This window comes from Pyrgilauda ruficollis, unplaced genomic scaffold (genome assembly GCF_017590135.1).
Source record: "Pyrgilauda ruficollis isolate IOZ18807 unplaced genomic scaffold, ASM1759013v1 scaffold8, whole genome shotgun sequence".
NCBI lineage: Eukaryota > Metazoa > Chordata > Aves > Passeriformes > Passeridae > Pyrgilauda > Pyrgilauda ruficollis.
In genome coordinates this window covers 5,949,453-6,006,389 of record NW_024529932.1, presented here as the reverse complement: position 1 = coordinate 6,006,389, position 56,937 = coordinate 5,949,453, and the positions used below count along the sequence as shown (strand labels likewise).

The following is a 56,937-nucleotide window of genomic DNA, read 5'->3' as shown; positions in this document are numbered from 1 at the left end:
TCCATTTCTCCTGCTTTGGTCTCGGGACATTTACTTGTATCTTCTCTGACAGATTCTGGTTATCCCCCTTGTGACCACTTAACTGCTGTTAGTTGCTTTAAAAATAAATACAGACACTAGGGGAAAGAATCTTAATAGAAGCACAATATGTTCATGTTAATATAAGTACCTATTAACTCTGGGCTTCCCAGCACAAGAGCAAACCATCTGAAAATCAGGCTATGGAGACTGGATAAATCTACACTATTCTCCCTGGTATTCCGTACGCAATTAAAACTCATTTAAAACTCAGCCTGCAATCTGAGTCTGTGATCCACAGTGTCCTGCAGCACAGAGTTGTTCAGTGCCCACAGGAACTGTAGAAGAGGAACAGAGGGACAAAGAAACCACCACTGCTTGCATAATCCTTCATAGGCAAGCCACTGTTGATTGTAAAGTACAAACAGCATGTGGAATTTGGGTATTTAAGGATGTTATGCTGGGTACAGAACCATTTCACCCCTGTGCTCCTGATGCAGAGTTAATTCCGGGTCTGTTGGTGGTAGAGCATCCCGACAGAGACGAGCAGTAATTATCCTACCCAAAAGAGGGCAGCAGTTAAACTTCTACCGCGCAGTTCACGTTGTTTTCAGAAATGGTTTTTAGCAATGACAAATGTTGTTTCAAGTAGCTCAATGACTGGGAATTGTGCCAGAGCCTGACAGTAGAAGCTGTTATTTTATTGATATTTCTCGAAAGGAAGTCAAGCCTGATTATCCATGTTGACACTCAGAAAATGCAAAGTAACATTTAAATTCATAATAAAGGGATGAGGATGCTTTCTGTAAGAGTGAGGATGTTAATAATTTAATTTAAGTCAGTCATTGAGCTGCAAAGTGAATTTCAATGTATCAGAAAAGAGCAGACAGAACCAGAGATCTGCAATCAGTTTCTTCTCTGCCCCTTGAGCTCCAGCTGCTGTTGCTGGGGTTGTCTAGTTGCTCCCTGTGCCACACCACGACTTGTCCTTACCACAAAGTGACTCCTAAGTCCACTCATCACACTGTTTTCTTCTTCTTGCCCCTTACAGCAATGCTCTGTGGTTCAAGCTTTTCCCTACTGTTATTCAGCTGCTAGAAAGAGCTTTTCTTCCAGATAAACTGCTTTTCATCTCATTAATTGGTTCTCTTTTTTTTTTTTTTCTGCTGCTGAAGCTTCCACATTCTGGCCAGGGGAGCCTCCAGAAGCTCCTTGCCATCCTTGGCCCAGAACCCTGGAGTCCCAAGGCTGGAAGGGGTCCTGCAGGTCCAGTCTCCTGTGCTGAACTCAGAGCAGGCAGCATAAGGTCACCTCAAGGTGTCTTACAGGTACCAAAACAGGAATGTGCTGGAAGCAATTTACTCTGCTTTGGCAAAACCATGTACTAAACCAGCTGATTCTTGAGCCAGCTGTTATAAAACCCTCCCAGCTATCGCCACACTGAGCAATTAGAATTTTTGCAGCTTGCCACCAGGTTTCTCACCCTGTGAAGGAGATCTTGAAGTGGGCTGAATGTAACAGAAACCAAACACAAGAGTAAAGCACTGCAGAGAGAGGCGCTGCTGTCACGGTTGCTCAGCAGGCTGCCCCCAGTTGCCTCCAACCTGCTTGAGGTTCTTCATTTTGCTGTGACTTTGAGTTATAGGCTTCAAGGTTGTGGCTGCATTAACTACCAAGGCCAAGTGCAAGGCTGCTAGGAATATGGAATTTGCTTTGGCTAGGGAACTACATAAGGCAGGGATTGGTCTTGATTACTATGTGGAATTTGAGTTCTTTGAGTCAAAGAACACCAGGAGGCCCCTCCATCAAACAGCACCAGTTTATGGGGACATGAAATATGGAGGCACCCCAGAATATTTTTTCCTGTGGGCATCACATGCCACTCTTAGCCTGGTACCTGTGAGGTACCTCATGTGCCATGGTTAGCTGTGACAGTAAAGACACAGGCTTGGCTATCACCCTGGGTGACTCCATGTCCCCAAAATGTGCCCTTCTGTAGCAACAAGATGACAAATCTCCTAGGCCATGACAATCTGCTCTGCTTTGCAACTCACTGGCCCTATGTCAGGCTGTCCCAACTAGTGGGGACAGAAAAACATCCCTAGGGGATGGGACATTAGTCCACTAGTGCCACTAGGATGGGCACAAACGCTTGGGTACCACTTGGCTTTAGGAGTGGTGACTGCTCATTGCTCTGCTTCTGCCACAGCAGGTGTAAGAATTCCTGCCTCTGCACCACACTCGCTCCTGTTTGTCTGCTGTGGCTCTTGGGTTAAAGGGCCAGAAATGCTTTCACATCAATACATCTTGTCATCTGCACTACTCTTTACCTTCCACTGGGAAAGCTGCCAAGCACATCTGGGCTATGGTTCATTTTGAAAACAGCACTAACAATGCATTCCTGCACCGCTGCAAACATGCAGACGCTTGGGACACCAGTTCCAGCCACCACTGTTCCCCTGACTTAACCACGGTAGAAAAGAATACTTCCAAATCAGCAAAGCACAGCATTGCAACATAAGGGAATACTAAGGGAAACAGTGCACAGCAGTGTCAGTGCCTCACCTACAAGCTGGGGTAAATAACCTTTACTTGTCCTGCTCTGGCACTTCACAGAGCGACGCTTCCCAGCGATCAGCTTGGCCACGGGAATGGGCTGTGTGGAGCATTCCAGCAGCTTGGCCAGCCCCAACCCAGGCTGAAGGTGCTGCTCTCTGTGCTCCTGGTCTGTCCCCAGTGTGTGACACCCTCCACCGATGGCACTTCAGGTACTGGTTCCAACCATCATGTCCTCAGAAACCTTCCTGCTGTGATTCCCATTCCTAGCCCTGGCTGGAATATGGATTAAACTTCAGAAGGGGGCAAGAAGATTGATAACATCAGAGCTACATGCAGGATGAGGCTGTCAGTTAAGTTCATTTTAATTTCGGATATTAGTTGGATTTGTTTGACCTCCTTTGTTATTTTAAGAACTAGTTTAAGTTGGCAGGTCCTGCTATGTGGGAAATTGAATGTTAAAACAATCCTTCAGGCCTAAATTGGAATGCACAGTTGGAAATTTCCAAGAAATTGTATTTCCAAAATCTGTTCTGGAAACTTCAAAATTACATAGTCACAGCAGTTCATTTTAATGTTTGCAATTCTGAATATAGTGTGTTAAATATAAAATATAAGCCCTTTGCCTTTTAACTACATTTTTTTGGTTTGATTTCTTTGGAAACAAAATATTTTTATCATGTTTTAGATATATGATTGTAAATGCACGGGTAAGTTCTCCCAAAATATTTCCATTTTGTCAAACCAATATTTTCCTATGTGAAGTATTTTCTTTGGGGAAAGAAAACCCACTATGGATTTGAATTCACGTCCTTCTGCCCAGGGATTGGGTCTCCAGCACCACAAATAGAGTTCCCTGAGGAAAACAGCCTGTCCCCAGCCAATCCCTGGGAACAGAAAGACAACTTTTTTTCTGGGAGATATTTTATTTAGATAATTATTCCAGGATTAAGCATTTTGGGGGGCAGAGCACTGACATGTGTCAGTGTTACAGTCCCTCTGCACAGCAGGGACAAGGCACACACTGGATGTGGATGATGGATACAGAAAAGGCACTATTACTCCTCTTGGTGACATGCCATGGGTGTCCCACCAGATTTGCAGCACATCATCATCATTCCTATCAGTGCTCTGCCATTTAGCTAGCACTTCTTCCTGTGAAAAGGTGCCTGATCTGTGGCAGTCACCTCATTCACCCATGGCTGTGTGGGCGCACATTTTCTGAAATGGGCTGTTTTAAGGTGAGAGTTGTGTTCTGGCTGTGCACAGCTCTGCTCAGTGGTGGGCAAAGGCGGGGGAACAGCCAGGGTGGTCCGTGCCCCAACACCTCAACAGCTGCAGAATCCTTCATGCAGCCCTTTAGCCATAACTCCTTTCAGGATCTTTTGGCTGGGCACTGTCTGACCATGCATTCCTGCAGCTGTGGTACAACGCTCAGTGGTGACGTGAGGTCTCTGTGCGGGGCCATGATGCCAAGAACAACCACAGAACCCCCACAGCCAGGCTCTCAAGGACTTGGGGACCAGCACATCTGGTTGGTGACAGCCATCTTCTGTTCCACTCAGCCTCAGGCCTTTGTGCTGGGGGAGGATGGAGGCTTTTCCTGGACAAAAGTCTGGCTGGCCAGTCCCAGTGTGGGCTGCAGCCCACGGTGAGTCTGAGGTTGGACTGGAGATCTCCAGAAGTCTCTACCAACTGTGGCATTTCTGTGCTTCTATTGTCTGTTCATCCCTGGTCCCAGCCAAAGCAGATCCAGTTGTAAAGCCAGCCTTGATACCTACTGCTCGTCCTGCCAGCCCCTGGTCAGCTTGGCTATCTGCAGTCTTGCTGGTTTCCACCCAAGTGAGTTCCTCCTACTAAAAAAACCCTTCCTTTTGTTGAGTTCTGTCATAACATCTGGGTAAAGCACACTTTACACAGATGCTTTTGAAGCTGAATTTTGACTTTTCTTACCTGTTAGATTTCATGCCTAGAAAACCAAACCAAAAAACCTCTTACCCATCCTTCAATGTTGAGGCAAACCCAAACTTATAAACAGCTGGAGAACATACCTGGGAAGTATTGGATAACTGAGCCTTTCATAAGAATGTGCCAATGCACACTTTTGTCCTTGTGTAAGGGTTTCAGTAGCACAGTTAGACACATAAAAGGTAAATGTGTGTTCCCCCCTTTCCTTTTTACTGGCTGTACTATTGAGCATGATGAGGTCTCTTTTTAGTGAAATTAACTGCTTTGAAATTGGCATCAGACCAGGAAAAGCCACAGGCAGTTGCTGAGCTGAGCTTACTGCTGCTGTTGAGGCCAAGAATGACCAATGCTATGGAAAGCAGCTGTCAAGAAGACACAGTAACTCATCAGAGCATGAGGCCACCACAAGAGGCTGAGGAGAGGCTGCCCTCAGGAGCGGTGATTTAATTTTCAGACTTTGCATTACTAAAGATGTATTGCATTACTTCAGTGGGTTAACTTTGCCGTGTTACTGAGTTACCTGCAGATCATTCTCCTTTCTAGTTCAGTTTCCCCTCTGGCCACAGAAAGCCATCAGAGCTCCCTTTGGAAAGGAGCAGAATTGTGCAGCCAACTGTTGTCCTGAAAAAAGAAAGGAAAAAACCTCACCTATAGCTGCCCAACAGCATAAAAGCAGGAGAAAAAAAAAAGCACTGTAACTTATGACAAGCATATTTATGGGACAGTTGATGTGGCCTTCACAGGAACAGCCAGGAGTTTAGGGAAAAGCTTTCCATCTGTGGCTACACTTTGCGGCACGTGGTGAGCTCCTTTGCGGCACTTGGCTGGGCTCACCTCGGGGTTAGCTGTCGCTGCGCTTTGCTCTGAAGCAGCCCAGGGAAAGGGGCAGTGTGGAAGTGGGGCAGCAATGCAGCCTCCCTTGCCTGCACAGCAGCACCCAAAGCTGCAGGCCTGGCTCGCTGTGAGGACACGTGCAGACTCCCGCCTGTCCAGCAGGACTCCCTGGGAAGGCTGCTGTGTGCTCCCAACAAGGGCGAGACCAACAGGAGGTATCAAGAGTGTTCTCCCCAACACGTGCACCTGCACGGGGTAACCACTGCAGGCTGCAGCAGGGCTGGACCATCTTTAAAGTCTTTTTCCTGGCTGCCACTCATGGCCTGAGAGGATCAGCTATCTCCCTCGGCCCATGTGTACCTCTTGCACATTCAGTTTCCCCATTTCTTACAACAGCTAAGTACCTTGGGCTTTCTTGGGTCGTGGGGATGAGATGGGGCGTGCCTTTATCTTTTGAGCCTCACTGAAGTTTGAGAAACACTTAAGATCACTCAAGGTCTGCTTCACGAAGCCCCATTTTCTTCAGACATTTAAAAAATAATAGACACTGTCACAGGTATTTTTCAACTCACAGCATTGAAGTAAAGGCACTTTGGAAACCACGAGAGCTGCAAGTCAGCGCATCCATCAGTCCGTTCAAATTTCTGCTGTCCGTGTCACCAGGCTCCAGTTTCTTTTGCAAGGCCTGGAGCTACTGTTGGATTTGCAGAAGGTGACCCCAGCTTTATGGATCAGATCCTCAGTTTGTTTGGCTAAGATGGAACCCAGGACTCCGTTCTTACAAAAAGCTGCCCACTGTTCATTCACTGCTCAGAACAGAAACACGAAGTAGGCACAGTTTCCATGTTCTTAGCTGAAGCAGATTTCTCTGCTAGGAAAAACATTTTTACACTTTTTTTGGGTGTGTGTGTGTGTGTGTGTGTTTTAATGGTTGCTATTTCTACATTATCTATTCTTAAGATTATTTCCTGTAGGAAAGATTTATTATTTTTAATTCCAATAGTAAATTTAGTAACATTTGCCATTTTCTGCCAATGTTTCTGCATTTTGGGATAGTACCAAATTATATGTTCTAAATTCCTCTTCTCGTTGCAGTTTCTCTAGGAAAGCTTTTAAGGCAGTTATTTCATACCTCAAAAATTACAGGGAAAAGAATTTTCTTGTGCTCGTGAGACCAATTTTCCATCCAGTTCCAGGCTATCGCCTGCTTCCTGCATAGCCTCATTCTTCCATTTCCATTTAAAAGTCAAATGCTTCTCTCCCTCATTTAGCTTTCATGTTGCTCAAGATAGGCACCTGGTTTTAACTTTCACTGCCAGTTCTTTTCCATCCAAGTAGGAATAATTTGCTTCTCAAGAACTGCTGCTGCTGCTTAGCAAATCTGGCCCTGCTGAAGAGTACCGGTATGAAAGGTTTGTAGAGGCTCCTTTCTGTTCCTGGCAGCCCTGCTATACAAAGTTTTCTGGTTTTTTATGAAGTTGTCTGGGTTGGGTTTTTTTTTGTTTGCTTTGTTTTGTTTTTGAGGAAGGGGTATTTAAATACTAACCCTGAATTTTTATAACCTCTGAAAAGAAGATCCTTGATTTTGCAGGAAGTTCAGCAGGAACAAGAATTAGAGCCAGCCTCAGGATGTGGCACAAGGTTTACCTGTCCAAATTTTATAAAATTTACTCCCAAGTTTCTGTTTACCTCTACAATGTCTGCAAAGGATGAGAGGCTTCTACAGACAGTGCCTGATAAACTTGAAAGATTGGTTTTTCAAATTAGTTCTTTAGGTGAAAGGAGAGTTGGCTTCTGTTCCCTGCAGCACAGATTGTAAATCAGTAATGGTGGAAGCACCTGTTTCCTTCTGGGCTGGTTTCTCTTGTTTTGCTTAGTTGCAGAGATTCTGTATGTGCAGGTGAATTATTTACATTCTAGAAATGAATCAGAGGCAACAGCCAGAGGGGGCCAGCCAGAGTTGTGGCTGCCCTGGCAGCACCACACTGCACAGGAAGTGACCGTGTTCAGTTTTATCTATTCCATTCCATATCTATTCCATCCACTGACCTGCTCACTCCAAACCAAGTTTTACCTGGAATCCTGCTCCTTATTCTTAAGGGCCGTGATGATAGAAGGAATAGTCTGAAGGTGCCCCGAGATTCCACATCAAATGCTGCAGGAGAGATGAGATTTGGATCTTATGTTTGTGGCTCAACCCCATCAATAACATTACAAAAAGAAACCCACTAAAACTTCTGCCTTAAAGGAGGATTGAATAACACGTTACACATTGTAGATTTTGATTCAGATTTTTAATAAATTCTGCCAGTAGAAGCTTTCAAAGGCAATGATATATCAATAAATAACAGTTAAATTGAGTTCCTGAGAAAGAACCTACCACATGAAAGAATGTCAGATAGATGTAAATAACAAAAAAATGGCATTACTATATAAAAAAGCAGTAATACTGAATCTTACATGAACTGTCACAACACAAGCACTGCATACCTCAGAACATTCCTTTCATACAAATGTAAACAAATACACAATCATTTTTGTTTAGTTTAGGCTGATGAATTCATATGTTGTTGCTTAGATATCTAAACAATGGATAGGATAGGATATGCTAAAACATTAAGGAATAATATGTGGAATAATATACGGAAAAAATAATGAAGCTCCAGATTTAAAAATAAAATAAAGCAAAAACACATTAAAGGAGTGTTTTCATCAAATGTTATTAGGTCAATCACTTTAAATAGGACTGTTACACTAATCTGAATTATGGATTTTTGTGTGTGTTTACTTATTTAGTTATATATAATATATATGCAAATATGTATGGCTTAATTATCTTTAGTATTCTGATATCATCTTGAATAATTCTCACTTATACATACAAGAAAAATGCATATTTTAACATAGTTAAAAACTGATATTTCAAAGTATGCCTATAATTTGAGAGAAATGAAGGCCTATTGTGCTCCATCACAGCAACATTTTAACCTCTAGACAACGGGACAGAATGACCTACCAAAAATGCCAACATTTCCCAATGTCAGTGCCTAAAACACTAGGATCCTAAATGGATATACATGTGGTGTCTGATGTCTGGAAAGCCACATACCTCCAGGTTCCATAGGTGTCCGTGGAGCTGCAGGCACCCAGCCTCAGCCTCGCTGCACCCGGGGCCTTGGCGCATTACGGGAGCCCCGTGCTGGGAGACGCTTCGGTCTGGATGCTGTGCTGCCTCTGCCAGCTGGAGCCATGGCCTCTGTGCTGTTCTCTGCCCGAGCCACGGCCTCTGTGCTGTTCTCTGGAGCCATGGCCTCTGTGCTGTTCTCTGCCCGAGCCACGGCCTCTGTGCTGTTCTCTGCCTGAGCCACGGCCTCTGTGCTGCTCCCTGCCCGAGCCACGGCCTCTGTGCTGCTCTCTGCCTGAGCCATGGCCTGTGTGCTGCTCTCTGCCCGAGCCATGGCCTGTGTGCTGTTCTCTGCCCAAGCCACAGCCTCTGTGCTGTTCTCTGCCCGAGCCATGGCCTCTGTGCTGTTCTCTGCCTGAGCCACGGCCTCTGTGCTGTTCTCTGCCTGAGCCACGGCCTCTGTGCTGCTCTTTGCCTGAGTCACGGCCTCTGTGCTGTTCTCTGCCCGAGCCATGGCCTCTGTGCTGTTCTCTGCCCAAGCCACGGCCTGTGTGCTGTTCTTTGCCTGAGCCAGCTCCATCCAGGCTCTCCCCACAAATCTGCTCCGTTGTAATGTTCTGGCTGCTGATCCTCATTGGGAAATGTGTATGCCCGTGACATGTGCTTGCTAAAACCATCTATTACATCAGACCACAACATCACTACTCAGGTATAACCTTTGCAATCTGTTTTACAAAATTAATATTGGATACAATCATAAGAGGAAACCATCCACACAATACATTATCAACACACGGTTTAAAACGGTCTAATTTTAGACCCTTAGAAAAATGAATCCACAGGACCTGCCTGTGAATGGCAAGAAAAGGCCATTTCAAATAGAAAACCACTGCTCATGCAACATTCTTCACACGCTAGACAATGAAATCACACCCAAGTTGCCACTTGCTCACACTTTCTATTACACTCCAATAAGCAGAAGGAAATAAAGCAGCTTTAAGGTTATGTCACGATTTTGAAATGTGGAAAATACATATAATAAACAAAAATCACGGTGTGAATACAATGGCATCAGTAAAATTAGAAAATTAGAGAGCAGTTTTCTTTTTTTCATTTTTCTGCTTCTTTTTTTTCTTTCTTACATTATTGCACAGAGACCTTTCATCACATGTTCTTCAGCTTTATGCATCTTCCTAAATGTGAAGTAAGTGCTATGGATAAAATAAAAATGTAGAAAAGAAGAACAGCAGCATGATTTGTCAAAGTTAATCCCTATAATTTAGTAGGAAAAAAACCCTGCTATAAACAAAATATAAGTGCTCTTTATTTATTTAAAAAACAACGCTGACAGTTGCAGAAGTCTGTAAGTGTTAATCTGAGTAAGGGGGATGCTGACCTCAAATAAAAATAGGCCAGAAATAACAGACTGCTGGCCTTGCAGATTTTGATGAAGACCAGGATTTCAAGTGTAATTATCAACAAAGTTATTTACAGTAGAACTGACCTGAACTTTCAAGAGTGCCATCTTTAGGACCTGGCCCTGCAAGCTTCTTTTACTCCCCAGGATGTCTCCAGCCTCAGCTGAAGGTACACAAGTGCTGCAGGATCAGTTCCTAAAGGATCAGTTAAAGGCCCTACAGGATTTGAGATTAGTCTTATCTGAAGTACTCTATACAATAATTTACACATATACAGGTTGACAAGCTCCAGTCTGATCTACCACACCTTTGTCTTCTACATCAGACTTCTCAGACTGGCAAACTTCCATTCCAGAAGGTTTGGGATACCTGAACGGATATCCATTGTCATCAAAGAATCTTCGGAAAGTAAACTCATAAAAAGCATGTTCTGTGTGTTTGCTGTTGGAAGAGGCTAGTGGATCCCAGGTCCTGGTACTGTCACCACTAGCATCACTCCAAGGACTTTCTTCTTCAACTGGATCAAAATTTGAAGTGTCCATTGGATGGCTGATCTTTGGAACATAGGGAGCTGGCTGCCTACGGATATCGGTAGAGAAGTCCATAGAGTGAAAGAAAGAATGGGCTTTAATATCATCTGCTCCATTTCTTCCAAGCCTGTCCTCAGCAGCACAGCAGAGCTTTGTGATCAGATCAGTTGCCTCAGGGCTCAGCTTGATCTGTGAGGGAATGTGCAGTGTGCTTTCCCAATTTATCACCTGCAGGTAACAAAGGTATTAAGGAACTTCTGATCTGGAAACAGAACTCTTCCAATGGCCAACATGAACTGTACAGGAGCACATATAACAAGTAATCTCACAGTCTTCATAGTTCACAGCTTCAAGATTTCATTTCCTGTTAGTAATTACTCTAATGAACCAAAGAAACATTGCTGGCTAGCAGACAAAAGGAACAATTCCATTTTTTAAAAAGGCAAATTCCTACCCGAATGTTCCCATAGATGGATTTGAGAACATACTCAGTTTACACAAAGGAATTATTTATCTTTGTCTCCAAAATGTAAACTAGGAAAAGTGGTCACAAGACAAATCCTTTCTAGAAAAGAACTATCACTGCTCAACTTTGACACTTATATTGTCAACCACAATTGTCACTGGCATATTAGGTACTAATAGGCACCCTAAGGAATTAAATGGATGAACTTGTGTTTGAGAAATCACAATTTTGCTGAGAAGACTCATAAAACTAATATCTATCTCTGCAGCTGGACAAGTCAGCTCTAGTTGGATATTCAATGTATTATTTTACTGGCAAAGGATGTGTGCTTGCACAGAACTATTTAAAATCAGGCTTTTTTAACCATTGCTTCTTTCTCTAGCAAAAGAAACTGGAGCAGGTCTGGGAAGGCAAGGGTTGAAATTTTGCTACCACAGACTGGAACTTTGCTTTAACTTACCTTCAGCTGGGTTTCTGTGGGTGTGGGAGCCAGGAAAGGAGGCTGTCCCACTAACATCTCAAAGAGGATGACGCCAACACTCCACCAGTCACAGAGCTGAGTGTATCCTGAAAGGCAAGTCAAAAGGTTGACCTCCACTAGCTAAGGAGAATGTGTATAGAGCTATTAGAGCTACTTGCAATTAAGTATTAAAACATACAGCACAAACTTCTGCCTTTTCTCCAACAAAAGGTTTGTGACTTCTGCTTGCTGACCCACTTCTACTGCTGTTTACTTCTAGTAAAGATCAAATCCTATTGTCCTTGAACCTTTCTGAATAAATTCTCAACAAAAGTGAGTAATGAAAGTATCATTAGAAAGAATGAAGGAGTTTTTTTTGTGCTCAGTCCCACAGCTATGCAGCACAAACTGAACCTCAAATGACAAAAATGTTTAGCAACTGATGTCCACCTTAGGTTCAGTGGAGGTGACTCCACGACTTTGAAAAGCTGCTGAAAGACACAGCCTGGCTCTACAGACAAGAAAGCTACAGATGACTCTCTGAGCAAGTTACAAGCAAAGGAATGACTTTAATCACTTAAGTTCTGTGACATGACCAATAAGGTGTATGTTTAACATCTGGAAAAAAAAAATTAAACACTGATTTCAATGGAATTTCTGTAATCAAATGATGTAGGATCCAATGTGAAATCTCTGTTAGAGAAGATCAGGCTCAGGATCTAGCCTGCAGCCAACTCTGAACACCTAATCTTCTCACTACTGTGACTGTGTCAGTTATGCATGGATATTCACCAAGTACTGCCCAAATTCCTCAAGCTAACCTTTTGAATGCAGGGTGTCCAGAGCAAATTGTGAAAACTTTCTGTTGGGTTCCACAGGTTCTGGCTGGGAATAAGGAGGACATACTTCCACAAGTTTACACCACCCATGCTGAAGTGGCCCATCTGAATCAGTGATCCAGAACTATCAGCTGGCTACTCACTGGTCTGTGTAAACTTGGTAGGGGTCAGAGTTGTATTCCATGAGTACAGATAATCTACTTTATACTTGAAAGATATCACTGTTAAAATTATCCAACACATTTATTAGCAGCCTCACTCAAAGGCCTCAGAGTGTGGACATTACATACACATAGTATGGCCACCCCCAGTGTGGTGATGCTAAACACTGGAGCATCAGGAGCTCTCCTTAATCTGAGCTACGTGTTTGTGGCCTTCAGAGTGACAATCTTCCAAAGCAGCAAGCTTATTCAAGGAAAAAAAAAATAGTGAAACAGGAGAAAAATACAGGTTTACCTACCCTTACGAAGCAGGACTTCAGGAGCAATGTAATTAGGGGTTCCAACTAACGAGTGGGCCAGACATCTCTGGTGCTGCTTCTTAGCTCTTTGCTCCAATGTCTTCAGCCTATCTCCACACCGACAGTTGGACACATCATCCCAAAGATCACTGGGCTCCATGCTGTCTTGTCTGATATGGCTCCCTTTCAAATGGGAGAGAAAGTTCACATTTGTGATCATAAAACTCGACGCACAAAGAGATGCAGAGCCATCTCCTACTCTCACTGAAGAACAGCGTTTGAACTTTAAACCCAAGGTATTTTTAAACACCCTCCCTCAATTGGTTTTTCATACAAAATGTCCAACAAAATGTCTCTGTCTCAGCACAAGGAAGTATAGTTCTATATGGGGGACACAGAACTATGGAGTATACTCAAGGTAACTACACCAATTGTTTATGACCTCTTTGCCTACAGACACTAGAACTCAACAGCACATACAGGAGGCATATGGATTACTCCAAATCTGTGATTTAATTATTTCCCTACCAAAAGAGATCCTCCAAACAAATATAAACTGAAAAATTACTGCTGCTGCAGTGGACAGCCACATTACTGACAGGGTTTTGAACAGTACTGGAAACAAAAGGACTGGAAACAAGCTAATTGAGTGAGTCAGAAAGAGACAGACACATTATATTGCCATTGACTGTCCAGTTTCCTGATCTGGTGTTTCTGCCAACAAGTAGATGATTGTTTCAAAACAAATAACACAATAGCATCCTAGAAAAAGGGTAAAAATATTACCTTTCTGATAGTATTTTGAATTGTGAGTCCACCTGAATCCAGTACACAGTCCAAAGTCAGTCAGTTTGATATGCCCATCGAGGTCTATCAGAATGTTGTCAGGCTTGATGTCTCGATGAATAAATCCCATTTTGTGCACACTCTCTATGGCCAAAGTGAGCTCTGCAATATAAAATCTAGCCAGACGCTCTGGGAAGACCTCCATCCGAATCAGCAGGCTCATCATATCCCCACCAGGGATGTAGTCCATCACAAAGTACAAATTGTCTTTATCTTGGAAGGAGTAATAGAGTTTAACCACCCACTCATTGTCTGCCTCAGCAAGTATGTCCCTCTCTGCCTTGACGTGAGCCACCTGATTGCGGTTCAGCACGTCTTTCTTTCGCAGAGTCTTCATGGCATACAGGGCATGGGTGTCCACTTTGCAGGCCAGGCATACTTCTCCAAATGCACCAATACCCAGAGTCTTGATTTTCACAAACATAGATTTGTCCATTTTGGCCCTTTTAAGTCTGTTGTAGTTGGACTCCTTCTGGTAGAGAATTTTCCTCATTTGTTCCTGTTCTGCTTCACAGAGGCCTGCCTTTACAAAGGAAAGCAAACCACAAGAGCTAGTACTGTTACATTCATAGCAAGAGAAAAATAAATGAGCATTCCCAAAACACATTTTTCAGAAAAATTAACCAAGAACCAGAAAACATTATCTGTCTGTTGAGGTATTTCTGAAAAAAGGGCAAACTCACTGTGCCCAAACTTGTTGCCTGAATTTGCAGTATCTGAATTTGCAGTATCTGAGATTGTCTCTTTTGGCTGAACAAGAAGGCATAGAGCAATATTGTCAGAGAGGGGAATACAACATAACAAACCTGACCGTGGGATTTGGTTTACCCCTTTCAAATGTGGACTTTGCCACTGCACTCCACTAAATGTCTGTGCACTTAATCCCAGCTTAATTTAAAATGAAACTTAAACCTATGTGCAGCAGTTCACTTTGTTCATGAATAGTACCCCAGGGTAAATCACATTAGCGGTTCCTACCTTGGGTGCTGTTTGTTTGGTTTTGTGTTGTAATTAAAAAGCTGGTTTTGACCTACACATTCCCAAGTGCCTTGGAACCTCCTTTAGAAATTGTGTTTCTTCCTCTGCCATAAACATCCTGCACTCTCAAGCTTTTTAGATCTCCTGAGCATCTGTTCTATAAACGTCTCTTTTTCCCATCCCAAAATATATACATAAAATCCTCAGGTCTGGTATCCCCTCAGCCACTGCAGCCAGGCCCTGATGCTATTTCCCTCCTAAATGTATTATTTTCCCTCTGCACCCAAGCTGTAGAACAGCTGCCTTGTCCATCTCCTGTCTCCAGAGAGCCTCCCAGTATCTGCAAGTAACATTTCACAGGGCTGTGGGGAGAAACCTCCTGGAAAAGAGAGAAGCAGCTGGATCCAACCAGATTTTCCCCACCTTTCAAGACAGAGCCTGCAGAGTGCCAACTCTGCCAACTTCAGTGTCTGGTCCTCTGCTGAGAGCCACTGGTGGCCTCCACCAGCAGTAACCCCTAGGCTGACCCCCAGGCTCCTCTGACAACTCACTTCCTGCAGCATGCTCTTTTCTTTCTGCACACCCCAGTTCCAAAATCTTGAATTAATTGGCATCAACTGAACTACTTTTGAGAGAAAGATCAGTGCCTGGTGAGAAGGGGCCATTGGGAGCGTGGAGGGGGCTGAAGCTCACTGATTAGCAGGCTAGAAACCCAAGCATACACCCACAGGGCTGCTGCTTAGGCTGATTTAATTTCACATCTGTAGTCTAGGTATCTAAAGATGAATGTGGGCAGCCAGACTGTGCAATAAGATCCCCACGGTATAAAAATTAAATCTGTATGAATAAAGGAAGGGGTAAGTCTACAGAAACTTGCAGAACAGGTAGGATGAAGTTTCAGACTGAAGGAAACAGCCATATCAAAACCAGGAATACTGTTTTTGAAATGAAAGATAACTAAATCAATCCATAATAGAGGAAATATTTACTTTTTTAGGGTAAAATAATGAGTGTGCTCTGTTCTTGTTAATTCTAGAATAAAGAAATGTTAAGATAGCCAAAATCTCCTGCATGTGTATTTTCAGTCAGTGATAAGGTTTCCAGGGGAAGGAGTTGTTTTTGTTTATACCTGAATTATCTCTGAATGAGGGAAAGCTGAAGAGTCGGAAGAGAAGAACTAGCACAATTAGGTCCTGTTATACCTCTCTAGAAATCACTCCCTATCTCAGTCTCAGGAAAATACTCAAGCAACACAATACAACCTGTACTTGCAATGAGGACAAGCTTTTAACTGTCAGTAAAATGCCAACGTTTCAAGAGATTTTCCAAGAATATTCTCTTAGTTCTAACCTCAGTAAACAAACTCTGAGCTTTCTGGTGCAATGTGAGCATTGAATCAATTGACTCTGGAAACTGACTGTGCTAGGGAAAATTGGGTAGTTAATTATTACCCATTATGCATTAATAACAGCTATCCTTTAATGCAAAAGTAGACTAGTCATATTCCAGTCATGCCTGGGAAGAAAAAAACCCCTCTTCCTCTTCCAGAAATAAAAATTAAAAACACAACTGCCAGCCCAACCATCAGAGCTCGGCAGCTTTGTTTTAAGCAGCACTATCAGAGAGTCAGCTTAGATTCGAGAGCTGCAGTTAGGCATGAAAGAAGTTCTGTCACCCAAAATGCATCTCCCTGAGACCTGCCCCTAGAACAACTTCTGGCAAAAAAAAAAAAATCAGTTCAAGTTGGTCCAGTATAGTTACTTGCAGGACATTACTACTTACATGTGTTCAACAGACAACTTTCAGTCAAGTATTACACAGTCATCTGAAAATATCGCACAGAGACTGCCAAACTGAACCATGGCTTTGGTGAATGGGCAGCAATTGTGGAACAGCAAGGAGGAACTAGAGCACAGAGTTTTGCAAGAGCTGCCAAAGTAATGCCAGAATTATCTCAGCCTCAAGCGTGCATTCTAAGTTCTTATCTATAATATGGGGGGTTTTGCCTCATTTTACTTTTCTGGTATGAAGAAACACCATTTCACATCCCAGGCTTTTCAAACAGCCTCCCAGACCTGCATCCACACTTTTAAGGGGATACAGTCTGATATAGGGAGGTGTCTGATACTTACTACTTCAGTGGGTTCTGCCTTTACAATTTTTTTACAAATCAAAAATAGCAATAATTAATTTGACCCTACTAGATTTTATTATAACAAAACAAGAATTACTTTTGCCATTTCTTGCTCCAACTGCAACCTCCTGTTAATTTTCTGCTGGTAGGTCTTTATGACGTTCTCTACATGTTGCTCCATGTAGAACTTGAAGGCAAAAGGTGAGTAGCTCTTTATTCGGGATTCTCGCTTTTCCTCATCTTTGCCATTTTTTCGCACAGGCACCGGAGATGTCTGAATCTGCTTTTTATCTTTGCTTGGTTTTTCAGCTTTAGTGCTCTTGCTGCTTTTATCATTTCGCTCGCTGCTCTCTTCAGCCTTGTTGCTTGTTGAACTGGGGACCACACGCAGAGTCTGCTCCACGCCCATGCACAAGCAGTTGATATCAAACTGCTCGGAGGTGCCAGGAAGTAACAAATGCTTGGGATAGGGTGGGGGTGGACACCGCAGTTCCTGGTTACCATAATCCACATCGAGCTGGTAGGCATTAGCTGCTCCAGGTGGTGGCACGTGCTGCTCCATGATCTCCAGGCCATCCACAGCCGGTGCCTGTGCAGGCAGCCACGCAGGGTGGGAAGGTCCCACTGCAGTCTGAGGCTCTGGTCTCATCACTCGCATGCTCTTCACTGGCTGCAGGATATGAGCAGATGTGACTGCCGTGATTGTGTTTGGAGACGTAATGGAAGGATCGGGTTTTCCTGGAGGAACCTGTCTCATAGACACTGTCACTTGTGGCTGTTGCTGGTGATTGTTGAAGGAGTTTGTTCTGCTTGGCACCGTGGCATCAGGTCTGAAGGATACATGTTGCCGTGGAGATGTTTCTATTCCTGGGTTTTGTACAGAATCTCTTCGTGATGGTGTTGCTGCCTGCCACTGCTGAACTTGAGGATTATTCATGTCATAGAGGTCCATGTTTAGGCTATTTCTAGATGGAGTTAATAGATTTTGTGGTGGACTGTCTGAAAAATCATTAGCAAAGGCTGGACCTCTGGATATCACATGCATTTGATGAGAAGAAGGACTTGTCTGTTTGTGATGAGAATGTGAGATATACAGGCTTGCTGGTGCCTGCTGAAATGCATGACCAGTATTGTTCTGAACAACTGCCCCTTTATTTGGGAGATTGGCATATCCCCCCTCCTGCTGCATCTTGTTTTGGAAGGATGGACTCCGCTGAACACCATATCCCATAGGTTCCCCCTGCACCATCATGTGCTGCCTGCTGTAATGTTGGCTGTTGCAGCCATGGGACGCCTGCAGCTGCAAGGCCTGACTGCTGTGATTAGCAACTGGATAATTAATCACAGAAGACTCCATATTTGCAGGGTATGCTTTCTGCTGATGGCTCGTTGGTGTGCTGTGAGTGCCTACTCCAGAGGGTCGCTGTACAGGAGCAGTCATAGCTGACGACTGAGAAGTGGAGATTAAATAGTCCATGTATGGCCTTGGAACCTCAGTAAGCATATTTGCACCTTCTGCTCCAAAGCCTGTCCCTTCATAGGCTGCATTACTGATCTGATGGTAGGACGGAAAAGATTCATTTGATCCTTCAAAGCTTGGCCTGCGGGTTACATTATTTGGCACAATACCCTTCCCTTTATAAAAAGAACACGGAAGAACGTTAGGAAACAATTCAGGTGAACCAATTACTTTATATTACTCATGCATCTATACATACACACACATGCACACTGTTCAGGGGGTATGTGTTTTAAAAACACCTTTCAAAATCTAAATTAAACACTCTGAACATTTAAAGTTATTCCTACTGATAACGAGCTACTGGCTCACAATAATGCTCATGCCAGGAATCATCAGGGAGTCCTATCAAATCATGAAACAGAAGCACAAATTCCCTAACTGTGGACTCATCAGACTACTCTACAGCCTGTTTCTTAAAGCTGGACCATTATTAGCAGTCATTGCTCTCAGACAGGAGGAAGCTACAGAGCAGAGTGTTAAGTACAACAACGGGAATAAAAAAGCTCCTGGAAGGACTTTCTATACACCTTAAAGTCAACATTGCTATAAACTACTCGGCCATCACACAGTCTATCTGCTGCACAGTGAGCCACCTGCTCACACTGGTTTTCTGTTTACATTTCTCTCTTCCATCATTCTCAAAAATCCCTCTTTCCTTCTCCTTCATTTAAACAAAGGTATCATACAGTTTGTCCTGTATTCCTTCCAATGTGTTGGACACAGAGTACCCCCTCACATTACTCATCTTCCATCTGCTGGGAAGGAAAATCTTTCAGGGTGTCAACATATTAATCTTAGCTTGAAGAATGTGCAGAGACAAGATAGCAGCATTCCTACAGTGGAAGCGTTAACGGCACTTTTCATCAGTTCTTTGATCTGAGGACAAATTGCAGGTGTATAAAGCACTGGCTCTGCTAAAAAGACAAGGGGAGACTCTGTGCTGCTGTGATGTTTTTGTTCCCTTCTGGTGCTTTAGCTCTCACAAATCACAGGACTTGGCCCATCTTTACCTAAACCATTTCCTTTTAAAATCCCGACTTCACAATAGCCATACTGAACTAACAGGCTTGAACAGTTCATTACAAGTTTTTGCAGTACAGCACGCCCCAGCTGGGCCAGATGCAGCACACCTGAGCACAGCTGCTGACTCCTCACCTTGACACACAAGCCCTGCTGCCCACAGACACACAGGGATGTGCATGGTATTAAGACAGGTTTATGCACTCTCTGCACAGTGAGGGTGCTCACCACAGTAAATGGTACCCTCATAAAGAATGCAATGTTTTGAAATGGAATCAGGTTGGACAAATAATCAGAGATCTTTAAAGTGAAATCTGTAATTGGCAGCTCTTTTTCCTGTGATAACACAAGGCCAGAATTACTGAGGCTGTTCTCACAACAACACCCCTGACAGCTCATCTGCTGGGACACAGTGAGATGCACTGATGAAGCTGTAGTAATCCTAAGCAACCTAAGAAGTGGCTACTCTGGCCTGGAAGTGGGAGGCAGCCGTAAGACCCATTTGTCATCTCTGTCAGAAGGATTCATCCTGAGCCTTGGGGGCAAGCTGACTTTGCTTTCCCTTATCACAGGCCACAAAAAAAGTAGCAGTAATAATTGTTTTCCTTTGGGACACATAATTCAGCTGTGCAAATAATCTTGATGTCAAAAGAGATATGATGTCCACCTCTTTGATTTGTACACCAGTAAGTCCGTTCTGGTCCAAAGGGGGAATATTTGGATTTGAACAACAGGTTTCTGTTTAAGAAGGCAGACTATGAATGTGTACACAGACAACTCCTTGGAAGCAGGTGAGCTGTATTGAGGTTCCAGCCCAGCTGGCCTTGCAAGGCCAGGTTTACTTCACTGTCTCCTACAAGACTGCTGTGGAACACTGCTGTCCAACACTTCTCCCCAGTGGCGACCCTACTTTGGAAACTAGCTTATTGCAAGAAAGAAGAACACAATTTAAAAAAATCATGCTCACCTGGTGAGGTTTGCTTAATTACACGTACTATCTGTTCATTTCTAGGATCCAAGTAGCTCATCTTGCTGATGTACTCCAGGGCTGCCTCGATACTTCTGCTCCCTGTCTGCTTCAGTGCTCGGACAGCCATCTCCTGTACAAAGCAAACAAGAATTGAATCACATTGTGACAAAACCCAAGCACTGGACTGCAAGCTGAAAAGCATTAAGTGTTCTTACATTAACAGGAGCATTTTAAACACCAGATCACAGCTGCCTGAAGCAAATGAACTCGTACTTTGAAAGCATTTGCATGCCTTACACAACTCAAAAATTATAAGAAGAAAATAACAAAACATACAACCTACCCAGATTCTAGTAACTAAAGATGCCTCAAAATAAAATGTGTATTTCAAGAGCCCTTAAAACAATCTTTGAATAAGGGATGGAAAAGCCAGCATAGTTTCACACTGGATCAAATGAAATGGAAATTTAGCTGTTAGTGTTTGAGAGTATGTCTCTTAGTCACACCTGAACACAGCAAAAATGTTATCCTTTCACGAATACCACAAAGAAGCTAATTAGGCAGGGGTTGATTTCTGCACACTAGAGTCCACAGGGAAGAAAAACTGCTGTTTTCAGTACAGCTGGGACATCACACACTGTTTGTTTGGAAAATGACTGGGCATACCAAACTGAAAGCTAAGCTGTCAGTCTTTTTAGCTGTATTTTATTAACAACCATGGTTAGCAATCACTGCTCTACTCTTAGAAATTTGTTTATACTTTTACTTATAGCTCAGGTATATTAAACACCTTTCAATGACTCAAGCACCACGTGATTGCAAAGCAAAATTCACAAATCCTCATGAGGCTGCATGGTCTTTTCTGAAATTATGGAGAAACTCAAATCCAGAGCTTTAATGTTGAATTTCACTCACAGAACTTCACTCATGAAAAAGTTGGATACCAGCCTCAAAAGTAGTTGCTGAGCACCTTTATATAATCACCTCCAAAAGGCAATTCATAAAAGATATAAGAGGAGATAAACCTTAGTGACACATGATTATAGAACTAACTTGAACTTAACTCACAGCTCTTAGATGGCTGAAGCTGAATGAAATGAATGCCACCACCAAGGATTTGCCTGTCAATGTCAGTATCCTATTCTCTTGCCACTTTATTACTATTTTTAGGGGAATTCTGTCACCACAACCTGCCCACTGAGCACTGAATCAGAGGGAGGTCGTGCCTCCCTGGCTTGGCTGCCCGGTTGCAGATGTGGCAGCTGGGTTGGCACTGGTGCACGGCTCTCCCACGGGTCAGTTCTGGGCACTGGCTGGCATTTGGGAACTCCAGCTGGAGCAAAGGGCAGCTTTGCTGCACTGTACACGTCAAATACCCACTAACTGTTTACTCAGCAAGGGAGGCCCATCTCAGATGACACCAATTCACACTTAGCACACAGCCACATGCTGGCACTTGGCATCTTGTTTTTCTTAACCCAGACCCCTCCTACTCCCCCTAAAATGGCAGCAGTTTCTTCATTACTCAGAGGTTCTGCTTGTGGAATAGCTATAGCAAGCTGAATATTTTTCATACAATTTATGACTCATAATTCATAGAAAGGCAATAGTTGGTTTCACATTTCCTATAGCTGAAATACTTCACTGGCAGCAACATATTACTAAGGACAATTTTAAATCAACAGAAAAAAAATTAAGTATGAAGGAAAGAATTTCCCACAATGTTTTTTTCCTCTTTCTTTTTTTCTTCATGTGGATACATTTCTAAAGTATTAGCAAATGCACATCTTAGTGTTCATCATTCTCATCATCCAGGGACTCTGGGCTTTACAGCTCTGTTCCACATGGCTGCTAACATACTCTGTCCCATTTACAGCAGCTGGATCTAGCCTTAGGTCACAAGTCTTAGTTTCCTAAGTTAAATGTTCTCTATAAGCACATTTGGGCTGGTTTGGATGTTGGGTAACAACTGTATTAATGATTAATAAAACAGCCCACATGGTCCATTTCTCCGTCTCTGATCTGTGCTGGCTGTATATAATTCAAAGGGGCTAAAATAGAAGAAATAGTATCACCAGCATATTGATATAATCTCTGAAATCATACTGTAACTTTCTCCTCTTTTGCCATTGCCTGTGTCTGAAAAGCAAGAGTAAAAACAACACTGGTCTTCCTGAAGCTGTGTGTTCTACCTTCAGCCAGTTTAGGGGGACTCATATTTAAACTTCAGTGTGAGTGATGTGAGGGAACAGGCACAATACATTCCACTGAGCACAGCTGGATAACCAAAGAGGCCAGCAAGAGCTTGGGACCAGCAGGTGTGTCCGTGGCAATCTCACCCTTGCAAGCCCCAGTGCAACAGCAGCCCTGTGCTCCAGCTCCCCACTTCTCATCTTTCACTAGGTCAGCTCCCACCCTACAAAGGGTTCCTCATTACACACCCTGTTTGCTCAGCAATTACATTACTGCTGGAAAAAAATGAAGTAAGGAAAGGTAACAAAAGGAAAAAGGTTTTCCTCAGAGGCAGATCACAGATAATCACAATTCTCCATGCAGGAGACAAATCCCTCTGGGGGCACGTGATACTCAAGGAGAGTGGAGGGCAAGAAGAAGCCCCAGCAGTGCTGCAGCTGGCATTTGTCCTCCTCTGCATCATTCTTCCCATTGCCACTGTCCATGCCCACAGCTCTCTTCTCTCTGGCAGTCGCCTGAAAAAAGCTCCATTACCTCCAGAACCTTTTCCTTAGGGACAGAAGATATGCTGATGTGTGGCTGAGGAGCACAGAGAGTGTGCTCTGCCCGAGGTGGCTGCTGGCTCCTGAGGCATGGTGGCCTTCTCCTTTCTATGTGCAACACAGGGATGAGCTCTGCCGAGCAAGGGAGCACGGCTGGCATGAGGCAGTAAAGGGCTGGCCTCCAGGAGCCTGCTGAAGGGAAAGTTGGCTCCCTGCTGGCAGCTGGGGCCTGGGCTGCATTTGCCAGGAATCAATATAAGGACTGTTTTGAAGTTGAGGAAGAAGGGCAGAAGATGGATTAAACAATTACACTTGTTCAAGAGCAGAGGCTTAAGTGAGATGGAGGGTGTTTGTGAGAAGCAGCATAATGGCTCAAAAAGGTGGGAAATCGATGCCAAAATCTTGCAAATCAACACACAGACAGTGGAAGGGCTGAGGAAATGAGGACAGACACTGGGTGAGGATAAAAGCACCCAGTTACAGTGACATGGATGGAGCAGTCTTGATTTTACACCACTCGAAGGTAAGTACACTTTAGAAAGAGAAGGGAAAAAAAGGAACCAGAAATGAGCCAGGGGAAAAAAAGCTACTTGGAACTGCAGCCAACTCCAAAACACTCAAGTAGGCACAGGATCAAATCCAGCTTCCACTGAGGTCAACAAAGATTTCCATTAACTGCAAGGTACACTGCATCAAGCCCTCTGCCTCAGATTGTTTCCTTTTCACGAGGCCAAGCGCTGTCAGCTGCAGTATGGGTTGAGAAACTTGGCTGCTGGCTGTGCTCTGCTGCCCCACAGCAGCTGCCAGGCCCACGGAGAAACACCAGCCATTGGCAGAGTGCACAGAAACCACAAGAGAACAGAGCGCTCCCAGCCCCAACGCATTCTCCGTATTCCCTTTGGAGGATTCAAACATCTCTCTGTGCAGGGCTTTTATGCACCTTTTTGCTTCCAGACATCACTATTGATGAAAAAATCAACCAGAAAAAGTAAAGGTGAAGAGCTACAGGGGGAAAAATGCACATTTACAATTAACTCTAACAAGGCTGCAATTAATTTAACAGCTGCAATACTAAAATGAGATTTCAGTGGTCAGCTATGGTTCTGGACAGATCTAGTGGAAAACCAAAGTCAGGCCATGAACCACAAAACAGATTGAGGAAACTGCAAAATCCCAAATTTGTGGACTCAAATAAAAGAACAGGAGGGTGGAGTTTCCCAGCTAATTCCTACAGTGGGCTACCTAAACCTGACTGCTGCATGATCCACATGCTCTCTGTTATTTCCCCACTCTTGCACTGGTAGATGGCAGCCTTCCAACAGATTTCCTTTTTGCTAGATGGAAGGCCACCTTTGAGCTCAGATGCTCAATAGGAGAAATCCTTGTTTGATGGTAAACAGATATTTGGATTTGTGCACATAAAGACTTCATCTCACTCTGTGCTCTGCAGGCAGTGTGAAAGGCTTTCCCCATTTTACCCTCCTGCCTGGCTGCACTCCACCAGCATTGGCAGAGGTTTGCGTTCTTGCTGTACTACAGGGTTGTCCAGCAACATTTTTCATTCAGAAAGCTCCTCGTTGCCAAGATGTATTTATCATCCAAGTGAAGATTGCACAAGAGGTTACAATAAGTAAGACTTTTTCCCAAGAACATTGTGTCTGAAGGAGACAATAGTCCTCCAAAATCTGGCAAGGGCAATTAATTGCTAACAACAACAAAAATTAATTACTTGCTTTCCATTCACCAAGAAGGATGGGTGACAGATGCAGGAAACAGATACAGGTTCCCTGCAGAAGGGAAAAAAATAAAGCTCATGCCAAAAGAGATGATCCAGCATTGATTACAAGCCTTTGTGTGATAGCCCCCCATTGTAGGATTTTTCATTCATGATTTTAAACATGCAAAACCCAAGCAGTTCAGGAAACAATGTGTACAATGTACTCTATCAGAACTGCTGCAGCCCCACAGAACAGAGAAAACTATTTTGCAATATTCTCTCTCTGTAATTATTCTCTAGTTGGACACTTCATCCAGTTTTGTACTCTACTTTTGTTTTGCCTGTTTTCAGGTTGCTAACATCAGAGGCTAAATTCTGCACATAAATTCCCATGCCTACCATAACCTTGATTAAAATATTCTAGCTACATAATTAAGATATTATCCTGAGTGTCATTAGTGCTTTTCAGTTTTAGTGCATCAGAAAAGCGGGAGGAAATTAGCAGAGGCAGAAACCTACTGTGTGCTGCAGCATCGCTTAGTCCATTCTGAAACTATGTGACCCATTCAGAAACAAATGGATATCTGCCCCATGATTAGTTAAGGTTGTTTTCTGCCCCCACTGCTCCTGTTACGAACTCCTCCAAGCTATCCTGCTTAGGCAATAATAAACCTCCCTCCCAGCCTAAATTATGCAGGGTCAGTTTACTGCCTCTGATTTTAGTTTTGATTGTCTTTCACAGCAGTTCTGCTGTTACCTACAGCAAGCCCCCTTCATCCTAAGGGATTCTCACAGTTTGGCCTCCAGGGCTGAATTTGTTTTCTTCTGTTAAACGGGAATTTCGTTCCCTTTATTGGTGTAGTAGCCCACATCTGTATCAAGAAAGATCAGACGGGCAGATGATTTTGATAAGAGGTGCACACACCATTCTTGATGATGTGCCAAGAGTGGTGGAAAAGCCATCCTTGTGGTAAAGTCACTGGGGGCTTTAACTCTGGCTTTTAGCCCTTGCTTACAGCATTTCTACCTTTTGTGCTCCTGAATTATTTTTAATTCTGCTATCACTCCAGCTCTGAAGGTCATCCATTCTTTTGGCTGGGTGCTTTAGCTCTGCTGTGCACTGACTGTGTATTCCCACCTCACATTGTCAGAGTGCTTCCTTCCTTCTTTTTTTTTCCCTCATACCAGGCTTACCAGGGGTTAAAGTATGCAGAGGAGACACACGGTAGTACATAAAACTGGGCAGACAGAAAAAGAATATAAACACATCACAAAATGTAAGATTCACTAAATTAAATCACATCAACACAGGAAAAAAATACATGACTTTAAATTAGGAATGGGGAATTGCAGGTAAGGAACAACTTTAACCAGGTGTTTTTTATACACATTTTCAAGGGATATTTGCAGAACAAAGAGAGTATGTACAAAAGACAGAGGGAGGATTTTATAAATTATACAGTGCTCTGGTAAATGCCCCATCAGAAGAAAAACAAATAAAAATAAATCTAATGTGACAGTCATTGCTATGCCACTGCTCATTCTGTTTGCCTTCCAACACTTTCAGTCTTCATTTAGCCAGTCACCTACAGAAGACTGGTATATTTACTACTCTGTTTGCACAGCACCTAGTACAATGGGGTCCTGTTATTGTTTTTATGGCAGCAGGATAACTTACTATTAAAGTAAGGTAATTAAATCCAGGCCAAAATATGCAATTTGGAGTACTAGGCAAAAAGAGGGTGGAGGCTGAAAGTGTCAATTCTACTGGGTCCCAGTATAGAAACCCTTGTATCATGACCACCACAAACCAACTCTAAAATAAATTACCCTAATCCTCAAAGCCACAGAATATGACACATTCCACAGAATCGCTACAGTTGCAAAAGACCTCCATTGAGTCCAACTTTTGACTGAACATCACCTCGTCAACTAGACCCAGCGATGGTGACTCCACCACCCCCCTGGGCAGTCCACTCCAATGCTTAATCACCTTTTCTGTGAATAAATTCTTCCTGATGTCCAACTACATACCTTCCATAGCTCTATTTGCTATTGCTATGGAAAGAATCAGACAAATTAACCAAAACTAACTAGATCATCTGGTTACTTTTTTTCACTTACAAAATCCTTCTTTTGGTGATCAAAGTGTTTCTAATATCTTTTAGGATTTAAAACAACTCCGGATGGTTAAAAATCAAACAAATGAACCAGACAAGTGATATCAATATTTGAAATCTATCACTTTAGTTTTAGTATTTTATTAGCCCTAGAGTGAATACAAAGTTCTCTCACAAGTATCACAGAAAAGACTTTTCTACTGTTTTTTCCCAGCTGCTTCTCCTCAAGTTGATGACTAATCAAAGTTATTTAAGTTCTTCCAAGACAAGAAAAAAGTGCTATATAGATTTAGTGGCAGGGTGCTTATAAAGAACAGCTACCATAACACCTTACTTGAGAGAAAAAAACCAGAGTTGAGAACAGCAACTGTAAATATGACATAATTTCTCATTAGATGTCTCAAAAGGTACCAGTTACATCAAAATACGTTTTAACACTACGCAACATATACTACCTAGCAGCATAGAAATCCTTTTATTTTTCTTTCCTGGCATTTGTCTATTCTTTTAACTAAGCCTGTATACTCCATTCCCCCACCACAGCTCATTGCAAGACACACTGTGTTTGGCCATGGGCATTTCACAGGGGACACCTCCCATTTTACACTACAGTCCTTGTGTTCCACGAGTTGTGCAAATACGGCTCTTCCCCTGAAAAGGAGAGCTATGAACTTCAGGCTGTAAGCCAATCCACGGTCCCAAAGTTAAGACATTTGGAAATAAACCAAGCACGGCTGCTCAACATATTTCCAAACAAATGCCTGTAAAATGAAGGAAGTATTTATAACACGGCATCTCCAGACAAAGAGCGCATATGCAAACACTTCAAGAAGCCCTGATGAACTATTCAAGAGATGCAATCTGCTTAAAGAGAAAACACACGTGCACTGCTATGTCCACTTTCAAATCCAATCAGAAAATTTCATCAAACAACTCCTGTTGATGTCCCAGAGGGTGTGTGTATGTACTGACACACATACAGGTATTATACAATGTGTGCACGTCTGTGTAGATTATTTCCTTTAAAATAATGTAATTTCATGTGAGTTCCCTAAAAGCAATATGTAAAAATTAAAAAGACTCTTATTTGTGTCACCAGCCAGATAAAACAAGTAACTCAATTATATTTGCATATACATTTATTGTACCATTTCTGGAAGCACATTGGGCACTCTGGAAAAGATTTGGAAAGGGGGAGGCTGAAGGAACCTGTAAGAGGTCCTGCTCCAGGCAACAAAGCTCCACTCTGCACAAAGTTCAAGTGCCATGAAAGAACAAACAGACAAGGAAGGACAGACCACAACATTAAGAATAATAATAAAGTGAGTGAAAATAACAAAGAACCACCACAAATACCACTTTTCTTCCTTTCTTTCAAGTGGTCTGGGAAGGAAAAACAGACTTGAGCTGCTCTCTTCCAGCCAGGACACAGGCATGAGAGGAAGGGGAGTAGAGCGCAGAGAGCTTTATCATACAAGCAATTTAATAGATAGACCTGAGGAACAGTGACAAATAACCTGCTCTCCCTGTCCACATCAGCCTTGGAAAAAGTAAATTTATGTCTGAAAAGCTGATGGCACAAGCCTTGTTTCCCCAGATATTTGGTGAAGGGAGTGATACTGTAAACATCCAAGATCTGTGGTGATTTGCTGCCTACCTCAAAGACTCTAATGCCCCTTTCTGAAGGCACCTGCTTGCTCCCCAGCTTTTCAAAGAACACACACTCCTAATTTAACAATCATACTTGGCCAACAGTAAGAGGCAATAGTAGTAGTTCCCTGAGTACAGAAAATTCCCTTTCTGGAAAACACACTGCTTCAGATCCCGCATCAGCAGAGAGTTGTAAGGAGTGAGCACACAGCATTCCATTTTGAACACATGTAGTACTTGAGAACTATCTATATTCCAAAGTTCACAGGGGTCAGGTTTACATTAATGATAGAATAAAGGAGGGGGGGGGGAAGTGTATTTGTACATCTGCAGTACTCGAATTATCCCCTAAATGCACAAAATCCTTTCTACTCTGATGGCACCCTGAAGCCTTCTGCACTGTACTGAGCTCTACACAGACACGAGAAGAATCCTATTTTGAAATGGATTTCTAATTTAAAACAGAGCAAACAATTGTATATACAGGCATAACTGCTCCTCATTACTCTTTAAGTATGCTCATTGGAGAGCTATTTAAACTATTTCGAGTTCAAGTCTAAGCAAATGACCCATGTCGGGTCCATCAACAGACAGAAAGTTGGACAAATCTCTCCTAACCCTTCCTTAGCACTGGAGAAGGAGCACTATTACGTGCCAATTCAGAAACCTTATAGTGAGGCAAATCACATTTGTAAGCAGCACTTACAAATGACTGCACTGGCAGGTTTACATTACAGAGCAGCATGGAGGAGCTTTGCTTATTTCATGCCTGAGTGAATGCACATGCACACATGTGCAACTGTGTACATAACTCCTTTCCAAAGATACTATTTTACTTCCCTGAAATCCTCTCACTTTAGTTACAGAAACAGCGAACTTCCCACCCTCTGGACGCAGTCTGTAGCAGTTTCAGCCTGGGCTCCAGTTGACTTCTGTCTGGCAGCCACTGTAGAGACCTGTAATCCATCACACAGTGCTTCAGCCACATGCCTTGCATTAACCAGTGTGGCTTAAGAGCTTCTGCTGATCCCACAAGGCAAGGCACAGCACTATTCATCCACACCTCTAGTATTGCAAAGGTAAGGTAACATCCTACAACAGCTTTTGAACACTGAGGAAAAGGAAATAGAGAGCAATTACTAAAAAAATTCAAGTACAAGCTCATGAGTTGTCTCAAACCAAGCACCCCTATAATCTCCTGTAATGTCCACTGAAACCCCCTTCCAGGTTTCTGTTCATGTGTGTTAGTAACGATGGGTGTGATTGCACTCATCATCCCCTTTTCATACCAAGCCCAACATTGGGCATACTCTGAGGTTTACAACTCTAACTCACAGAACAAGAGTCATCTACCTGATATTCCAAAGCAAATCCTTTCTACATGGCACAGAAGTCCCAGCCAGTGGAAAGTATTTAACCAAGCCTCTAGATTTTAATTTGCGTTACTAAAGTGTTGAATGCCACACCTCCCATCTCCCTGTTTTCTACTTTCTTTACCCAGCAGTTGAGCTGATGTAAAGAGAAGCAAACAACCATTTCAGCAGCAGCACTGAGCAGCAGAGTTTGCCAAAAGCTAACAGCAGACAATATCAGGCGTGACAGCCTTTATAGCTAGGAGGAAGGTGTGCACGGGGCAAGAATTTTCAAATTCTTGGTTCAAAAACCCCGTCACCACTTGGTTTGAAACTTTCCTCTGGATTGGCATGATTTACATCCGGGAAGCAACAATGAATCCAGACACTCAATTTAAAGACAGAATTTAGCTTGAAAAGACAAGAACAGTAACACATACAGGAAGTATTTTATTATCACTTCTTCATAAAGCACACTGAAATAATTAGCAGAGCAGGAAAGGTGCTGTGCATGTCACCAATGCAATCAGAAAGTTTTCCTACCCAAGAGAATGGGCAGACATCAGCCAGACGATTTCCTCCGCTTTTGCCCTTGTCTGACTCAGCCCAATGAAACACGCAAACTCAGCCAACAGTGCTGATATTAATACCAATGTAAGTATTAATTTGAGGCTATTAATAACACTGCAGCACCCAGCAAAGAACCTATACAAGTTCCTGGAAAAAAAAAAAACCAAAACCATAGCCAGCTGCCTTCAGGAGTTTATTGATTCCACTGAATCTCGCAAACTCTCAACACACATAGAACATAGCAAAGAGCCTTGCTCAGAAGGCATCTTCAAATTTGAGGTAGAATTGAGCCCAGCCTCGAGGGAAATGTGCAGCACACAGCAGAACAACACTGTTGTTTCCAGAACGGTGCTCCAGGACAGCTTCACTGCCAGGTGTGTCCCAGGATCCTCATGTATGAAATCCGGCCGTGAATAAGAAATAAGCCTCCTGCTCTGCACTCTGGGAGTCCAAATGAGGGTCCCTAAACTCAAGGTGCGCAATCTTAAAACATAAAAACCAAAACCCCACCTATTCCTGATGCAATGCATTTTAAATCACTAAATACATCAGAATAGCAAATTCCTGCAAAAGCAGCACCTTGCTGTGCAAAAGACAGTTGTCATTTAAGTCTACTCTTGGAACTGGGTTCTCTCATGTTCTTTCTCTCAAGTGGGATATCTTGTGGTAGTACTATTTACACTTATTAGCAACCAGGGCATATTTGCTGCAAGACCAGCAGGCCATGTATGCCCTCCTCTAGACCTTCTTTTCACATCCTGAGCTGTGAGAATGACAGCATGACCCCTTCCTTCTAGTGCATGTATGTTCCCTTTCCCTTCTCCTTTCTTTTCTCTTTTCTTTTTTTCTTCTTTTCGTCAGAGACAGCAGTTTCTTACTCTATCAGGACAAGTAAATCAAACTGGATAGACTAGCAGTTCAATGAAGGTTTCATGATGAGCTTATTCCTCTTCATTAGCAGCAAGTGATGTGTTTGCTAATTTTATTGCTCATGCATTAGCAAAAATGCATTGGGCTGGCATTACATTTACAATAATGCTATTTGTGTATCAAGGCATTTCTTTTCAGTGGCCACAGACACCAAGAAGAGGGCTTCCCATTGCTCTTCCTTCTACTAAAAAGATACATATATATTGAGTTATGTAGAAAACAGGATTTTCACAGATATTCACGGACTTTACAAATTATTTCTTAGACAAATTGGATATGAGGAACTTGTAAACAGGATATTTAGACTCGGCAAGATGAATTAGGAAGTTTGCTGTCCAGGAATAAAGCCCCAAAGCATAGAAAAGAACTGTGTCAAAGACTAGAAGAGGGTTTTTTTGTGCTGCCAGAGACAGCTGTTACCCACAAAGTTACATGGTGCTGCAAATTTGCAGTGCATTAGTACTGATTATTGCATTTCTCCATATTCAACTCTACACACTAGATTTTGCACCTACTCCTGTTAACAGTGCCTCTGTCATTTTTACTGAGCGCTACCTACTTAAGGCATTACAAATTTTCTTTTATTTCAAAAGATTTTAACATTTAAAGAGTGATATTCCTCTACCTGCTTTTTCTTGTAACATTATATGGTGTTTTTTTCAGTTTTAAACCACTGGAACTTTGAAGAGTTGTTTTAAAGCCTCCAAGGCAAGGAAAATTCAAGTGAAGACAGCAAAACTAAGCTGCCCATTCATATTCAAGGTCAAGCACTAACAATTTTTTAAACAAGGTTCCGGAGTATTCCTGATATGGCCTTTAGAAGTTTACAAGAGTTTGGCTCCCCTAATTTTTCTTTGGGGAGTACTTTAAAAGAACTTATAAAACCTCCAGGATATCTGGTTGGAATGCATTACCAGTGAACTCTTCTCTCCTTTGAGGATTTGTACCACAATGGGACCCCAACAGACATCAAGCAGTAATGCAGAGTCTAAAACAAAGAATATATCTGAGAAATACAGCTCTACTGTGAGACAAATGGAGGCTACTTTCTCTCTCAGCCTCCCAGTGCAACACAGCACATCTCATGTGACTGAAGAAACATATGGGTTTTATCTTGAGATAGGATTCCTAATATTTTTCTGTAGAGACACTTAGACACACACAGAATGCAAGTGCTGTGCAAGGCAACTTGCCGTATTTATTGTTCCGAGTAGGAAGAGCCAAAATTTTTACATAAAATACTATTTTTAAAAATTTTCTTGGCATTTTGAATTTTATGCGTTAATTGTAATGTTATCTTTCTTTTTTCCCCCAAATTCTCATTCAAAAACATAAAAAGGCATTTGTTCACCTTTCAACATTTTAAAATCAATATGTTCAATCCAGTAATACAATATACACTGCAGCACTAGGGATCTCATTAGACATTTTCCAGAAGTCTCCATGCAGCTCTTGACTTAGTTTCATTAACTCTATAAAATACATATATATAACTACAGGTCCAAAAGAACTGCTAAATAGCACTGACTGGCATTTAATGATTTTCAAGGCTACAAAAATATCTCTTTGTACTAAATGCTTCATATGACTCAAAGTGACCACATCTTTCTGCAGTTGCAAGACAAAAATCTCAAATCTACCAATGCTAGAGGCAAAAAAAGAAAAAGAAAAAAAAAAACCTCAGCCAGATAAAATATCTTAAGGTCCGGCTTTTTACATGTAAAGCAGCCGCAGCAAAAGTATTCACATTCTCAGCACATAGCTGACCAGGACAAGATTCCACAGAGAGGTAAACAATTGTCCCAAGAGAGCAGCTGCATCTTCTTCAGATTGGGAGCTACAAGGGGGGAGGGAGAAATGCCCACTGAGGTCCCCAAAGCTGATGACAAGCATGAAGAAAAGACTACTTCTGCTCGGTGATAATGCTTCACTTCTGCTCCTTTACTGTGCTCCATGAGAATAGAGAAGTGTAGAAATAAGCAAACAAACAAATAAATAAATGAAAAATAAATTGAAGCCAGTTAGCAACACATGCTTTAATTAGTGTCCTAGAGGAACACTGTAAGCAGGAATCCAAGTCCAGTTCAATACAGAACAGTAGGGGATAAACACTAGATAGTGTTGAACAGAACTGAAAGGAAGTGAAACAACTAAGTCATCCAGCTTTGCTTTTATTCTGCAATTATTTTCAAAAGTGTACATGAAAGTATAAAACTATTTCTTTCTAGGTTTTCACATTATTTCTGAAATTGTCCTTTTTTAGATTGTTTCTTTTTCCGTAACAGTATCTTTACTCAGTTCACCTCACTGTTACTTCTGATGGCTACCAGCCAAGTGGCACACTTTAATAGTCAAGACACACAGTCCTGAAGAAGCATCTTTCTCGCTCTGCTCAATTTAAATGCAAAAGCTGCGAGATGTATTTTAGGTTGTTGTAAGAAAATAAATCCTCTGGGAAGATTCTCCTCTATGCCATCCCCTTTATCAGAAACTTGTTATAAGCTATCAATGAAATCAGCATAGCAACGTAGAAAACAAACACAACACTACTTCTAGCATTCATAACTTACTATTCACATACCTGTTCCAGCTGCAAGTGTGTTGGCAGAAAACTATTTCTGTCCTGTCCCTGGCTGCCTGTCACTTCTTCCTGCTTCCCTCTTGCCTGACCACACTTGCCACCAGAGCCAGCTGGGTTAGCACAGATGGGTCATTCAGCTGTTGAAGCATTTTGCCCCAAGACAGATAGGGTTAACTCCAGCAGCAGCTCAGCTGGGGCAGTAAGACCTCACCAGAGGAGCAGGAAGATAACACAGTAGGAGTAGATGGCCCTCCCTGGAGCACAGCTGGAAGGAGGAGAGCATGTGAGTGCAAGGCTGAGCTTTCTCTCCGCATTTCCTCTGATGGTGGTTGACAGCCAAGGCAGCTGCCACCACTCTCAACTTCTCTGCTGCTTTCTACACCTTCCCCGTCGTACCCCTCAATTAGTGCTCATGTCCCTCCCATCATTCCCAAAAACTTATTTTTAACCTGAATCACTTCTCTGATCAGTCACTGCTCAGCTCCACAAACACTGTGCTGGCACAGCTTGCAAGAATGAACTGGGGAGGAACAAGAGAGAAGATGGGCGGCTCTGGCAGCAACAACAAAAGCTGCTCTCCTGGAGCTCCAGCCCAGGAGTCTCCACTACTTCCTTCACACCAGCCTACAAACTTCCCAGGTGAAAGGAATATGCTTGTGATATCTCAGACCATGAAGTTTCTCTTCTTTTTTTTTTTTTTTTCTTCTGTGCTGCATTAAGAAAGATTTTAATTGCTGTGTTTTGTATGTTGGTATCATACTAAGTTTAACAAGCTAATCCCTTCCTTTACTTGTGCAGTTATCACCTAATATTTCAAGGAAAAGCTAGGACATTTTTCAAAAATACATTTGATCATTTAAAAAGATATAGCCAAGGGGAAACAGTCTTACATGACAGGCTATAAATCAACATGTTAGACGAGTAATTTTAAACCACAGAAGAAGGAAAAAAAAAATCTCACTGTATCAAGCCAATAAAAACCCTCTAACACTCTAGAATATATTGGACCTATTCTACAACAACTATATTTCTTATGAAAATACAGTATTTTGAACTCTAGAGAAGTCTGAACCTGATTAAACTGAAAAAAAAAGGAGAGGGAGGAAAGCAGAGCAGAGGACATGATTCTACTCATCCTTCCTTCACAACTGAAGTCTGAGGAGGGAGTTTGAGAAGGTTCAAACAGATACACTCTCTTGAATAAGTCGCTTAGTGTTGACACATTTGCTTAGTAGTTCCCAGTAATGCTGGCAGGGGATCAGTATTCCTCACCTCTCTCCTTCAAGCCTTCACTCAAACTTCTAGGAAAGTCTTATTTTCCAATGGTTTTAACCTATATAATTTGATAGGAGAACTGCCAATTGTTTTTCACGCTTCATTATTCCTATTAAGTTCACTACTTGGCCCGGTATCATTTTGTTCACTGATGACACAAAGCTGGGAGGAGTGGCCAATACCCCAGAGGGCTGTGCAACCCTTTAGAAGGACTTTGACAGGTTGGAGAGATGGGCAGAGAGGAACTGTCTGGAATTCAACAAAGGCAAATGCAGAGTTCTGCACCTGGGGAGGAATAACCCCAGGCACCACCACAGGCTGGGGGTGACCTGCTGGAAAGCAGCTCTGCAGAGAAGGACCTGGGGGGTCCTGGTGAACAACAAGCTGTCCACGAGCCAGCAGTGTCCAAGATGGCCATTGGGATCCTGGAGTGCATTAGGAAGAGCAGTGCTGGCAGGTAGAGGGAGGAGATCCTGCTCCTCTACTCTGCCCTGGTGAGGAACATCTGGAATGCTGTGTCCAGGTCTGGGCTCCTCAGTACAAGAAAGACACAGAGCTCCTGGAGGGGGTCCAGCAGAGGGTTACAAAGATGATTACCGTAGTGAAGCATCTCTCCTGAGTAGAGACTGAGGGAGCTGGGCTGTTCAGCCTCGAGAAAACAGAGGGGACCTCAACAATGTACACAAATGTGTAAAGGGAGGGCGTCAAGAGGATGGATCCAGACTCTTCTCAGTGGTGCCAAGCAGTGGGACAACAGACAGAAACTGATGCACAGAAGTTCCACTTGAACATAAGGAGGAACTACTTCACTGTGCGGGTGATCGAGCACTGGAACAGATTGCCCAGAGAAGTTGTGAAGCCTCCCTGAGTAGAGACATTCAAAGACCATCTGGACACAATCCTCTGCCACGTGCTCTAGGATGGCCCTGCTTGAGCAGGGAAGATGAACCAGATGACCCACTGTGATCCCATCCAACCCGACCCATTCTGCGGTTCTGCAATTCTTATCATCATCACCATTATTATTATTATTACAGCCCATGCTCAGTTGCACAAATACTATTTAAATATACTATTTAATACTATATTTAAAGGCAGCAGTGTTTCTTCTAAGACCTTTAAGGGTGCAAAACATTAAGAAACAAAAAGAGACAAGAGATCACTTTCCTTCCTTGAGGAAACATATTCTTAGAATTGAGGTCTAGGAAAAACCACAATGAGCAACATACTTTTTGAGTATTTCAGCCGCAGAATGAAAACTGGCCCATGCTTTAATTGGGTAACAAGCACAACACTACATGGCATGGGAGGGAGGAATCATAAGGCAGAGTTTTGGAAACTAAGATTCAACAATGTGCAGTAGTGCACAGGTGAATGCCCTGATTTCTGCATGAAGTAAAAATAATTCAGTTTCTCCGCACCTGTTCGACAAAGCTGCCAAAGGTAAGGACGTATGCCTGGTTAGGCAATCAAATTTCAACTTCCTAAACTTGCCCTAAGAGAACTGGGTGGAGACAGTCCTCCTACTGATTGCTAATCTGTGAGCATGTTGCCAAGTACTGTTAAATATGTCCCTGCATCAGACCACAGTGCCGGTTCATGGGAAGATCTGTGTTTGTATTCTTCAAGCATGCCAAGCACAAAACAAAGCTAAGCCTCCATGGCAATGATCCCGTATTCTGATGATCAGGTTCACTCTACTGAGAGGTCATCTTGGAGTAGTTTCTACATTTCCAGAGAAATGGTCTTTCCACAATTCCACTTACTAGGGCTTCCAGCTGTGTGCACACTGCCTTGGACAGTGCTGTGAGATGCAGAATCACAGATGCAGTTACTCCTGAACAGCAGTGTTCAAGCAGTGCTTCCAAGGCCAACATCTGCTTCCTGTAACAGGCAGTGTAACTGTCTATTCCTCTTTTCCAAGACATCCATCAGCATTTAAAATTGTTGGCATTATGGTTAATTACTTTTAATCAAACTCTCCAGTGTCTACCATCACCTTCAGAGCCTAACCAGAGGCCAATGACAGGCAGGTTCAGAAGTATGTGCGTACATATATATACACGCATACAAAACTATGTGTGAAAACCTGAATTCAGGCATATTTTTCCACAAATGAAATGTGTAGGATTTATGTTTCACAACATGCAATAGCTGAGATTGTTGGAACTATCCAAAGTACTGCCTTGCAAAAGAAAACAGTAATACAGCTGTAGTAGTTCCATATGTAGCCCATTACTTGAGTGACTATAATGATTCTTGTATATCAATCTTAATAGTCGGTTTTCAACTTGCAGGTTTTCTCTACAAAAGTTTAGAGCCAGGAAACTAGAGCAGAAGTACCCTAAACTGTAATAATCTGACAGCCGAAATTTTAAATAGGATCTCTGTGCTAAAAGCCAAATGAGCTTTCAATGAGTATTACAATGCTCCCATCTAAGCAATCTCTTCACCAACTGACTTTGCATTCTTTCCAACCTGAAGTGTATGGACTGGACCATCCCACCAGCTGCCTACTCATTTACTCCTGCCCTGAACATTAAGCAATTTTTTCAGTACAACCTCAAGGTGTCCCCTTGTAGAAAGTTAAATAAGAAGACAGTAAGAACGACAGAGATCTCTGTGCAAACAATCAAACCAATGAACATCATTATCCTTTAATCTTTTCTGCATTGCAGCCTTCTCACATTTCTACCCTAGAAAAATCAATCCAGCTTATAATGTCTTCTGGGTAGAGACCTCATTTTTTACATTGATGTTGCACGAAACAGCTTTACTCCAATGTTAGGGTGAAATGCTGGCTTTTTATTTGGTTATCACTGCAATGCAAATGCGAAATCCAAAGCGAACAGTAAAACTCTTGTTAGCCATTTACACTGGTAATACCATCCATACCACACTGAGGTTTTACCAGTTTCTAACATGCAGGTCATAAACCAAAGATCTTGATCTGCTAGGAAAGGTTTTTCTCTTTTTTTTTTTTTTTTTTTATAATGTCATTATAAATGCTTGGAAAATTATGTGAACACTGACAACATAATTAAGAGAAGAAAGAGGGAAAATACCAGGTATGCTACAAGTTACAAGAATATCTTGGCTGGTTATTATAACTGGTTATTCAGTCGTCCATGTAATCTGAAATCCAAGTTACCAATATTAAAGAGATTTGAACATACTTCATTTAAGGCCAAAATCTGTGCCAAACCCTAAGTCTAAGTAAATGGACTTAGCATGTGTGTGTAGTGGTGAAACAGGAGGACTCTTTTATTGCTCAAAATAGGCAGCAAAACTCTGGCCCGATGAAATCACTAGGAATTTTACAGCTGATTCCAGTGAGGGCAGAAATTCAGCTCAATAATCTTCATATTCTAGCATGGTGGGGCTGGGGATACAATCCTATACATGCATGGTGGATCTGAAATCCCAAACACACTGCTCTTCTTTCACACTACTTTCACAAAACTTTCTCATCTCGCTGCATTCTGCACAGTGGTGCTCAGACAACAGACGGGTTCTGAGCAGACTGCGCAGGCAAAAAGTTCACTTTTTGTCTTCTGACCCAAGCAACCAAGGTGGACCCCCTGTTTTTGCAGGTGGGGTCTGAGGAAGGAGGACACTGTTACTCAGTAGCTGATGAAATTAAAAGGCCTTCCCATCCCCCTGCAGCACTTCCTGCAATGCTCCATACACTACAAGTCATGTAACACTACAAGCTGGATCACAGCTCAGTGCATTCCACTGCACTTTGTCACGCTTCCCTGACCGATACTATGCCAAAAATTACTAGCTTTAACAGTTCTCTGGTGAATAAAAGAGCTTTTGCAACTCTGAAACAGAGCTGAGTTTTTAATTCATGTTAAATCTGCTTTTCTGTTCTGAAGGAACATTTTTAACGCTGCCTGTAATTCCCCTTCTGTGCTCTTTTTACTTCTGTAGTGACTTTTGTGAAGCTAAAGGAAAAATTCAAGCTGACTAATTTTAAAAACCTTAAAGAGATCTCTAAAATACACCTGAAGGAAGTAAAAATATGACCTAGCAAAATACAAAGATGAAAAAGATCCACATCACATTCCTATAAATCTAGAAATAGATGGCAGTAAGATTCACAAGAAGGCTACCATAGACAACAAAATCCAAAGTACAGCTGCCAGCTGAGCACAATCTTGGAACAATACAAGACTGCTCCTGCAAACGCCTTCTACTCAGGTACTCTTGCAGTATAGAACGATGCCCTTAAGATACTTTCCTTTGTAATCTTTCACGCAAAACTCATGCCTACAATTACCAAAAGAACCTGATTATGAGAAAACCGTAAAACAAACACAAGCACTTAACAGAGTAAAATGCTCATTATGGCAATGCTTGACTCCTCTCCAGAATACCAGCATGATGCATGTGCACCCAAAAAAGGGATCCTGCCTCCCTCCAAGCCAGTTAGCTTTGCTCAGCAGATCAAGAACTGTTGCCGGCTCCAGCCCATTTTTGGAACAGCGGGTTTCACTATCCAGCCCCATCTCCAGGCTGACCTGGAAACATGCCTGCCCTGATTTCTCCTTGCATATGGAAATAATAAAGCTATTTTTACATGAAAAGCAAATCCTTTATTTTCTCAAAAACAAGAACAACCATTGCAACAAGCACAGAAGCCAGGCGTTTCAAATAGAGGAGGGTGTTACCTGAATATACAAAAAGGAATTAAACTTTGTGAACAGAGCATGTGGGCAGAATGAGGGGTTAAGCATGACTTTAGACAGCAAGCAAATAAAAAACTGAAAAGAAGGTGGGAGGGAGGAATGCAAGGTAACCTGGAGCTCTTAAATTCAGTAAACTGAGAAGGTGGGGAAAACACCTCTGCAGTGACCCAGCTCGAGCTAAGAGCAGGCACACACTGGGGGAACTCTGTTGGGAACCCCACACTGCTCTCCCTGATGTGCAGGGAGCAGCTCAGGCTCAGGCTGCTGCTTCTTCCACACTGCAGAGTGGAAGACATGGGCTTTCCCACCTGAGCATGATCTCAAGCCAGATACATCAGTTAAAACAACCAGTTGACTATTAATGGTTGAGCTCAGCAGTACCACCTTTGAGACCCAACTGCCCTTCCCCCTCAAGTAAATGTCAAATATCATCCTCTCTGCTCACACACCCAAATCCAGCTTTTTAGCAGGAGCTTCATCCTTGTTATGCTTCCCACTGGCCATCATCATTGTCAAATATCACTCTCCTGTCAGAGTTTAAACCTCAACAGCAATACTTCCTCTATCCATTAGCTGCCATGATCTGTGAGTCAAAAAGAAAAAGTAAAAAAAAAAAAAAAAAAAAAAGAGCCTCTTCTCAGACTGGGAAACCACAAAACTACTATGTGAATGTGGCAAAACAAACTAGTTCTCTGTTTAGTGGTAGGAGTTTGCCCAAATTCATGGGCTCAACAGTTTGTGTACAAGGAGGGCTCCACTAATTTGACTCAGGGCTTTGTCTGAAGCTAGACAATGGTCTTGCTTCTCTAAGTTAACGGGAGAGAGGAAGAGAAGGAAGTTATATGCATGGCAGAAACTAAGATAACTGGCCTGCCCCAGCTACATGTAGATGCTGTGCTGATGCTACAGCTGTTGCTGTTTGGCCTGTGTAGGGCAGGGTGAAGCCTGAGTTCAAACTCCACTACACAGCTTGGGAGCACAAACCCTCCTGCTCAAAGCAAGAAAATCGTTCTTTGAAAAAAAACAAAAAATCCTGCTAAGCATGTAGCACTGCTACTTACTCAAAATAGTGCTCCTGGAGGTGCTGAACACAGAGCAGAACACTCTGACCTTCACGGAATCTGGAAAAAGGCAGCTCTGCCTCCAAAGCAGAGCTGTGTCCCAGACTCTCCCTCCTGAGCAGTGGAGTTCCAGGCTCAGGGGGCAACAGATTCTCGCTGGCAGCGAATCTGAGCACCCATTTCTGCCTGAGTGAGGAGCAGGGCCTGCAACAGCAAGTTCTCAACCTCCACTCAAGTTTCTAACACTTACAAATCACAGAGAAGTTCCTGAAAAAATCTGTTGCAAATGATTTTACAGTATTACAAAGTAATAGTGAAAAAATACTTTTTCTTGTTACTTTCATGTGGTTAAGAGCCCTGAAGGTTCATTTCTCAGCAAAGAGAGAGATGAGGGGCGGGGAGAGGCACACCAATGCAAATGAAAATTCTTGTGGTTTGCTTTCAAATTTGCTGGCACTTCTCAGAGAGGTCCTCTTGTAGTATGGGCAGCCGGCTCGCCACATGCCCTGGCTGACACTGAGGACTTTTGCCCACTTGTAGATTCCTAGGCTCTAGGTCTTCAATTTGCACTGCTGAACAATGCACCAGTAGCTTCTCTCCTCTATTTGCACAACCGCAACACCACACAGGTGTTGTTTCACAGGTTTGTCATAAAACACCTTCCAGAAAGCACTCAATGGGCATAGTGCTTGCATTAAAGAACATAATAAAAAGATTTGCTAAACAGGAGGGGTGGCCAACATGCAAGAAATGATCACAGGAAGGAGAAGGAAGTGAGTTTCCAGCATAGCAACTGCTGAAGCATCTGGAAGAAAACGAAAAATTCCACCCTGCCCCAGCACACAGCCAGCAGGTTGCTACCATGTCTGGGCAGCACAGATCACATGGGCAGTCAAGGGATCATCTAAAATACAGAGATCATCTGAAATAGAATCAAACTGTGCTGGACAACCAGATAAAACAGGCTCCACCAAAGTGTAATGCATATAGTTTGGAGCACTCATTTGGAGCCAGGACAAAACCAGCCCAATATGGTGTGAATTTATCTCGATTCAAAGATCTCTGTCTTTTGCCCCAGACTTTTTATGTTTTTAATTGGTACAACCAGATTTATTTTTTTTTGTAAACGAGGATGCCCCACAAAAATTAGTATTTCAAAGGTTCCAGTTACGTTGATTGAATTACATTTTATGCATCTTTATCAGGATGACATCTGGCAGGATGGTGGAATGAACACAGCAACTGTGGCAGTGCTGGAAGAAAAGCATGAATGGGACAGGTGGCTGGTTTAAGCACAGTCTATGAAGCCCTGACACTGAATGGAGGAAAAGATGCAGAAATGAAAACACACAGGGTATGCTGGCAAAGTCACATTACAGTTGCATCTATAATTCTTTAACATGTCACACCAAATTTTTTTTAAATGAAAGGCTGAAGTCTATAAAAGAGTTATTCCTTAGTAGTTTGCAATTATAAAAAAAAAAAATCAATTCATTTAGGGTATTCAGAGGCACATAGAGAAAGGCCTGTAGGAGGTGTTAAATATTAGCCATTCAAACCAATGGAGCAGAAAAAGGAATGCAATAGGACAACAGGGAAAGAAAGGAAGGTATAGACTACAAGAGGCTGGAAGATAAGAACTGATACAGTGGGAGAACAAAACAAAACAAACAGGGAGGGAATGAAGCTGCAGATCAGCAACAGTGATCTCTGAGTTTCAGCTGACATTTTCTTTTGTTTTGAAATAACCCCCATCCAACAGATTCAAATGGTGGATAAAACCCAAACGTAGCCATATAAAGACTTTTACAGGAGTAATTTTACACAGCTAGTTCTCCTTCTAAAGTCAGTCTCTTTAAAGGACAGAAACTTAACCATATTATCACCCAGCAGCAGCAGCCTTCTTTCTAGCTTTTTATGCATGTGATGTGCAAGACCCTGCATCTTTACATGCTTTGGATTGAATGAGTAATTTACAAATCTTGTATTAAAGTAATGAAGGAGATAGAAAAGGAGGATAATTAAGGGTATAGAAAATAGTTGCAAAATGCTTGGTCATTCAAGCAGTATACATTTAAATCCCACCATGTTCCCAATTCCCATTGTGTTTGTATTTCTCTAAGTGCATAAGTGACTGTGTGTGCCACAGTAAGTTTCACACATGCACACATACACTGATAGCAATTAAAGACAAAGCAGTGGCACAGGACAGTTATTTCCACAGACTGTCCTTGCCATGGCCATTACCTGATTCACAAAGTTACAGGTACACAGCGTTCTTTGATTTCAGCCTTCTGAAAATTAACTGACCTAGAAACAATTTTTTTAAAGTATTTTCATATCCTCTCTCATTCTTTTCATCCTTCACCTCCCTAAGGAAATATTTTTAATTACTTGGATTCACTCAAAATGAAGAGCACAATTTTCTCATCAGGAAAAATCCATCTCTTACACTGCAGGGAAGCAGAACATAGCCTCAAACATTAGACTATTGTTTCCTTAGACTGAAAAAGAAATCCTCAATGCAGTACCAAATCCTGTGGATTAAGTTCTTCACCAACAGCTGGCACCGTGCAGACACTGCAGTCATCCCAATACATATATGCACACATGCATTGCTTGGGTGAAACCAAATTTCTGTGTGTCCATTTATAACCCAGAAGCTTCTTGTGAACTGCCAGTGACTGCCCTGATGGCAGGACAAGTCCATTAGGAACAAACAAGTTTTGCTGTGCTGCAGCCACAGCTTGGAAACCCCATCAAGATCAGAGCTGACAGATCCACCTCAACAGAAGCTGCTCAGTAACATAAAGTCAAAAATACTTCTATCAGCAACAGTATTTTGGGTGACATGCAGCAGATGTGTAGAGCAGGCAGAGAGCAAGAGTTTGACTCGCTGACTTTCATCAGGCTTTCATTAGAGCATCTTCTGGAGATGGGAAACTGGGATCCCTCTCATGCCTGGACAATATGAGACTGCTACTGCTAGGATGAGACCACAAACCACAATGCCACAGCAACTTCAGCCTCTAATTTGGTAATCAGAAGCATTGTTAAATTTATTTTTTTTTCCCAAAAACCCAGGGAATTATAAAAACTTAGAAATAAGGGCCAGTATTTCCCATTCTAAGCCTCAGCTCAAAGCAACATAAAAATGCGAGATCTGATCTACACTCACAATTAGGTTATGAACATAAGCAGAAGAAATGAAAGAAGTTAGATGTATTTCACATGCTATACACATAGCCTACGTAAGTTTAAAGCCCAAGTTAACACAAACATTTGTAGCTTTAAGCAAACAATGATCATATGCCTGTACCTGCTTGATTTTACTAGTGCAAATTGCATTTGTTCCAGCAGTACTTGTTTGTGGAACATCTACTCTATAGCTAGAGTAGCTAGAGCCACAGGCAGCTTGTAATCCACTCAGAATTCTTTCCGAGGTCAAAGAAAGGAAAACCTGGGTCTAACCAGCTGTTTCTTAAGAGTGATTCAAGGGAATTAAGGGACGTATCCATGAGAAAAACAGCAGCTGGCACCACCAAGTAAAAAGATTTGAAGGGCTCTTTCACATCTCTCCTCACCTACTTCAGACAGCACTGCATACAAGCATTTGCAAGTCAGAGACAGGTAGCACCCAAGAAGCAAAGAGTGCAAGTACTGGAGCCTGATTTATGGAAGATTAGGGGGACACATGGACAACACACACGGCACATGGACATTCTATAAGAGTTGACACCATAAGCAGCTGTCAAGCAGAATTTGAATGCTGGGCCCATGGGAGAACCAACAAGCTGTGGTCTGCTTGAGATGGGGCTACGGCAAGAAAAAACTGAGGAAAAACAAAAGTAATTGTATGTTATTTTATGTATATTTGCCCATGCTATAGGAAAAAGAAAATCAATTTAAAAAAAAAAAAGACTCCACAGAAGTATGGCACACACCTGCGTATCACATGAGTAGCAATGAATTTTTATTTTCATTGTACTGATATTCAATTAGCAGTTTTAACATAAGCTTTTAATTAGTTTAGTAGCTACTAAAAAACATTCCTAGGTTGAATTGAGTTCTAAATGCACACCTTGACCTACCCCTAAAGACAGTAGCATGCGAAAGTCTTGTATGAAGTCCTTCCGCTGAAATCTCTATAAGTTTAAAAGTGCCATTCAATTTCTTTAAAAAAGAAAAGAACCCCCACAGACAAGCAAAAAACACCCCACATCCCCCTTCCCATGCAGAGATGCTATTTTTCAGTCTCTGTATAAAATATAAAATCACATTGGTTCCTTTCAGATACTAAAAAGCTGAAAGAACAGCAGAGATTTAGGCTGAGAACAACATAAAAAATGCAAAAGGAACTGTTACACCCTACTACTATTGTGATATCAGCTTCCTGTTAGAATAATAATGGCAATCTTCACTTTTGGTCACAAGGGCTTTTTATTCAGAGACTGAAGTAAATGCTTAGGCAGATTTTTTTAGTGACTGTGAAGAAGTCATTTCCTTTCTCGCTAAAAAAAAAATCCATAGCTCAAAATTCTACTGGCAATTAAATTTTAATAAATACAATTTAAGTATCCAGTGCAAGTTAATCCTGTACCCTGTTAGAGCAAGATACCATTTCATATTTTTATATTAATTCCCAAGCTTCTAGAATGTTTATTGGATATGCGGAATAGGAAAGTTTAAGATGACTCAAGATTCACACTCATCTACAGTTGAAGTCTAGCATCTGATTCCTGTCCTGTCATTTCAAACACAATCCTACTATCAAGATGTAATTTATTCTGTAGTTTGATAAAGAAGAAAAAAAGACTAACAAGAATTAAGGGCAGAGTCTAATATCCTTCAGTGCAATATTACTGTCCAGCTGCCAAATCTTGTCATGCAAAGGAGAACACACGATCATTTACAACTTTTAATAAATATTTCCATCACCACAAAAACTCATGGGAAAATACTTTTCTTCCTCCTGCAGGACAAGCATATCCCAAGCCATGCTCACACAGAACAATACCTAGAGCACCTTCTCAAATACATTGTGGGAGTTGTGTCATGACACAGAGAATCTAAGTACACTCACTAAGCCCGTATCATCAAGAAGTGACAGAAACATAGGAAGACTGGAGACAAGAGAAAGGGCTTAGAAGAGAAAGGTGTCAGAAGCTATCAGCTGAAGAGCAATCTCCACCTCTTGCTTTCAGCCCCTGGAAAGCTATGACTCACTTTTTTCTGAAGAACTGAAATGACTTAAGTTGCTAACCTCAGGCATATTAGTGGGGAAACACATTCCGTTACATGCTTTGATGGAAGAACACTGCATTATACTGGAAATCTCTCAGAAAGACTGAAACCAAAAAGGGAGGTTAGAAAGAAAAAAGTGTAGGAAAAGGTTATGAAACAAGCCCTCAATACACCTAGTAAAGAGAAGGCAGAGTGAACAACGTACCTGATGGATGCAAATGGAACACCCAAGAGACTGCTGGCCTGAATTATCAGATCTATTTCAGTTGCTAAAATAAAACCTTTCTCCTGCATTCAGCAGTGAGTGCCCTCATTTGAACATCCCTTTTTTCCACCCTGTAACCCAAAATACTTCTACAAGCAGCACAGCTTGTAATGACCTGCACCACATTAGCTCAGCTGGTGAGAGCATACTGCTACCAACACCAAAGGCACAGGTTAGATCCCTGTACAGGCTATTCACTTAAGGGCTGGACTTGATGATCCTTGTGGATTCCTTCCAATTCAAAATATTCTGTGATCCTCACCTTTAAAGCATGTCCCACAGAATAACCCAGGCAATCTTATAACAGCTCATTCTTCAGTCATTTTTCATTAACCAAACAATCTGGACTGAAAACATCCAGAAGATGACTAAGATGTTCATCCTCGAGGTTTTGGTAAATAGTAGGGCAGGAAAAACTCCTAACACAGGTAAAGTTTACTCAAGCAAACACAAATTTTGTTACAGGACAGGCCAATGTTATGAAATTAGTTCTCTCATTTGCTCTTACAGTTTTTGCTGTCCTTCACCTTGAAGGCAAGCTGTCACATTAGACTTAACAAATACATCACAACAAATACATCACAACAGATATTTTACTACAGCAAAGCTTCAGCAAGTCTGTTATCAAAACAAAACTCTGCACTGTATCTGCTTCCTGTCACTACTCCAACATTATGGTGAAAAGTCCCACTGCTCAGAAAAACACTGCTTGATGGCACATGGATCATAGGTGGACAAGCATGACCTGTACAGAACAGGAAGAACAGAATACTAGTTCTACATGCTAAATGCCAAAAAATGACTTTTTGCAGAAGCTCTCTTTGGCAGAACAGAATTTCCCTCACTTAAAGAACTGCAAATATTTGTTCAAATTGAGAGAAATACTTTATTCTCCATTCTCAAAACCTGAAATCAATCAGCATTCCCAAACCAGGGTAGAATCTTTGCCAAACAGGTTCAATAAAAAGAAGACAAGCCATGATGAAGAGATTGAAAGAATCCTGGAATGCAATGAGGAATTTAAGGGAAAAAAAAGCAACCAAAACCCCCACCCCACTTCTACAAACTGAATCTTGTTAATTCAGCATAACATTGGTGACAAGGTAGTCAATTTTATATTCTTACACACATTATTACACCATTCCTCAGACACCATTCCATTCCATTCCATTGAAAGACACTGCAATTAGTAACCAATGGACAGATCTTCCCCTTCAAAATATCCTGACATTGGCATGGGAGGTACATGTTTTACTCCAGATATTTATAAAAGCCTCTGGAGAAAATTAAGCATAAGAACTTCCCCACTTCACATATTCATAGTTGTACAGCAGATAGCATGTTACTGGCAGTATGTAGCCTGTAAAAAATCCTAATACATGATTTTTTTCTTAAAAATAGCTGTCCAAACAAACTACGTCTAGAAATCTTCACCCAGAAAAGGCACCCTTTGCTCAAAGGAAAGTTTTGCTTGAGGGAAAGAAAAAAAACCCACAAAAGTGACAAGTGTGTAACATTCCACAGTTCATCTAGAACTGCTGCAGCCCACTCTAAATTACAATGTCAGTGGCTGTTTATGCTCTAAGGAAGTACAGTAAGTACAGTACAGCCCATTCAGGTTGTTGGAATGCCACTGATCATACACTCAATTGCATCTATTCATTAGAAACATTCAGTCCACAACAGCAGCTGCTTTTACCACCACACCCCAAACACCACCCAGTTGCCCCAGGTGATTCCAGTGGTTTACCAGCCCACAGGACAGATGCCCCACACTCTTGTCCCCCTACAGTGACTGCAAGTTACACTTCCAAGCCCAAGGACTTTTATTTACTAAAGAATGGCATATTAGGTGTGCTTTTGGCTTCAAGCTTTTACAAAGAAAAAGGTCTGATTTTTTGCAGTCATGCTCTGTGAGTTTCAAAACTATTTAGGCTGCACTAATTATTTTTGATTGAAACTCGCTAAATAATTACTGTTGAAAAGATGACTTAAGCAAACAACAGACAAGTTGCTCCATTCGTTTCAGAAAAACAATGACTAATTATGTGTGTTATTTTGTGTTATGGTTTTTATCTCTTAAAAACAAGAAAATATGTAATCATGGTTTCTTTCAGGCAAACAGTGAAGTCCCCATTAAGTTTAGGGGATCAGATTTCACTATAAAATCAAAAACTCCACAATGGCTTAAAAATAAATCTTTCTGGAAGAAAACAGGTCATTTAAAAGAATACTGGCAACTTCCTAACTAATTAAAAAAAATAAAAAAGTCTGTTTTCCTGTGTAACACCTATGATGACTGTAACTGAAAGACATGAGAATTCGATATTTGCTTCATGAATTACACTGCATTTCATATACTTGTTAAGTCGACCTATTGGTTTATAATGAACCTCCTGGCTGTGTGGGAATTTATAGAGCAAGAGTAAAGTAATAAAATGTTATGTTTCCTTTTTATTTAATAAAAGCATTTTCAATTTCATCTTAAAACTTAAGAGTCACTTTAGACAGAACAGGGAGCTACAAACCCCAATAAGCAACATCTCTTGTAGGATTGTCATATGGTTGTTGTTAAAATCTATCCATGCTACAGATATGTGCAGCCAGTAAGAGTATTAAATAGAAGTATCCTTTTTCCAGCCTCTAAAATTCTTTTCCTTTTCAATTGTCACTATTTCCCTTCATCCTTCCAAAAGCCCTTATTGTGGCTTAATAAACAGACTGAAGAAGAATCCTGATCCTTGCATGGCGTCCATCACAACATTTCCCACAAGGTTAGTGTTACTTTTCTGTGCTCCATCCAGGACACCAAAAAGCCTCAGTCCAAACCCAGCTGGAAAATGGACTTCCAATAAGATCAAACCGAGTGTTATAGCCCTCTACTTCTTCACAGCTTCCTAGAATGTTCATGAATAGAGCTTCTTATGACAAACTGCCAGACACTTCAGGATGCTTGCAGCACCTGAACAGCTGATTTGTGCACTATGAAGCAGGATCAGGAGGGGTAAGATTTTGTATTCTGCAGGCTTGCTCTAGTGGAAGGCTCAAGTAGAACATTAGCTGTTCATGGACTGAAATACTTTACCTCAAAACAGCTTCTCATGGCTTTTGAAAGGGGAAGGTTGGGTGTGGGCTTCAATGCCCATTTACCAACCTCACACAAGCATTGGGTTCAGAGGTAAATAAAAACATCCCCAAAGAAACTGAAGCTACCTTCACTTCTCTGTTAAATCAGAGATCTGTTGCTGCCCACAGGACTACAGAAGATGTCCATGTAGTAGGCATTCAAAGGCTTTGATTCACAAGCAGGGACAGGGCAGCTTGGGATCACTGATTTAAAACACATCATGATATGAAACAGTTCAGCATCTGATTTGAAACAGCTCAGGCACCAGGGGGAAAAGAAGACTCCAGAGGCAGTAATCAGGTCTGTTAGCCTATGCCATCTCCAAGGTCAGATACCATTCACATCATCTCAAGAAGCTCCACTCATTCACAATCCCTCAGGACAGTGAATCTTCATGTGGTCTGGACTCACCCTGGGAAGCTCAGGACTTTTATTCACAGGATTCCAGTCTTGAAACCTCTATTTGGACTCCAGTCAAATGTGACTCTGGTGAAGCTTAGACCTGAGTGCCAAACACACCTAAAGAATAGGCCCAATAATGCCATTGCCAGGCAACAAGTCACAGCTACGGAGAAACAACAAATGGGAGGATGGAAGGAGCATGGTCAATGAGGAGTGGCCAAAAAAAGCTCAACCAAAAATGTGAGCAAAATTTAAGGAGCAAAAATCTCCACATCAGAGTCAGAACTGGGTTCAATGCTCTAGAAGCAGCAATATCACTGTATGAACACTGAAGTCAAAATAGCAGAATATATTAAAAAAATTAAACATATACTTCATCACACTGCTTTGAATACCAAGACATTTTCACAGGTGTTCAGGTATTTCTGTTTTACACATTGGCTTAACTTTACTGTGCTGTGCACAAAGTACTTTCCAAGATTTCAGTCCAACAAGCCAAGTTCTATGTGTGAATGATTTGTCCCTGTAACCTACCAAATGTGCATTTCCAGCTGTGCTCATTTAACCTTGGCTCATATGCACAAGGAATGTTCCCATCCTAAACAGCTAGGGAAATTTAGAGGCTAGAGTTCTAAAAAACACTGTTTTCATGGCCTACTAAAGATGAGAGAAAATCCTTAGTTCCTCCAGTTAAATAATTCAGTACAGCATCTTGGTTCACTGGACTAGGAAGTGTTTAGTTGTTCTGCAGCACTTCTTATTAGATATGCAATCTACTCTAGCTCTGATTATCTTGTGTAGCATAAACTCTTTGGCATAGAAACAGCACTAATTAATATTGATATAGCTCCAGGGAAATGCATACTGTTATACTGTTTGTAATACTGCTTGATGTTAGTTTTGTTATACAGGATCAGAATATCATTTAGGACAGTAAAAAGACTTACATTCTGCCATGAGTGAATGAGGGCTAAGTTTTGAAATGAAGGAGATGCCACTAAAAGCACTTTGGTTTTAAATCTCTTCAATTTGTATCAAGAACTATAAATGGAAATGTTTCAGCTTGTCAACAACTGCTATTCAATCACACAGGAAAAAAGTGTTCCTACACCATTTAGAATCTGAACCCAAACCAGCATTTTTTCTCTAAAAAGCAAAATTTTGAAGTACTTCTGGACAGAGGTGAAAGTTGACACCAACACTGGAAGCACAAGCAAGATGAATGCAGCTCAACACAAAAAGACTGTGTTCTGCACCATGTGAAAGGTCTTTGAATTAAGAATATATTCTTCAATCAATCTTCAAGCATCAATCCCAGGATGACAAAAATAAAAAGCATCTCTACACCAAGTCTCTGATCTGAGCAGTGCTACCACCTCTTAATAGAAGCAGAGAAAGTGAAGAAGAAAAGGTGTGGACAGAATCACTGCAGTCAGCTGAACATCCATCCAAGCCCTCCTGCTTCTGGCTAACAGCAAGTGAGATTCTTCAAATACCAGATATTGCGTCTATCATTTCTTACAGTTTTTTCTGTCAGTGAGCTGGGCTTAGACAAAATTCCACCCCATTACTCACAACTAAGGCTTGTTACTAAGCATTGCAGGGAAAATGAAAAAACAAAAAAGACTGTCTTTAACATAAATGAACCCCACACTAGTCACATCTGTCCCCAGTAAGTCCATCTACTCTGCCGTTCATACAGCAATACGACTGCCAGAAGAATCAGTGCATTTTCATGATTTTGACACCCACCATCAAAATCCTTCCTTCAGCCCAGAGTATGAACTTGTTTTGGCAGCAGTACCAATCCCCTCTCCCAACTCATACGTACCTGATCACAACCTGCATTCACCAGCTCCTGGAGCATCTGCCTGTTGACTTCCACGGCTGCTGTGGTGCTTGACTCATTAGCAAAGGGCAGCAGAGAATATCTGATTTCTCGCAGAGCTTTCTGATATGGTCCAAACTTGGGAGTTTGTCTCATCTGCTGCTGCCTTGCAGCATCCTTCCCTATTAAAATCTTAGGGTCCAGAGAAGTTTCACTGCCTGCTCCAATTGGCAGTCCCTGACCTGAAGATTTGGATGGCTGCTTTAAACCTTCTCGAATCTCTTGCAACCTTTGTCTGCTGTTTCCAGAATACGTCGTAGCAGGAAAAGTCTTTGGCCTCATTGTTGATCCAGTTTTCTCTGAGCATAAATACAGCTTTATTCTTTGTTTCTTTTAAATTATTTCAAAAAAGTGTCACTTGATGGTATCAATTTCTTGTAAACATAATCCTTCACAGAGAAGAAAAGGCAAAATTCTCAAGAGATTTCTGCCAATGATTTACTTCAGCTCACAATCTTCACATTTCCTATGGAAAATGATAATCTGTGCAATCATCATTTTGCAGACTGACAGTGACTGAAACAAAAGAAAATAGAAAGTATGTTCAATTAAGTAGATATTGTAAATGCCTCTGAAGGGACAGCATGACAATTAATCAAGTGAAAATGAATCAGTTTAACCTCTTAAGCTGTCACAGTTGGATACCCTTTAATGATTTTCACTTTATTTGTTTCCAGCAGGATTCCAGAACATTTTCTCAACATAACCAGTAAATTTTTCTTGTAAGTTAATCTTCAAAAATAAAACTCCTAAAAACCAAGGTTTAAGAAAACTAATTTAATAATTTTACAGTATCTAATTGTGGCAAATTTCCTACCCAATTGCATAACCAAATTCTGGACAAGCCTACCCTATTTCATAAATAGGGAAGAGTACGCTTATGAAATGTTTTTCCCCCACTTAAGATTTTGTTTGTTTTACACTAGCTGAGCACAGTTTCAGAAGTTTATGAAAAAGATTTATAATGGAAATATTGATGACCCTAACCATAGCAACTTCTAGTATTTCAACAACAAAGTGAATAACAGAAAGACAAGACATTTTGCTTTTCCACGTGAATAACTTAGCAAAGTCCGAAGGTAACAGTTCTCACCAGAACTAGAAGGAAGAGGGGAAGAAAAAAAAGAAGAGAGGAAAGGGTAGATTGATATTTCATTAGCTGTGCCTTATAGGGAAGAAAGGGAAAAGACGGGTAAATGGAGCTACACAGTAAGAGCAGAAGATGAAGAACCAGATCATACAGCATCCCAACACAGAAAAAGAAGACTTGGAGACAGCTTTATGTTCTCTGCTGCACGCCAGTTCTTCTGATGTGCAGCAGAGAACACCTATGCAGCACAGCTGAGCAACTGTAAAACTTGTGATCTCCATGCAGCAGAGATTACAACAAGAATCCTACCTTAACTAAATCTTTATGCATCACCACAATACATTCATGAAATAATGGTGCGTTTGGAACAGGATTAAAAGACAGCCTAATCAGAAATGCAACCTCGCTACTGATGCTGGTTATGCAAGCTGGCTTCTTCTGCTGCCATTTGCACTTGCAAAGTGACTCCTGAATGCTGCTCCAGCCACCTTGCTGGTAAGGGAAGAATTCTATTCAGTTGTTTCCAAATTGCAAATACAGAGGATAGTATGTTTCTCACCGGCACTCAGAAGTCAATTGGATTTTTATTTTAAAGGTGCTTTTGATCATAGGACATTTATCACTGAAAAGGATTTCTCTGGGAAGTACTGTTCTTTATTTTCCCATGCTCATAACTAAAAACTCTTCTTGTTGTGATAGCTGTAGCATTTCCCAAAAAACCAACCATTTCCATGCATTTACAATCACTTCTCACTGCCAAGCAAACAGCTTACTGCTGTGAAGCCCAAGAGAATCAGGACACGTTCACCTCTGAAGCCCACCACACCTTCCTCATCAGGACAGAGTCCACTTCAAGCTTTCCTCTAACAAGGTCTGAAATGCAACAGTGCAGTCAGACCCCAGACTCTCCCATGATGTTTCACCAAATTGAAATGCAGGAACACAGATTAATCGCTTGAATTAACCCAAGTCAACCTTTTTTTTTTTGTTAGGATTTAAATGCTCCATTAACTAAAAAGCACCTATAATGTGTTTGAGGTCTTGAGCTCCTCCATTCTGTGCTCTCCATGAACACCCTGCAAAGCTAACTCACAGAGAAGTGACAGCAACATTTGCCAATTGTTTTAAGGGAAGTGCTAAAGCTGTTCAGCCAGATTTCCACAAACCAGCTATTGGTCAGTAACAGATCAAGCTTTCATTGTCCCAAGTGAAGACAAAAGCAACTGCAGGATCTCAAAAAGAGGTTTTTTCCTACTTGGACAGAATATAGCAAAAGATAATACAGAGGCTTGGTAAAAAATAAAACACAATAGTATTGCAGCTTTCTTTGGATTACATCATAACTAGCTAGTGCTTAGAAGATACAGAGCAATTAACTGGTTGATAATTTTCTTTCTTTTCCTGACAGCAGCAGGCACCATATGGCTTGGTTTAGGCATCTGGGTTGTTCTTCCTTTTCAGTCCCTGTGCCAATCCTCAGGCCTGGGACCCGCTGGGAAAGCTTGCAAGCCCCCCACCTTTTTGCAGCAAAAGACTGCTTTCCCACTTACACACATGCTTCACATAAAGAACTTCTGTGACCTTTAGCCTCAGCTCGAGTCTAATAATGCTGGGTCAAGCCAGCTGGCAACTTCCTCAGCTTACATTTACAACACTGCTTAAACCAGAAAGAAATGTTGCTCGTTTAGACAGCATGGATGAGAGCAGCAACAGCAGTAAGTACTGGAGGTAACTGCAAACCTGTTTCATATTTTGCAGGGTTTTTTTAAAAACTAAATATGTAAGATAAGCAAAAAAAATGGAACACTAAATATTACAGGTGATTTACAAGGAAAGACAAGCTGCTGGCTTTTTTATATCTTCCTGTGATTTGCATTTTTCAGGAAAAAAAAAACCATAAAATGGTTGTATGCTTTAAAAGGTATGTAATGTGTCTCATTCTGTCTAAGCATTTCTAACTGTACATCTGGATTTGGATAATTTCAAATCCTTCTAATCTGCACCCTGCCTGCAGCATGGATGTAACAACAGCCCTCCTGCCATCAGAAGAAATTATTTTTGAGTTGTTAGCCATTCTGACTAAACAGTCCTAAGGTCTTTTCCAAAATGTTACATGTTCTGTACTAATTAGAAGCTTGTCCATTATCCTTCAAGCAGGTGCAGCATTACTTTAATTACATCAAGTTAAACAATTTTTGACTAACTGATTATTTTGTATTTGAGAAACACCAATAGCTGCTCTGTCAGCAACCAAACAACCGATCAATGAGACACTGAAATTATATGCTGATGTCTGTTTTCCCAGCAGCGCTATCTATTCACTCTCCTGTTTCTTCATTCACCAACAGGCTGCATGTGCTAGTGCCTCTGTGGAGCGGGGACACAGGCAAGAAACTAAAGCTCACCCAAGCTGGTGAGCTGTTTCCCCGTAACTGTGCAGGCACTGGAGTGAGCTGAACTTGAAATCACTGCAGTATAGGAAGGAGTAAAGTTTTAAGAAACTGCTACAACTTCCTTCCCTCTCTGAATTTACAGGTATCTTTTTGGGGGATTTTTTTAGAACACCAATTCAAGGAAGCAGGGACTGTTCATTTCGTATTGGAGGTCTACAAAGGGGGGAAGAGCTTCAGGAATTTTATTATTATACAAATCGTGCTTTATAAGTGGGCACATTGTGGAAGTGAAGAAAAGTGCAAAGGGGATTTTCCCTAAAACGATTCCACCTCTCCTGCTAGCAGAACTGTCCGAAAGTGACTCTGTGCCCGTGTCCCAGTGCCAGGCACAAGCACTGGCCCAGCGCAGGGCTGTGGGAAACATCCCACCTTCCCCCTCCACAGCAGCCCGGCAGCGACTGACCGCAAAGCCCGGACACTCCAAACGAGCCCTTTTTGCGTCATTTGCGCGAGTGCCTTTCCCGAGGAAAGGGCTATTTCAACACGCACACCCTGGCAGCGGAGAGGGTGGCGAGCTGCTGGGTTTTGGCAGTGACCTTCAGCTGACGGGGAGCAGCGGGGCCCGCTCCGCAGCCGCGGGACCCCGCGGGCCCTGGCTGCCCCCGGCCGGCTCCCCGGGGCCCTCGCCCCCCGCGACACCGGCCCGCAGCGTCTGTCCCAGCGGGTCGCCTCCCGCCGCCCTGCCGCCGGCACTCCCGTCTCCCTCCACTCCTTTCGTGGGCAGAAAGCTCCCAAAATAAACTCCGGCCATTTATTAGCAGCTCCGGCCAGCTGGGGCAGAGGCCTCGGGCAGGCGGACCCCCAGCTCGCTCCGCCGGAGCTGTGCTGCGCTGTCACACGAGTGTCCGGAAAATGTCGGAGGGTGCGGGCAGGGCGCCCAGGCTGCCCCCACGAGGGGACTCACACACGGGACGCTCAATCCCGCTTCGAGGACCGACCCGGCTCCGCTCGCCCGCACCCCCCGCTTCCCCACAGGACTCTCCCTTCCGCGCAGAGCAGTTTTGGGGGATGGGGAGCGCTCCCACCCGGAGCTGAGGGGGAGCCCGCGCCCCCCGCACCCGCTGCGCTCACCTCCCCGGGGCGCCCGGCGCCGCCGCTCGCCCTCCGGGGGTCGGCACGGCGCGGCTCAGCGGCCGCGGCGGCGCGGGCCGCTCTCCATCTTCCCCCTTGGCCGTCCCGGGCGCCGAGTGCGGGGCGCAGTCGGGACATTCGCTACATTGTTGGCATTCCATTCGCGCCACGTGACCCCGCGGCGCCCGCGTCATTCCACTCCCCTCCCGGCGCATTCCAGCGGGGGGAGGGGCTTCCAGGGCGGGAAGGGCCGGGAAGGGCTGGCGCGCCCTCAGGGACCGAAGTGGCGGGGCCGGCGGCCCTCTCGGGGCGGCCGTCCGTAGGTTTACTGGCAGTAAGAAGTGACACTTTTTCCCCTCACAAAACCCGCTCCGTGTCACAGCCACTCCTCGCTGGGTCCTGGCGGGAGAGGGGTGGCACTGCTTCCACTTGTTGAGGCGAAATGGGCCGGGGTAGAATCATGAAATAGCTTGGGTAGGAAGGGACCTTAAAAGGCCATCCAGTTTCAACCCCCTGCCCAGGGAGGACACCTTCCACTAAACCTGGTTGCTTAGAGCCCCATCCAACCT

At 42.4% G+C, this 56,937-nt stretch overlaps 1 protein-coding gene and 1 long non-coding RNA gene across 2 annotated transcripts; both read right to left on the bottom strand.

Moving 5' to 3' along the window:
- Positions 1-1,148: 1,148 nt before the first annotated feature.
- Positions 1,149-7,500, bottom strand: LOC121364287. The gene is made up of 3 exons (XR_005956838.1): positions 5,949-7,500; positions 5,063-5,163; positions 1,149-4,430 (listed from the first exon to the last, which is right to left on the bottom strand). It is a non-coding gene; the product is annotated as an uncharacterized LOC121364287 (long non-coding RNA).
- Positions 7,501-9,952: 2,452 nt separating this feature from the next.
- Positions 9,953-56,519, bottom strand: LATS2 (large tumor suppressor kinase 2). Its single transcript, XM_041487165.1, has 8 exons — positions 56,369-56,519; positions 51,698-52,270; positions 20,141-20,273; positions 16,729-18,266; positions 13,460-14,042; positions 12,674-12,856; positions 11,375-11,481; positions 9,953-10,676 (listed from the first exon to the last, which is right to left on the bottom strand). The coding sequence occupies exons 2-8, from the start codon at positions 52,034-52,036 to the stop codon at positions 10,182-10,184; spliced, it is 3,378 nt and encodes a 1,125-aa protein (XP_041343099.1). The 5' UTR covers positions 52,037-52,270; positions 56,369-56,519; the 3' UTR covers positions 9,953-10,181.
- Positions 56,520-56,937: the final 418 nt, after the last annotated feature.

Coding starts and splice junctions, on each gene's coding strand:
- LATS2 (XM_041487165.1), bottom strand. CDS start 52,036: ATGAGGCCAAAGACTTTTCCTGCTACGACGTATTCTGGAAACAGCAGA. Junction 14,043..16,728: donor TGGAGCAAGAAATGGCAAAA/GTAATTCTTGTT, acceptor TCCTTTGTAAAG/GCAGGCCTCTGTGAAGCAGA. Junction 11,482..12,673: donor TGAAGTCCTGCTTCGTAAGG/GTAGGTAAACCT, acceptor CTTGCCTTTCAG/GATACACTCAGCTCTGTGAC.